This window comes from Manis javanica, chromosome 4 (genome assembly GCF_040802235.1).
Source record: "Manis javanica isolate MJ-LG chromosome 4, MJ_LKY, whole genome shotgun sequence".
In the NCBI taxonomy this organism is placed as follows: domain Eukaryota; kingdom Metazoa; phylum Chordata; class Mammalia; order Pholidota; family Manidae; genus Manis; species Manis javanica.
The window spans coordinates 389660-450602 of record NC_133159.1 but is presented as its reverse complement, the minus strand read 5'-3'; the positions used below and the strand labels follow the sequence as shown (position 1 = coordinate 450602).

Genomic DNA, 60943 nt, shown 5'->3' with positions numbered 1-60943 from the left:
CTGTGTCCCCAAAATTCAGACTGAAGCCCTAACCCAGGTGTGGTGACATTTGGAGTGGGGCCTTGGGAGGCTCCAGGTTTAATGAGGTGTGGGGGGGCCATGATGGCCTTAGTGTCCTTACAAGAAGAGACACCAGAGAGTGTGCTCTGGCTCTCCCGGCCGCAAGCATAGCGGACAGCAGCCGTCTGCACCCCGGGAGGAGGCCCTCTCTAGTATACAGCCCTGCCGGCGCCTTCCCCCAACCCTGTTCTCAGATGTCCAGCCTCGGGCCTGGAAACGCCACCTACAGCTTCAGCCCTTGGTCTGTGATGTTCCGTGGAGATCATCTGAGCTGCTCAGGCACCTACTCTTAAAATCCATGGTCTGACAAAAAATATGGCAGTGTGGTCATGTGAGACCCATACTCCCCACTCTGCCCCAGGCGGGCCGTGGACACGGGGCTGCACGGCCTGCTCAGGACCTGGCCAGAAACCCTGTCAGACCCCAGAATGAAAATACACAGCATCGCTCTCCACGGGACAAGAAAGGCTTGCGGGAGGCTGGGGACCACTTTATTCTACTTTTGCAATGAAAACGGTGTTCACTGCTCACATTTAATGGGGGAAAAGGAGACCCCCATCTTCTGAGGATGTTCAGGTACATGAGACGCAACTGGTCGGGGTGCATGGGAATCCTGTCTCCAAAAGGACCCCTGGCTGGCAAAGCCTGTTTTCTTGGGACAGACTTTGGGAAGTCTTATCAACATCTCTAAGGGTTCAGATTCCTGGAACTTGGGGCCAAAGTTAAAATAACAGACGTGGGTGTGAGACACACTTGCCCCAAAGAAGCCTTAAAAGGGAAGTTTTCTCAGAAATAGACAATGGCAATGACTTATATGTGTAAACTGAAAAGAGAAATGGACAGTTTTGAAATTCTTCCACGTTTAAACACACACAGTGCCAGGGATACAACTCAGGCTGTCAGAACAGATTAATCCACAAATTCCAGGTTCTGATAGGAAAATCTCGTCTTAAATATTAAACTACTGAAGCCCGCTTACTCCCCAATTTAAGCTCTTTCCTATACAAATTTACAATATTTATAAATAAATCACAGGCAAGCACTGAATTATGTTTACCAGGAGTCCGCTCCAGGGCAACACCGCTAAAGCTAATCAACATAAAATGAAGCTAAATCTTAGACTCACACATGACAAATGGCACTAGCATGGGACATAAAGGAAGGTAATCTAGCCCAATGAAGCAACAGTGTAGCTTTGATAAGAGCCACTGGATTGCAACACGCAGGTAAGTTGCAACATGCGAGGGCCCGGGGTCAGCTCACAGCAGTCTGAGCTATTGGTGCAGTGGTTTCCCAGGAGCAAGGTCAGTGGGGTGGCTGCAGGGTGTGAGGTGGTCCCCACTCCAGAACAAGTCGAAATTCCTTCTTCGGGGTCAGTCCCCCCCTCTGGCTCCTTGCCCCTGCCTTGGGAGAAGACACCCAGGGGACAGGCTAGGGGCGGAGCTGCAAGCCCCTGCCGACTGGGGAGGTTTGGCCTGCAGGCACACCCCAGGCTGGGCAGCTCCCCCATCCAGGCCAAGGCTGGCTGACATCCAGGGACAGGATACTGTTCCCCGGACATGATGCATCGCCTCGGCAGGCTCCAGGGCTTTCCCAGATCCTGCACAAAACGTCCTTGAGCTGAACCGCATGTGTGACGGGTGCATCCGGCCGAGGCCTAGGCGTTTCCCGCTGTGCCTGAGCGCCGCGGCGGCCAGGGGGTAAGCCAGGCCCCCCCGAGGGCCGTGCCCATCGCGCACAACCAGCCGGAGCCTGTCAGCTCCGCCTGCGTAGGGCCAGCGGGAGGCCCCAGGGCGCTCTGGCGGCGGCTGCGCCGAGGGCCCGCAGCCCGGTGCCACGCGCCCCTGCGCTCAGGGGATGCCCTCCCTCCGCTGGCAGCACTGCGAGGGCGGTGCGGACCAGTCGTACACGTAGGAGAGGCGCAGCTGCACCTCCTGTTCGCACAGGCGGCCCTCGCGTGTCAGCGTCCGGTGCTTCCGCAGCATGTCCTCCGGGCTCTGCTTGTGCGTCACCAGGTACTGGTCGCTGCATCCGCGAGACTTGTACTCGGTGTCGAAGCGCGGGTCGTGCTCGCGCTGCACGTCCACCGGCGCCAGCCAGGCGCCCAGCGACACGTCCTCGCTGTGCCAGGCGCGCAGGTACTCGCGGCTGAGGCGCAGGTAGCGCACCAGGTCGGCGGAGAGCACGTAGCCGCCGCCCAGCGCGTACGGCAGGTAGTAGTCGCAGAGCTGCCAGGCGGCCTCGCGCCAGCGGCCCCCGGGCTTGACGCGGCCGCGGCCTGAGAAGAAGCCCCAGTAGAGGCGGCGGCGGCGCGCGGGGCTGCGGGCGCGCAGCTCGGCCAGCAGCGCGTCCAGCCGTGCGAAGGAGTCGTCGTCCGCCTTGAGCACGAACTCGAAGGCCACGTGCTCGTCCAGCCAGGCCAGCATGGCCAGCACCTTGGCCGTGAGGTTCTCGTAGGCGTCGCGCAGCGCGGGCAGCAGCAGCAGGTCGCCGTGTTGCTCCTGCTCGCGCTCCAGCGCGCGCCGCTCGTCGGCGCTCAGGCCGCCTGTGCCCACGGCGAAGTGCGCCCACACGTCGTCCGGGCCGCCGCGCCGCGCCGCCAGCCACGTGCCGCGAACCACGCTGCGCCGCTCGGCCGCCCGCGGCGCGCTGACCACCAGCACGGCCAGAAAAGCGGCGGCGCGCGCGGGCGCGGCGGGCGCGGGGCCGCGGGAAGGCGGCGGTCCGGGGCCGCGGGCCGCGCAGCGCGCCAGGTAGAGCAGCGCGGCGCCGCAGGCCAGACCGCCCAGGCCCAGCGCCGCCCGGCGCCGCCACGCGCGCCGCAGCAGCTTCATGGCGCCGGGCGTCCGCCGGCTGGCGCGCGTCACGGGCCGCGCGCGCTACTTTCGGTGGTCCCACCTGGGCCGCGCGGCCGCTTCCGCCCGGAGCGAAGATGGCGGCGTCGGCGTCTGCTCCCGGGGTCGCGCCGGCGCGCGCCGCCCGAGCCCGCCTCTTCCCGGAAGAAACATGGCCGTGGCCTAGGCGGGTCCGGTTCGCGGCGTCACGGGCGCTCGGCCCCGGTGGAAGGATCTGCGAGGGAGGGAGACTGGTAAGTGAGGGCCTGGCGGCGCCGTCGGGAGACGGAGGCTAGGGAGGCCGGTCGGAGGGAGTCGGGGGACCGCTGAGCCGTGCGCGTGGCCCCCGACCAGAGGGCTCCGCGAAGCCCCAGAGTCCGGTGTTCACGCCGGGTCCCGCCTCAGCAGGTGGCGATGGCGACGTCTCGGCGCCCGAGCCCGGCTCGCCCCCCACCCTCGGGGGACCCCCGCGGGGCGGACAACGTCGGGCCCCTTCCCCGCGGGCGAGAGTCACCCGGTGCCGTTGCACGCGGGGCGGGCTGAGGGGTTAGCGCGGTGACGCCGCGCCCAGCTCGCCTTTTGTGCTGAGCTAAATAAATCCGGGACCTCCTGACAGCTACACCCCTACTTTTGGGTTACTTTTCGGGCAAAGATTCTGCGTGCTTCCGGACACGTAGATTCAGGAGCTGACTTTGTTCTCTCAAGGAGCAAAGTGCGGTCTGTTTGGACCCAGTGGTTTTATGGCCGCAGCTTGGGTGACGCGCACTCCCGGGGAAGTCTTGTTTGTTTGTACAGCACCCCAGTAGCGCCGGGCCTGCAGGAGAGGTCACTGCCGCAGGACAGCAGGGCCCTCCGCCCAGTGAGTGCCTGCATGCCAGGCTCCCTGCCTTGCCAGCTGCAGGCTGGCACAGCTGGTGGTGCATGGCTCGTGAGGGGGCTGCTTTTCCTCCTGGGTCCACCTCAGCGGCCACCCCAGTGTCCTCGCTTCGGCCTGCACGCAGCATCTCCGTCCACTGTACTACCTGCGGCGAGGCACTGCCTCCTGGTTTCCGCCTGCTCCGGTTTTAGGGTCACCTCCCCTTTATTGTTACCGCAGGCCCTGTATGGTTTTGTTAGTGTGAGCTTTTGCAGAACATTGATGTTTTCAGGGACACATATATTTTGGTATAGCAGAAATGCCTGTATTCACCCAGTTTTGTGGAGTGCCTGCTGTTGGCCGTGTGACAGCTGCTGGGAGAGGAAGCTAGGAGGGTGTGCCCTCGAAGGGTGACGGGAGTTCCAATAAAGTGCTCAGGGTCAGTCACAGCCCTCAGGGCACCAGGGGCAGCTGGCGGCTCTAGGGGATGTGGGGGGATGCAGGTCCCTGAAGACCTGGAAAGAGGGATGTGAGAGTTACTCCCTCGAAGGAATGAGACAGGAGTTCAGAGAGCAGATCTTGGTGAAGAGCCCAGATAGTTTGGGTCTGGGAGACTAATGTGCAGTTGTCACCTTTCCCTGGAATGATGTCGGAGGAGGCATCAAAGAAGCGGACGGTGGTGTCTGTGAGTCTGGGAGAGCCCTGGCCTGTTCTGCCTCATGTGCCCTCAGGCTGTGGCGTGGTGGCTGCTCTGCCCGGCAGATGCACCGTGGCCCCTGACCCCTCAGTGCCCAGCTTGGCTGCACAGGCGCCCTTTTGAGTGCGCCCAGGGCCACAACCATTGCTAGCCAGGGGGCTTCCCTCTGCTGCTCCTCCCTATAAAGGCTCAGAGGAGGTGGGGCCTAAGCTGCACCTGTACACCTGGAAGGGCCAGCAGGTGTTTGCCAGGTGGGCAGACTATGCTAGGTAAGAGGCAGGAAGGGGCTAGAGGTGCCTTTGAGATGTGTGAAGGCGCAAAGGCCTGTGAGTGGAGACCTGGAGGAAGCTGGAGGTGTGAGGGGAAGCAGGGGGCCCAGGTGGAAGGAGCCGAGCGGGGAGACTGGGGTGGCCCAGGGCTGGGCGTGAGTGCTGTTATGTGGACAGAAGGTTGGCTTTGTTCCTTTGCTGCCAGGCCCAGTCAGACATCCTTGCATTCCTGAGAGGCATGAACATGGACATATGTGCATGTGTATGGGCTACACGTGCGGGTGTGTGCATGCCTGTGTACATGTGTGCTTGCCGTGTTTACCTGTGTGTGTGTGAATGGGGGTCATCCAGATGGGCCAGTGGGAAAAGGTTGGAGGCCTGCTGGGTGATTTGGGTGTTTGCGGGCACCAGGCACAGTCCTCATAGAGCCCTGAGGGACAGGGGCCTCCCATTTCCTAGGCAGGGAAGGCCAGGCGACTTAGCCAAGGGCCCAGAGCTTACATACGTGCTAGGTGGGATCTGGAGAGCTAGTCACCGTGACGCTGGAGTCAGCCTCGATGCCGGGAGGGATGGAGACAGACCGTGCCAGGAGCCGTGCTGTGGGCGTGGAGGAGGGCACTTTAGTGGTGCTGGGCAGCCCTTGATATGGTGACTGGTAGCATGCCCAGCGTGGGCTCTGTGAGCCGAGGACTTCTGTTTCACATTATAAGGTGGACCCCTTAGGTGACGAGGCTGCACCGGCTCCCTCACACGTTGGCTCTGTGTCCTTTTTGCACGTCATTAACTGTCGGGGTTGGGCCCTATGGGCAGCTGGCCTGCATCTGTGCTGGGGACACAGCCTGGCAGTGCCCAGGGTAGCAGTGGGCAGGCTGTGATTGCTTTTCTGGTCTCACAGCCTCACTGGCCCCACCGTCTCTCTCCAGCTCCTCGCCACACTTGCAGGCTGTGCTACGCCTGGAACCAGGTGGCCATGGCGTCTGGGCAGGACCCCCTGGGTGGCCTGGCTCCCCGCTGCCTCTGGCTTCTGGGAGTCGTCCTTCTGATGGATGCATCCGCTCGGCCTGCCAACCACTCGTCTGCTCGGGAGAGAGTGGGCAACAGGGAGGAGCGTGAGATCCTGCCCCCAGACCATCTGAATGGGGTGAAGCTGGAGATGGATGGGCACCTCAACAGGGACTTCCACCAGGAGGTCTTCCTGGGAAAGGACACAGGCGGGTTCGAGGAGGACGCAGAGCCGCACAAGAGCCGGAGGAAGCTGATGGTCATCTTCTCCAAGTAGGTGCTGGGCCTGGGGATGCGGACGGTGGTGCTGGCTGCCCCCGTGGTCCTGTCCTGGCCTCGCGGTACGGGCCTGACAAGGGCCCCCCATGCGACAGGAGCTCAGGCGCACACTGGGGGAAGGAACCCTCTCTGGTGGACGATGCGTGGAGTTTGCAGCGTTGGAGCTGAGGAGTGTGCTGCCCTGAGCTAGGGCCCTGTGTTGGGAGGGGCTCAGAGGGCCAGCAAAGGGGCTGCCTGGCCATCGCAGGACTTCAGGCTGGGAGGGCTGCAGGATGGCCTAGAGGAGTGCCCATCTGCGCTACATGGTTCCGGCCAGTGTCTGTAGACATCTGGCAGGGAGGTGGTCCCAGCGGGTCGAAATACCATTTAGGTAAACCTTGCTTGGGCCAGGGACCCATAAGGCTTGGGGCGGGCCGCAGGTGACAGCATGCAGAGTGGGCATACAGAGCTGGCGATGGGCATGTGGTGGCTCGCCGCTCTTTGTAGCACAGCATCAAGCCTGTGTATGTGTAGGTGAGTGCCCATCTTGTTGTGCAGGCCTGGAGTCTACAACAGATCAGGGCGATGGGGGTGCAGGACCCATAGGGCGGGGTGCTCGGGGTGGGCTGCCCTGTGCACACTGGTGAGGAAGGCGTGAGGACCGCCCTGTGGGGGTGAGGCAGAGGGCAGGAGCTTGGGGGTTCTTGGGAGCCGTGCTCAGTGTGTCATAGCTTCAGCAGGGTGGGAGTGGCACCCGTGGTAGCTGCCAGACAGGCCACCTTGCTCACCAGCATGTGCCTGGTGGGTTTCAGGGTTCCAAGCTCTGAAGTACTGGCAGTCATGTGCTGGGACCCGGGGCTCGTGCCTCGGGGGTCCAGAAGGGAGCTGGGCTGCGGGGTCCTCAGTGAGCACACGCTGAGGTCACGTGGGCTGGCTTTCTAGCCACTGGAGGGAGGGGAGGGCCTTGTGGCCAGGGCATGAGCTCAGGACAGTGCCCCACCTGGGAGGCTGGCACCACAGCCCCGCTTCCCGGGTGATGTGGGAACGGAGGCCTGGCACTCATGTGGGTGTCTGCTCTTACGGGTGGACCCGGAGCAGGGGCAGGAACCCCGAGGGCTGGCGTATCTGGAGGGGCTGGCAGGGCTGAGCCGCTTTGGGGAGGCTGCATGTGACATGTCCACATGCTGAGCTAGACGTCGGGATGTCCAGTTGTGGAGGGGAGGTCAGGACCAGCACCAGCAGGCATCCTTGGCATAGCGGTCAAGTCTGGCACTGGGTGGCAAGTCCAGAGAGGGCCACCAGGACCTATGAGGGTCAGAGGTCAGGAGAAAGGGCCAGAAAAGGAGAGACTAGGAGGGGAGAGGGTGCAGCAGCCGTACTGCTGTGCGCTGCCCAGTGTGGCCTTCCTGGATGACTCCCAGCATTCGGGGAGATGATTTCTGTCATTTGACGTGGTTTCCTGTTTCAAGTGAGCAGAGAGAAGATGCTGTGGAGGGAGCCGCCAGGTGGCAGGTGGCTCCTTGGTGATCGGATGATGCAGGCCCACAGGGGGCCTCAGGCTGGCGCCTGTCCTCTTGTCTCTGTGGTGCCCCTATTGGGGCTTTCCCGGCTGGGTGTTGGCAGCACAGGTGGGGAGGTGTGCTGGGTCCCACGTGCCCTGGCCCTCGGGGGCCCCAGGGCCAGTGGAGGCATGGACAGGCCCCCAGTGGGGGCAGGGGCTGGGGTTCAGAACGCTGGGTGGAATCACCAACTTGCAGGAAGGCGGCTGCGCCAGCCACCATTGCAGCTTCCCCAGTCTCTTTCTGACCTTGGTGCATCTGCTCACGTTGCGTGTTTGTTATCCGTCCTACATATTTTGGGGTTCCAGTCATGGAGCATCTGACTTCATCTGTTTCCTCAGTGGTTGCATGTTGCCTGCGGCCACAGCATGTGCACATCAGAACCCAATTTTGAATAAGTGAAAGTAATGTTGCCATGGCATTTCTTAAATGACGTTTTCTAGAATGATATTAGATTTGCAGAAAGTCTTTCCCGTGTCAGCATCTCACACAACCACTGCACGCTTGTTGAAACTAAGCCAGCAGTGCCCTGTCACTGTTACACCCAGACATCAGATGTGTGTTTCCCCGGCATCCTCTTTCTACCCCGGCCCCCGCCCAGGGTCCCACAGGGCATTGAGGCTCACATGTCCTTTGTCCCCTCTGGGCCGTGACGGTGTCTCGCACTCTCCTATTTTCCATGCCCTTGGCAGTCTTGAGGCGGATGCTCACATGCTTTGTAGAGTGTCTCTGCTTTGGGGTTCGTCTGATGTATTTTCTCCTGGTTAGACTGGGGTCATGGGTTTTTGCAGACAACGCCCCAGAGGTGAGGTCTCAGCGGGGCAGGGCACCTGGGGTCGGCACAGTCACGGTGTGTCGACCTGCCACCTGGCGCAGCTCGTGGCTGTGGGCGTCTCCTGCGCCCTCCTTGTCCTGCACCCCGGGCCGCGGCCCCGCTCATCCAGGCAGCACCCTCCGGGCATGGACCTATGCTCCGTCTCCCGCTGTGTGGCTGGGGATCCCGAAGGGCTGTCTCCGACTGCCCAGTGTCGCTGGCCAGGCCCTCGCCTCTATGGCTGGGGCGCCTGGACACTGCCATAACTGCTGGTGATCTGGCACTGTGCTGTTTGTTTTGCTGCCCATGTCCCAGCCTTGGCCATGGGGAGTGCTTTCATTTGGCTGTGGTGTCCCTGTGAGGGGTCCCCACCCTGTTGTTTTGGGGCTCTTCCTTGCCTCCTGCACTACCAGGTGCTCCAGGCTCGTCCTCTGGTGCCCCTGCCTCAGCTCTGCACTCGACTGGAGCTTCTCCGCAGGCTCTGGCTTCTTCCATTGCAGGAGGTGTTTAGAAACCTGCGTCAGGGTGCTGGGTGTGCACTGCTGCTAGGGTGTCACTGCCCCTGGCCCCTGTGTGGACAGAGCTCTGTAACACGTGTGTATTAACCTTTGTGTGCTATGTGCATATGTGTATGTCAGCCTGTGTCCACATGCATGTGCACTAGCTGCTCACACGCAGGAGCACTGCCCCCCATGCATGCGCACATGGGCATTGCTGTTGTGTCTTCGTCCACACAGGCAGCACTTGCTGTGCATCAACTCTGACCCTGTTTCCAGGGGTTCAGTGGACTTGTGCCCCAGCGTCTGGGCTTGTGGATTTGGGTTGATACTTCTGTCCTCTGCACAGCAAAGGGGGTATATTAACCCTCCCAGTGGTCCCAAGATGGGTGGGACAGTGATGCCAAGCACAGTGCCCAGCCCAGCATTCCCCAGCTGCCCTGGTACCCTCCAGTTTCCCCTCTGGCCCTTGATATTCTCCCAAAGCTCTCCAGTCACCCTGGCATTTCTTGTGTCACCACTGGGTGGAGTGTCTGTTCACGGCAGTTTCAAAGCTGTCCTGTGGAGCATAAGTCCGTCCGTCCGTCTGTCAGAGCCCGGGGGCCCTGCCTCACAGGACTCATCTGCTCGCAGGGTGGATGTGAACACGGACGGGAGGGTCAGCGCCAAGGAGATGCAGCGCTGGATCATGGAGAAGACGGCCGAGCACTTCCAGGAGGCTGTTGCTGAGAGCAAGGTGCACTTCCGTGCCGTGGACCCTGACGGCGATGGTACGCCCACCTTGCCCCTGCCCTGCTGCCTGCCAGGAGAGGCCAGGGCATGGTGGGGGGGATCCGGGCCAGGAGGAAGTGAGCGCCATAGAGGCCCTCACAGATGCTCCCCCGCAGCTCGCCCTCCCGGGGGTTGGGGTGCTGGCCTCTCCCTGCTGCTGCCCCCCTGCCCCCAAGGCACAAGGGCCCCTCACGCGTGTCCTGCCAGCACACGTCTGTTGTTAAACACGTTTCTGACCTGTCAGTCTGCTCTTTCAGGCCATGTGTCCTGGGACGAATATAAGGTGAAGTTTTTGGTGAGCAAAGGCCACAATGAGAAGGAAGTTGCTAAGAAGATAAGGAATGAGGAGGAGCTGAGGCTGGATGAGGAGAGTGAGTGCTCAGGGCTTTGTGGCCCCGCCCTGGGGGCTGGGGGTGCGAACTAACAGGAGGAGGCTGGGGGGCAGGTGTGGGGGGAGGGGGAGGCAGGTGTTGGGGGAAGGGGAGGCAGGTGTGGGGGGAGGGGGAGGCAGGTGTGGGGGGAGGGGGAGGCAGGTGTGGGCCCTGGGGGGCAGGTATGGGCTGGGGGGTCAGGTGTGGGCCCTGGGGAGGCAGGTGTGGGCCCTGGGGTGACAGGTGTGGGCCCTGGGGAGGCAGGTATGGGGGGAGGGGGAGGCAGGTATGGGGGGAGGGGGAGGCATGTGTGGGGGTCCTGGGACCTTACCTCATGTCCTGCATGATGGCGGGGCAGGGCATGGGGAGGGCAGAGCTGCTTGGCAGAGTTGCCCCTTTAGGGCTGGCTCACTGACCAGAGCTGGATGCTGAGTGCTGGCCAAGCTGGCCAAGCCCTGGAGTGTCATGGGGAGTGCTTGTGGCCCGCTGGCAGCCCCTGTGCCCTGTCACATCCCCCAAGGGCTGCCTGCAGCGTGGACGGGTGGTTTTCAGGTTTTATGAAACCCTTGTGGCACCTGGGTCCTTTCTCCACTCAGTGGCTGTCGCCTGCCATCCATGGTGTCTAGGGCACCGCCCGCTGAGGGATTGTGTGGGCAGAGCTCCTCTGTAGTGCCCTGGTACCTGGAGGAAGCTGTGTGCCTGTCGTGGCACAGCCCTGGCCTCCCTTGGGCCCTCCTTCCCTGCCCTGCTGCATCAGGATTGCAGCCCTGGCTTCTCCCTTCGCGCTGACCCTGTTCCCCCTGGGCTTCCGGAACGTGACTGACCCCACGCTGACCCTGCCTGCAGCCTTGCTATAATGGCTTAGGGCTCCCAGGGGTCTTCCCTAACTCCTGTGTTTTCTACTCAGTGACCCTGGTGTCTGCGGACGAGGGGGTCGTCTCCCTGCCCCGCCTTGTGCTCCCCCTCCCATCCCATGGCGTCAGCATGGACCTCCGGTACCGTGAGGAGGCTGGGTGGGGGCACCCTTTCCCGCGGGCCCTCGGTGGGAAAGCTCCGGTCCCTCCCTGCAGGGCAGGGTGCTAGCGGCGGGCCTTTGTGGCTGCCCTTGGCCTGTGAGGGCCTCCTCTCCATCCCTAGTGTGCTGGCGTGTTGGTCACAAACAGCTGTTGGGTTTGTCAGATGCCTTTTTTGTGCCTGTTGGTAGGAGCGCGTGACTTTTCTTCAGCCTGTTGGTATTGTGGGTTGTATTAATTGATTTTGATGCCGAAGCAGCTTTGCACACCTAGCACGAATCCCCGTGGTTGTGGTGCGTGGATCTCTTCACGTGTTGCTGGATCCCTTTTGCCAGTATTCGGTCGAGCTTTTTTGCGCCAGAGTTCATAAGGGATTTTGGTCTGCAGTTCTCTTTCTTTCCAAGGCAGGGTGTCGGGGTCATGCCGGCCTCCGGGATGAGTCAGGAAGCTTCCCTCTGCTTCCGTCCCCTGAAGGAGATTGTGGGCAGTTGGTACAACCTTTTCTGTACATTTGGTGGAATTCACCAGTGAATTTCCCTTTTCTTCTTAGTATTTCTAAAGTGTTTTGTATTTTAATGGGCCATAGAGTGTAGTTTTATTTTGTGAGCTAGTTTGAATTTTTTGGTAATAGGTGGATTAAGCTCGTTTGTATTTATTATGTTTCTCCTGTTTTTAACTCTTTGCTGATGTGGGATTTCGAGCCTCGGCCTCCCTTCTCTCGGTGGCTGCTTTTCAGGGTGGCCCCACGTGGCGGCCTGACCCCCGTGTGCGGGGCTCCCCGTGGGGGCTGCCGTTCGACCTTTGTCTATTCCTGCTCCGTCGGTGGCGCACGTGCAACTCTAATTTAAGCAGCATCTCAGCCCTTTTCCTGAGCAGCATGAAGTCCCCTTTCCAGGTTCATGTGATTCAGCCAGGACTTTAGTTTTGTCTGTTTTTTAAACACTATGTATTGGACATTATAATTTTCTTCCTAAAATACTCATCACCCTTTTCGTCTTTGTTGTCCTGAGGTGTAGGTGTAGGTGTCTGGAGCGCCCTGAAGGTACTCTGCAGAGGCGCCTGGGGCCTTTGTCCTCCTCCTGCTGGCACTGGCCATTTCACACTGGCTGGGCAGCCAAGGGGAAGTGGGCGGCCGGCTGCCACCCCAGCCGTCACCTGCTGTCGGGAGCTGTCTGGTGCCCTTTCCCCTCTGGCATGCCCGGAGTACCCGGGAGCTCCCTGGCTCCTCGTCCTTCCTCTGGGGCCTGGACAGGGCGGATCTAGAATGTCGCACTCTGTACCCTGGGAGGCCCTCAGGAGGCCCCTGAGCTGTGGGGGCCTCTCCAGCCTGGCCGTCCAGTTCCATCCGCGCAGCACCCTACATGTTTACAAGGCTCCTATTTCCTTTTCCAGTCTGGGGCAAGCAGGTCTGGGGCCTTGGGTCCTGTGCCTTCTGGTGCTGCCAGCGTCCTGGCTTACGGCTGTGTCCCTCCCAGCACTGTGTCTGCCTGCATCTTATACAGAGACACCTCGAATCTGGGTGACCTCATCTCAAGATCCTTGGCTAACTGCAGCTGCAAAGACCCTTTCCTGGGTCAGGTGCCTTTTCAGGCTTCAGACAGCCCGTCTGTGCCACCCCGTCACCTTTGTCCATGTGCAGCAAGTGGGGACAACCAGCCACTCCCGTCTCTTAAGGGAGTTTGCCATTTGAAAGCAGGTCCCCATGGGATCTTCTGTTGGTCAGAAGGCACTAAGGTGCAAGGTGACACACATGGTGTGGGACACAGTTGTCCCCTGTTGTGACTGGGCTGAGGCTGTGTGTCCCTGTTCCCAGCCCAAAGCTGGAGTTGGCCTTGTCCTGCCAGGTCTGTTGCTCTGCCGACTGGAGTGACCACTGAGACCTGGACAGCCGCCAATCCCCAGAGGCCCCAGTGCTGGGCCTCCCCATAGAGGAGAGTGGGGGCTGTGGCAGGAGTCTGGGGGGCACCTTGTGGTCACATCTGGAGACTGGGTTCTCCTCCAAAGCCCGGCCCTCCACTCCAGGGAGGGACAGTTGGCCTCTGTCCTCCTAAACACCTCTCTGGTGGGCCTGCCTCCATCTCTGCCAAGCGGACAGCGGCAGCGAGCTGGGGGGCTGTACCTGCGGGGATCTGTGCCTGTCGGGGGTCTTCACCACTGCCTCCCTCGGGCCCGAGCGGTCTTGAGGGTCAGAGCCCTTGGCCTCGCCCACCGCCAGGTCTTTGCACTGGGCATCATGTCTCAGAACTTCTGATGTATGTGGGCACCCCAAGAGCCCAGACCCTCACGGACGTGCCTCCCTCAGCACAGGAAGTCCTGGAGAACCTGAGGGACCGCTGGTACCAGGCCGACAGCCCCCCGCCGGACCTGCTGCTGACTGAGGAGGAGTTCCTGTCCTTTCTCCACCCAGAGCACAGCCGTGGCATGCTCAAGTTCATGGTCAAGGAGATCGTGCGGGACCTGGGTGAGGCCCGGGCGGCGGGCTTGCTGGCCGCTTCCAGCCAGCCCTCTTGGGGAAGGGCAGCGTGGGCTGGCCCTGGGCTGGAGAGACCCCGGAGGCCGCACAGCTGCCCCAAGAGGGAAGGTGAGGCCTTGCCTGGTGCCAGCGGCCACAGCTGGGTTCCAGGCAGGTCCTGTGAGATGCACCCATTTTGGTTTGGCTAAAATCCAACAAACTGGAAATCTGGCCACAGATCCGGGTGGGTTGCCTTTCCCCCCAGGGGGCCTGAGTGCCTAACCCCCGTCCCACAGACCAGGACGGGGACAAGCAGCTCTCGCTGCCCGAGTTCATCTCCCTGCCCGTGGGCACCGTGGAGAATCAGCAGGGTCAGGACATGGACGATGGCTGGGTGAGGGACAGGAAGAAGGAGTTTGAGGAGCTGATCGATGCCAACCACGACGGGGTCGTGACCATGGATGAGCTGGAGGTGAGCGCCGGGCTGGGGCTGTGGGTCATCTCCGCCCAGAAGTGAGCCAGGGCCCTGAGGCCACCAGCTGTGCCCATGGGACGGGCCCACCGGGGCCAGAGAGCTGTCACCCAGACCCTTAGTCCTCGGGGCCTGGAGCCGCCTGAGCCCTGTGTGCGCTGTTGTCTGGCCGCCGTGCTCCTGGGCCCAGCCGCATCACCACTGCCTTGTGTGCTCAGATTCAGCGGGAAACAGGGAGCCTGGTGAGGCCTGCGCTGCCACGGTCGGTGCTGGGCGGGCACGGGCCTCCTGGCTCTGGGCAGCTGCTGCGCCGCGGCCATCAGGGCCGGGCACTCAGGAATCCACCACCTTCCTCAGAAGCGTTCATTCTCTGGTGGCATGTGTGGGTGCCGCGTTCCTTCCCGTTGCTGGATGAGTCATCTCACTGTACCCCAGAGTCCTCAGGTCCCTGCCGATAGCCCTGCCCCTGTCTTTTGGGTTGCTTCAGCGCCATGTTGCTGGAGGCTAGTTCCATCCCTGGCCGTGTCCCATGTGCTGTGTGCCCGCTGGCACCCACTCTTTGGGCTTTTCACATTTGGGCAGGGCCTCCTCTCCCACCACCTGGCCCTTCCCTTCAGTGGTGGAGCCTGCGAGGCAGCCTGGTCCCTGTGCCCACATGGACAAAGGCTGCCTGGCCCCGAGCCACTTCCAGTGTGGCATCTGCCTTCTAGAACATTCCAGAACACATCCCCACTCCTGTCCTGCAGCTGTTGGTCTGTCAGCTGGTGGGTGTTGGGGCACTTTCTGTAGCTGGCCTTAGTGTTAAAGCCTGCTGCTGCCTCCTGGCAGAAGTGCTGGCCTCTCTGACGGGGCATCTTCATGGCACCTGGCCCCCTCCAGGCCCTGCCGCTGCATGTGGGCTACACGTGAAGCAGTGAGGTTGGCACTTGCCGTGGGAGGCCCGGCGATGTCAGGGACATGTGGGCACGGAATGTCCCAGGCCCGGGTGGCGCGGGTGCAGGCACTGACGGCACGGTGCTGCAGGACTACATGGACCCCATGAACGAGTACAACGCTCTCAACGAGGCCAAGCAGATGATCGCCATCGCCGACGAGAACCAGAACCAGCACCTGGAGCCCGAGGAGGTCCTCAAGTACAGCGAGTTCTTCACGGGCAGCAAGCTGATGGACTACGCGCGCAGCGTGCACGAGGAGTTCTGAGCCCGCCCGGCCGGGCCCCCAGACGCCGCCCCCGGTCCCGCTGCCCCACCACTCGGGGCCCAGGCAGGCCGTGTGTCCCCCCGCAGCGCACGCCACAGGCCGGCTCGGGCCTGCATGCTGCCTGCCCACCCCAGGGTACGCGGGAGTCCCAGGGCGTCACAGCCTCTTCGCTTCTGAGAACCCCGAGCCGTTGGGCTGGCCACATCGGGGCCCCGCGGACTCGTCACACCCGTGGGAACAGGCCCCTGTTTCCTTGAAAACTGAAAGATGAAGACAGAACTAGAATGTGCTTTGCTGGAAACCAGTAGCTGGCCCCGGGGTGCCGGCCCCCCAGGTGTGGGGTGACGTCAGAACTGCTCGGCGAGTGTCTGTCCCCAAGGAAGTGCAGCTTTGTGACAAGATCTCTTTAAAATATAGCTGCCTTGTTATCCCACCTTTGTTTTTTTGTGCCCCAAATACCAAAGTGGCGATCTGGGACATGTGTGGCCAGGGCTCTTCCCTGGAAGCTCTTGAGGTGGGCGGGTCGGTCAGCACAGGGCTCATGGGGCTGCACCAAGGGGAGCGAGGTGAGGCAGGCCATGGGCCCCGTGGCCAGAGGGGTTGGAGGAGGGCTTCCAGGCAGGACCAGCGTCACTGGCAGGGCCTGTGCGGGTCCTGGGCACTGGGGGGCTTCTGCAGAGTGGAGCGGGAGGGGAGTCTGGAGACCCCAAGTCAGGTGCCTGGGGCCCTGGCCTGGGTGAGCCCGCCTGGAGGGAAGGGCCTTGGGAGCCTAGAGTAGAAAGGGGAGGTGCAGGGCGAGCCCCAGAGAGCGGCTCTCTGGGGACGGGCTGGGGTGGGTTGCCATCTGGCTAGACTGGCCCACCAGCCCACAGTGCCCATGCCACCCCAGGCCCTCACTGGGAAGTGAGCCGTGCTCAGAGCGAGGCTGGTGCTGGGCCGGGGAGGGTTTGAACGTCTGCAGGTCCCTGGGCCCACATGCCTGCCTAGCTGCCCGCCACAGCCCCCCTCCGCCGGTCAGCCCTGCAGAGCCCTGCCCTGTGGCCGTGGTGCCTCCGTAGACAGCTCTCAGCCTGTGGGTCCGCTCGGCCTCTGAAGGCCCCCCTGGGGAGGGGGCTCTGGCCAGGTGGGTCAGGGGCCACCCTGGGCTGCCCGTGTGACCTGCCCCAGCACTTCCGAGCAGTGTGGGGTGGAGCGCTGCTGAGGAACCGGGGTGCGGTGACACCTGGGCTGGTTTCCAGACAAACAAGAGGCAAGGCTGTTTTCAGAACAGATGGCGGCTGGCGGTGGGCGGGTCCCTGTCCCAGCCAGCCCTGTGCTGCTGAGATGGCTGCGAGCAGGTGTGAGGTGTGAACGGGCGCCACCGAGCCTGTGTCCGTGAGCATGTGGGGACCTGCAGGGTGTGCCCCGCGGGTCAGCCCTGAGTGGATGCTCCGTCAGGAGGCTCTGGAGGGACAGCAGAAGTGCTGCCAGAGGGCACCAGACCCATGCAGCCCCTGGGGAGGGAGAGGGGCACCCTGAGTGGAGCACACCTTCCCATGTCCGAGGTACCTCGACTCTGAGGTCCCCAATTTTTCCACCATCAGTGGATGTCAGGCACTCACACTCGCACCAGGCTGCAAGCACCACCCGCTCCACCGAGCGGATCCCCTCACTTTGGAGGCTTGTGGGGGGCTGGCCCTGCTGTGGCCCCTGCCCGTGGTGGGGCCTGCCTGTTCTTGGCCCAAGCCTGGGGCCTCTGCCAGGCAGAGCTGAGGTGGAATTTCCCAGGTGGGCTGGAGGAACTCAGCCTTTCACCTGGGTTCCTCTTCAGAGGGGAATTTCCAGCGCCTCCCACTCTTATCCCTGTGGGAGGTGCTCTGCCTGAAGCGCAAATGTTCACCTTCGACTAGATAATCCGAGCATATGGGGAAGATTGTAAAGGACAGATGAGGTGCAGCACTGCCTCCCCCGCCTCAGGGGCGCCCAGATAACAGAGCTTTATGTAAAAGAAACAGGTAACGTGCGCACGTGTGCGTGTGTGTGCACGTGTGTGGGTGCACGTGCTCTGTCCTTAGTGCACTCCAGTGCTCCAGTGGTCCAGCTCACAGACTGCTTGGGGCGCCTGGTCCTGTGCGAGGACGCCCAGTGCTCCCGGGAGTCCCAGGGGCTCACCAGTCTTTTCTGTCCCCGTGGTGCGGCAGGAACGCCTGAGCCCCAGGGGGTTTGGGGTGGGGCTGGGGCCGAGCAGGGACATCAGCACCTGACTGATGGTTTGTGTTTGTCCCCACAGACTTCTCCAAACACATGCCAGGTGCTCATGGGAGCAGGCACCTGGGGCCAGGGACACAGGTGACACACAGGCGCCTGCACAGCCGCATGTGTTGAGTGGCTTGGGCAGTGGCTGGATGACAGTCTGCCCTGTCCCAAGCTTGGGACAAAAGGAGGGCCGGCTTCCTGGCCCTGCGCGTCCGCCAGGGCCTTCCCTCTGCGTGCGCCTCGGGTCTCTACCACTTCTCATGAAGGGACAGAATCAGCTTCTCAAAGGCCCCGTCTCCCAAGCAGGGCCACGGCAGGGGTCAGGGCTTTGACATACGAATCTGGGGACCCAGTTCAGTCCCAAGCCCTGCCTTGCTCAGGCACACGCTCTGGTCCCTGCACGTGCACTCAGCACCCTCACTGTGGCCACTGGCCCTGGGGCATCTGGTCCATCACAGCCACTGGACACTGCACTGGACACTTGGACTGGTGACCACACACTGGAGCCTGGGCGCCACCATTCCTCTGCACCTGATGTCCACGAGAAGGTCCAGGCTGTGAGGGGGCCTGTCTTCTGAATCAATGTGTTACCTCAGTTCACCCACATGCTCTGGGCACCCTTTTGCTGAGGAGCTGAGGATTGGCATTAGTGGGGCCTGCAGGGGTAGCCATCCTCTCCTATTGGGCCTGTCCTGTGCGGGGAAGGTGGGTGCCTAGAGAGGGTGAGTCATGTGGAGGGGTCGTGAGACCACCCTGGTCCAGGTTGGGCAGGGCAGGGGGGCAACCAGGGTGCGTGGCCAGTGGGGCCCCACCTCCCCAGCTGATGGGGGTGGGAGGGTCCAGGGTGGGGGGCAGGGCAGACGCGCTGGAAGCCTGGCCCAGCTGTGGCAGGGCTGGGCACCACAGTCCTCCCTTACCCCAGGGTCTGCACACTGTGAGAGGGGTCTAGCTTGGTGCCTGGGAGCTGGCTGAGGTCAGTGGCATTGCTGAGAGGCTGGGGGCCCTGGGCAGAAGAAAAGCCCCCAGCCTGGAGGGGTCCTGCCCAGACAACCTGCCTTCCTGCCACCAGCCCAGGTCGGGGTCACCAGCCCTACCTGGGGCCTCTTTCCTCCTCCCACCTCCCCACCCCTCCCCCGCAGCCCTTATAGCCACATCCTGCAAGGAAAAACCCCAGACTCCTGCGCCGCCAGTGGAGACGAGGATGTGTGTGGGGGCTCAGTGGCCCAGGGCGCCCCATTCAGCCGTCCTGCTCCTGGGACTTGTGCTGGGCGCCGCGGCCCGGCTCAGCTGTGGTGGGAGCACCTACCCTGAAGGCAACAGGTGCTGTAACGAGTGCCTGGCAGGTGAGTGGCTGGGCCAGAGCTGGGGAGGAGTGGCTGCAGAGACATGGGGCTGGGGGCCGGGCACAGAGGGACGGGGCCATGTGGATGGACATGGGGGCACAGATGGGGTTTATAGGGCACAGGTGTTGAGGCAGTGGACTCAGGATAACAGGGTGGGTGGCCTGGAGCCAGCGGGCCAGCCCGAGGCCAGGTGTGGAGGGTGGTGGCCAGGCCATGCTGAGTCCCGCCTGCATCCTGCCACAGGCTATGGGATGGAGAGTCGCTGCAGTGGCCACAGCGACACAGTGTGCAGCCCTTGTGAGTCCGGCTTCTACAACGAGGCGCCCAACTACGAGGCCTGCAAGCCGTGCACGCAGTGCAACCAGAGTGAGCCCTCCTGCCTGGCACCCATGGGCATGGGAGGCCGCGGGCTCTCACCACAGAGCAAACCCCAAACCACAGAGGGGCCTGCTCCGCCCAGGGGTCCTGCGAGGAGCAGAGGCACCCCTGGAGCCGCCTCCTCCTCCCAGGGGTGCCGGGGCCACGTGGAGTCGGGTGGAGCATGTACAGGCCACGTGGCCGTGGGGGCAGACCAGGGAGCTGAAGGCCAGGAGGGTCTTGCTGCAGGTTGGCGGGGAGCCTCCCTGGGCCGTGTGGCCGGGAGAAACATGGGGTCCAGGGATCGGAGAGAACCAGGAGCCACTGGGCTGCAAGGCAGTGGCTGGCCTGTGGGAGGAAGCTTGGCCTGGGTCCTCCAGCATGCTCTGAAGCCCCCGCCTCCCAGCAAACTGTGCCCACCCTCCTGACCCCCAGAAAGTGGGAGCGAGCCCCAGCAGAGATGCACGGCCACACAGGACACCGTCTGCCGCTGCAGGCCGGGCACCCAGCCCCAGGATGGCTACAAGCGTGGAGTGGGTGAGTGCGCAGGGTGCAGGGCGGTGTGTGCACCAGGGGCCCGGGGCCTTGGGAACCAGGTGAAAGAAGCACCTTGCCCACATCACAAGTTGTCACCCCTCCCACCCCCCAGACTGGGCCAAGTGCCCCTCCCCCAAACAGGTGGTGCCATGATGGGGAGGAGGCTCTCAGGTCAGGGCGAGTGGGCGGGATGTGCAGGCGGGGCTTCGGGAGGCTGTGGGGGGTGCGCCTGGTCCCCCACAGCTGCAACCCTCAGGACCCGCGGCAGCAGCAAATGGGCTGAGCCTGCCCCACTACCTCTGTTACAGACTGTGCCCCGTGCCCCCCAGGACACTTCTCCCCAGGCAACAACCAGGCCTGCAGGCCCTGGACCAAGTGAGTCCCAGGCTAGTGGGGCTGGCACTGGGGTCCTGGGAGCAGCATGCTGGCCTCTGCCCCCCACAGTGGCCCCGACCTCCCCACTCAGCCTCCTCCCACTGGCCTTCCTGCTGGGCCAGAGTAGAGTCTGTGAGCCCCCAAGCCCGAAGGTGTGTGAGCCCCTCACTCATCCAGGCGGGAGGCCCTGTCCCTGGAGGGCTTACATGGTGAGGGTGCAGGTAGACCAGAAGGAGCCCATGTGGGGCGCAGCATGACCAGGGGAGTGGCATGAGGCCACAGGGGTCCTGCCTAGGCTGAGGTTCCTGGGTGGGCCTGAGCTGAATTCCCACGCATTGTCCACCGAGAGGGGAGGAGTGGGGGCTCCGGCCTGACCAGCACCCTGCCCGTCAGCTGCACCTTGGCAGGAAAGCGCACACTGAGGCCAGCCAACGGGAGTTCCGACACCATCTGTGAGGACAGGACCCCCCCAGACACACCGTCCCGGGAGACCCAGGGCCCCCCAGACTGGCACCCCACCACCCAGCCCACTGCTGCCTGGCCCAGGGCCTCCTGGGAGCCCTCCACACCCCCCACAGAACCCCCCAGGGGTAAGGGAACTTCGCCAACCTGGAATGGGGCTGGGTGTGGGAGGAAGGACCTGCCTTGCTTCGCTGGGGCCCTCCTGGGCGGACCCCCCCTCACAGGCCTGCCTCCCCACAGGTCCCCAGCTGGCCACCGTCCTGGGCCTGGGCCTGGGCCTGCTTGCTCCTGTGGCCACAGCTCTTGCTCTGCTCCTGCACCACAGGGCCTGGCGGCTGCCACTCAAAAGTGAGTGCCCATCTGAGCTCAGTTCAGGCCCCTCCCGGAGGGGTAAGACCCCTTCCTGCCTGCTATCCCTCACTTTTTTCTCTTTTCCAGGGGGAAACAGCTTCCGGACCCCCATCCAAGAGGAGCAGGCCGATGCCAACTCCACGCTGGCCAAGATCTGAGCAGCGACTGCTGGGGTGAGAGCTGGTACCAGGGGCCCAAACAGTCTGCCTGACCTCGAGGGGGCAGTGGCAGCATCCCCAGGCACAGACCACCAGATCCCGTTGCCACAGGGTCCCCCTGCCTGTCACCCATCACCCCATTACCCTGTGTCACATCACCCCATCACACCTCCACCCTCTCACCCTAGTCACCCCATCACCCGTCGCTCCCCATCCTGCTGCCCACTGCCCGCCCTGCACCGTTTTAGGTGCTCCTGGGCTGGCTCCTGGGCTCTGCTATGTATGCCATGCATACCCCTGCCCAGGGTGGCACCCCTCTTCCCAATAAACGATGTTGGCACACATGGGTCTCTGACTGGCACCAGTGGGCTGGGGGCTGTGCACATCTGACTAGGGCAGGCTGTGGGTTAGGGGCCTCAAGCAGACCATGCCAGACCCCCGGGCCACTGTCCTGCCCCAGTCTCTGGGCCCATCCCAGTACCTGCCAGTGGGTGGGGCCCAAATTACTATCCTGGGAGGTTCAGTGATGGGGGCCTGCTGGGCAAGTCCCGGAGCTGCTGCTGCGGTGAGACCCCAAACCCAGGTGGGAGGCCTGAGGGTGGGGCCGGGGCTCCTGGGCCAGGACACTCGAGGCGGGCTCTTGGGTCTTTGCCCTTCTTCCTTCTTCTGGCCCCTCAAGCGCCATGTCCTGTGAGAGCTACTGTGTGGTGAACCCCAGGAATGCCCACCGATGCCCGCAGGCCCCCCGAGGCACCCGAGGCCAGCTGGGTGCCTTCCAGTCTCCGAATGGGCAGACCTGGTGTCTCCAGGCGTGAATGAAAGCAGGCAGCTCCGAGCAAAAGGCCCCGAGACAGAAGGACCCGGCCGCTGTGGGCACTGGGCAAGTGCCTCCTGAGCCGGCCAAGCAGGGGCAGGTCTTCAGCTCCCAGGCTGATCCTGCTGGGCATCATGCCTGCTGGCAGGTGCCCAGCACCACTGCTGCGGCCCTGCAGGCCAGGCGCTCTGACCCTCTGTGCAGTGTGGAGGCTCCCGGTCTGTATGGCAGAGCCTCAGTGCCTCCCCACCCTGCCTTAGTCCTTGGGCAGCTTTGTCCCCAGAGTCACTCGGATGCCCGTCCGTCCCCCATGCAGACCCCAGTCCCAGTGCTGGCCCGTCTGGTGAGCGTGCGCTCCTGGGTCCCTGCGAGCTGCTGGCGTGGGCTCATCAGTGAGCACAACAGGGCAACCCTGCGCTTGGGTCGGGCAGCAAATCGGCACCCCGGGTCTGGGGCCGATGCTCCCCAGGACAGCCTGGAGAGGCCGTGGACCTGATAGAGGGGCTGTGAGGGTGGGCAGGGGAGGAGGGGCCAGTCCTTGGGGCCTGGAAAGTCGAAGGTCATGGGGAAGGGCTTCCTTCCCAAACCTCCAGCTGTTCCCCTGGCCAGGACACCCCCTGCCCCTGCCCGGCGGTCCATCTCTGCCATTGGATGGAGGAAATTGGTCACCTCTTTGCTTCCACACTGCCCCTTTAGCACACTCCCCATCCCTCTTGCCCCGTGTCCATCTCTGCTGAAAAATCCCAAACTTTCTCCACTCCAGGCCCTGCCTGAGCCCAGACCTGGGTGTTGAGCTGAACTGCCCCTGGGCCCATGGGTGCTTGATGGTGTGCCCACACCGGCCCCTCCAGGACCCTGTCAGACCCTCATCTCCATGGATCTCCCGCTGGTTACCACCTGGACCCCGGCCCCACCCCTGCCTGCACATGCGTTATTTGTGTGAGCTCAGATAAAGGATGCAAAGACAACTGCTCATAAAACCCTGGGAAATACTGACAAGCAGATAAAAATCACCCCTCGCGCTCTGCCTGGTACAGAAATTCTGCCCTTCTACACAGCCTGTGGCCTCCCCGGAAGGGGCCTTCCGGCACGGCGGGGCAGGAAGGCAGGCGTGGGCTCTGACGCTGCTGCCGTCACTCCTGCCTTTTGAGGGCTTTGCTCACAAGCCACCCTCCCCATGGCCCTGTGACTTGCGTGCCACCGTGGGTGGCAGGATGGAGGGGCCAGCTTCTTCCACCCCAGAATCCCTCCCGTGCACATCTTCCCGGAATTCTCCCAGCCAGCCCGGCTGCCTTCCCTGTCACCTTTGACCACACCCCTCCCCAAACCGATTCCAGAAGGTTCTGACTCTGTCCCTGCTTCCAGAAGGAGCAACTGACACGGGCCATGATCAGACAAACACCATTGTAGGGGGTTTATCGAATTTATTGGGCCCACAGTGTATGGGTGCTTCCCAGAATCAGGGTGACCCTGTGTGGGCACAGACCCGGCCTCTCAGGCCTGCAGTGACAGAAGGCCCAGAACTGCACAGCACCTTACCTGGCATCCAGGTACAGCCGGACGGGCGCCCCTTTCTGTCCCAGTGTCCAGACCCTTCCCCGTGGAGGAGCAGAACGGAGACCTCAGGTGCCTTCCCCAGACCCAAGAGCTTCACCTGACTCCCCAGGTCCCTGGTAGCTGGGAGTCCTAGCTGCCCTAGCACCCACTCCCTTTCCTACCGGCCTGTGTGCTTCTCAGACGAAGAGGACTTGAGAACAACAGTTGAGTCACAAGCTGCCAGTTCCTGCCTTTACCCTTCAGAATGAGCCCACCACCCAGTCAGTGAGGTGGTGGCCGCAGGTCTCCTGGGTCTGTCCACATCACAGCCATTGCAGCACCAGCTCAAGGACACTCACGGTCACATTCCTGAGATGCCACTGCCCACTCCCCGCCTCCCTGAATTCTCAGGAGTCTTCACCAGTTTCCCCTGCGCCAAACTCCAATTGCAGGGTTGGGAAATAAGGCCAAGCAATCTCGGGAGGCTTGGGGAGGCAGGGCCTCAGAGCCCCTTGGCGCCACCCGAGGAGATTGAGCCTTCGACAAGGGACCATCTCACAGTGAATCCAGGGCTGAGTTCTCTGCTCCGGAGCTCTGAGAGGGGCTGGCCCCCCCCGACCCTCTGGACAGCTGGGCTTGTCACGGGAGGTCGGAGGTGGAACTAGCTGGGCATTCAGGCCTGCCACCTGGCCAGCGCCCCCTCCCAAGTCCTGAGGAGCAATCGGCTGGGCGCAAGGGGGCTTCCCTGGGGCTCTGGACTGTGGGTAGGGCGTCTGCCCTGCTGCAACCTGCAAGTGTGTGTTTTGTGGGGGGCAGGAGCCCCACCAGGCCTGATTATCCAAGTGGAGGGGACTGACCCAGGAAGTGCGTGCTCCTCCCCATTCCCAGATGGGCTCCCAGGCTGCTCAGTGCCCGGATCCCTGAGGATCGGTGGGCAGGGCCACCTCATGGACAGGCGTGGGAGGAACGGGGTCTGGAGGCTTCAAAGAGCGCGACATCATCCCACCACCCCTGGTGGTGAGAGATTTTTTTTATTCAGGTATTATTGAAATACACTCTTATGTAGGTTTCACATGAAAAAACAGTGTGGTCACTACATTCACCCAGCTCAGTCTGTTTTTGTTTTCATGAGTCTAAAATTCTTCAAGATCATTAGTCAGACATCACATAGACTCTGAGATGAAAGAAATTCGAAATGTAAAGAATTCACACAAATCATGAATGAAAAGAGGTAAACATTTTGCTATATACAAAATTAAAAGGTAAATGACAAATAGGTTTTTTCCTGATGTTTTTCTCATGAATAGATTGAGTTATGGAGATCTGGAAAGAATACCACAGAGGTGGGGTGCCTCCTCATATCATACGTGTGGGTGCACGGCAGCGACAGCGGCCCTCAGCACTCACCTCGGTGGCAGCCGGGCTTCTCCACCGTGAAGAGGATTTTTCACTGCCCTTACTCTATTCTTTGGAAGCCAGCTACTAAATCCAGCTCATCTTCCAAGTGATGAGGCAGGATTAAGCTTCACCGGTCAGAGAAGATCTTTAAGAGACCATGGAGCTCTCCATCCCACCAGGAAGCTGCAGGTGGTATGGGGTGCAGCGAAGGGGCAGTCCCAGGCCAGCTCCATCCTTGGGGGGGGGGCCCTGCACCAGACCCTGTGGACACTGCCAACTTGTGATGACTCAGGGTGCCGCCTGCCACCCCTGCAAACCCGGGACTGGAAATGAGGGCTGTGCCTGGCGTCCCCCCACAACACGCTCTGTGAGGGTGTATCTAGCTCCGGAAGGAGTTTCTGGGCCAAAGGGGCCCCCATACGTGGCCTCCTTGACTTCCGCGGTGCGGCCCCGCCAGCTTCAGCCTGCGCTTTGGAACTCTGTCCCCTTGAGGTCCTGCAGGGCTCCACCGACTTTTTAAAAGTTATAGGCTTTATTTAGAGCAGTTTTAGGTTCACAGCAAAATGGAGAGGAACGTACAGGGATACCCCACGGCTCCCTCCCCCGCGGGCCCGCTCCCCCGCGCCCACCCTCTCGCCTGCGCCCCCTGCGCCCCCTTCCTCCCCCACAGCGCGTCCCCTCCCCGCAGAGCGGTGCGTTTGGTACAGCGGGCAGCCATCACCACCCTGACCGTCACCCGAGCTGTGTGTTCTGCCGTTCGGAAAGAGTGTAAAGACAGTGCCCGCCACTGCCACCCAGAGCGGCTCCGCCCGCGGACCCTCTGCCCGCCGCCTGTACCCGATTCGGTTGCTGGGCTGGCTTCTCCCGCTCACCGAGGCGCGGCGGGGGCGCGGCGGGGTCTGGGCGTGGCCGGCTGGGGGCGTGGCCGAGGCCCCCTAAAATCCCCGCGCGCCCTCCGGCGCTGGGGGCCATGCGGACGAGGGGCGCGCAGCTGACTCTGTGTGGCGTCGCTCTGCTGTGCGCCCTCGGCCTGGGCCAGAGCTCCTCGGGGGCCCCGCTCTGCGGCCCCGGCCTCCTCCTGCTCGGGACGGGCACGGATGCGCGCTGCTGCCGCTCGTGCGCCTCGGGTAAGGCGCGGCGCACAAAGTGGGGCGGCGGGCAAACTTTCTGGCTCCAGAGCTCTGGATCCCGGGGCGATCCCGGAGAGGCAGAGGCGGGCCCAGCCCAGGCCAGTGGCCCAGAGAGGGGCAGGGGTGACGGGCGCAGAGCCTTCCTGAGACGGTCTGGGGTCCGGAGGCGGTGGAGGGCGGCCCCGGTTCCCCTGAGTGGGTAGTGAGCCCCTGGCCATCAAGCAGGCCACCCCAGCTAGTGTTCGCAGCCCCCCACCCCTGACTCCAAGCAGATGGAATGTGCCAGTCTGGGGACAAACACTGCAGGGATCCTCCCCCAGCATCACCCTGCTGGGATCTGGGGGACGGTAAGGGGGGCTCTGAGGGTCCTGAGCCTCAGTGTGGTAGATGCGGTGCCCAGGCTGCCTTGAGGGTGCTGGCAGCTGTAGGCAGTGTGGGATGGAAAGGGGAGGGGCGTGGGTCCCCCGGCGACTGCCTTGTCCAGCAGACACAGCTTCTGGCAGCGTGCCAGAGTCCAGCCACTGTGGTTGGGAGCAGCCTCAGGGCAGTAAGGGGAACGAACACAGCCAGGCCATGTGGGCAGAAGAGCTGGGCACTCATGGAGGAGAGACACCACTGGGTGCAGCCAGGGCCCCAGCTCCCAGACAGGCTCTCTCTGGCTCCTGGAGCAGCCTGAGGGTGGGGGCCAGGGGCTGCCCTGCCCTGACAGACCTGCTCCCTTGGACGGCTGTGGGGAGCCTGGGGAGGCAGGGGCTCCCACCAGCTGCTGAGAAGGCTGGCTTGTCTCCTGTCCAGCCGAAGTCTGTCCTGAGCAGAGCTGCGTGTGTGTGCGACCCGAGTACCACTGTGGAGACCCACAGTGCCAGGTCTGCAAACACCACCCATGCCCACCTGGCCAGGGGGTTCGGCCTCAAGGTAAATCGCTGGTGCCTGTGCAGGAGCTGGCCAGGGTATTTGGGGACCCAGTGAGAGCTCACAGGAGCAGGTGTCCAGCAAGGGGCAGGAGGGTGTGGAGGGAAGCGCAGGGCGGGGGCATGCAGACATGTCCTCTGGGCGGACAGTCCCCAGTGTCCCGGGCCAACCCCTTTTCTGGACAGAGCCTCTCAGCCTCCTTTGCTTGTTTCCCGGTGGGAGTAGCCTGGCTGAGTACCGGGGGGCTGGGAGGAGTGCTGACTGGGGGCATGTGTGAGGTTGGCCCTGGGGGGAGTCTAGTGTCCACAGGGGTGCCAGCCTCACTCCCTCTTCCCAGGACCCTCACTGGCCTCCTGCCCTCAGTCCAGTGGACCAAGTGTAAGGCCCGACCTGGTCTTGCCCCACTGCCACCTGCTCCCGGCGCCCCTAGAACCTCCAGCCTGCAGCAGGCGGCCCCTCCGCTCCCCTTCCCTCCCCTCTGTGGCACTCCTACTCTCCCGCCCCCACCCTCCACCCCCCGTCTGTCCACGGAGCCTCCGCTCAACCCAGGCGCCCACAGACGCCTGCCCTAGGCGGGGCCCACAGGGCGCTGGTGAACCTCAGGTCCAGGTCCTGGGGCATCAGAGACCTCTGTTGAGCGGATGAGGTGTGTGTGGTCATTCTATGGCTGGCCTGAGCCCCAGATGGCCTCCACTGCACCCCCAGCCACCCCGCAGCCTGTCTGCCTGTCTGTCTCCAGGGAAGTTCAGTTTCGGCTTCGAGTGTGTGGACTGTGCCACAGGGACCTTCTCTGAGGGCCGCGAAGGCCGCTGCAAACCTTGGGCAGAGTGAGTCCTGGGCCCTCCAGGGGGCTGGGCTGTTCAGGGCAGGGCCTCTCCTGACCCTTCTGGTATGGCACCCCCAGACAGCGGGGGCAGAGCAGCTGTGTGCAGGGCCCGCTTGGAGGGTGGGGCTGACCTGGCTCCGTGTCTTGTGTCCCAGCTGCTCCCGCTTTGGGTTCCCCACCATGTTCCCTGGGAACAGGACGCACAATGCCGTGTGCAGCCCGGGGCTGACGCCCGCCGAGCCTCGCGGCCTGCTGGCCGTCGTGCTGCTCACCTTGGTGGCCTGCGTCCTGGTTCTGACCGCCACCCAGCTTGGCCTGCACATCTGGCAGCTGAAGAGGCTGCAAGCATGGCCTCCAGGTCAGTTGAGCCCTGGGGTGGGGGCGCCGGCCCCCAGCCTGCCTGCTTACTGCAGCCCTTCCGCAGAGGTCCAGCTGCTCCCGGAGGCACCGCCAGCGGCCGAGGACGCCTGCAGCTGCCAGTTCCCTGAGGAAGAGCATGGGGAGCGGCTGTCAGAGGACAAGGGCCGGCGGGGGCACCTGTGGGCGTGAGGCCTGGCGGTCCCCTGCCAGACGGCCGAGGCAGACCCTCCTGGGAGCTCCTGCAGCGCCTACCTTTGGGAGCAAGGGCTCAGCGCCCTGCTGTGGGGCCCCACCTCTGGGCCCGGCCCTGCTTCCCTCAATGGTGGAAGTGGGTGGGGGGCGGTGACAGTGATGGGCCCCCCAGAAAAGAAGGAGAGGCGGCAGCTGTGGCCGCACCCAGTGGGAGGCAGACACGACTGCGGCCGCCTCCCTCCCTCGCGGGCCTGTGGGGTGAGGTCTGTGGGCCCTGGACCCCAGAGCAGGAGCCGCGCCCGGGGTGCGCTGAGTCTAGCACAGGACTGGCTGCGGGCGGCACTCAATAAACACTTGTCTCTGAGCCGAGTAGATGCGTGCTGGGGGACAGGGAGGTGAGACGCGGACTCCGGGGCCTCCCCCTCTCCAGGGCCCACAGCCTGTCCTGCCCTGGGTGGGAGTGGGCAGCACAGAAATCAGGGCCAGTCCAGCCCAGTCCTGAACAAGTGCTCAGCAGACACCACAGGGCTTGGAAGGTGTCCTGGACGAGGGGCACCGTGCTGGACCCCTGCCCCCTGTGCCCCTGTGCTGCCCTACGCAGCCCCCTGCCCCTGGAAGTCTGCGGGGCACACACTGGGACAGCTGGGTCCAGGGCCTGTGTCTGGCCTCTGGGTCACTGCTGCTCTGGACTCTGGGTTCTGGGCCGGCTGCAGAGCCTGCTGGCCCCTGCGGGGCACCCACCCTAGTGTCACTCAGGCTGCAGTCCCGGGAGAGGCCAGTCTCTATACCCAGCACTTCCTGGTGGTGGGAGACAGCCTCCGAGTGGTCCGCTCTCAGCCCCCACCTCTCTCCAAGCTCGCCACCCCACCTCAGGGCGTGGTTCTTGGGTCCTGCCCAGTGGAGGTGAGCAGCGGGCTCCCAGCCTCCTGGCAGGGCTGGCACCCAGGGCTATGCAGGGCAGGCAGGTGGGCCTGTGGAGACAGGTCTCAGCAGCAGTGGCCTCCAGGTGCCAGCATACCTCGCCTCCCTCCTGCAGCCCCAGTGCTGGAGTGCCCATGCACCCTCCCACCTGCATGCGGCCCTGGAGAGCCCCCGAGTTGACTCATTGGTCTTCACTGCCACCTAGTCCTGATGGGCAGTCTGGCCAACCCCCTACCCGGCCCCACTTGGGAAGGCCGGCTCTCCTTGGGACTTGTTCTCATCTGGGTCATCTGACTGCCCCACCCCCACAGGCTGGGCACATGGGGTGCTCACGGCTGCCTTGGTGGGAATGGGAATCAGGTCTGTGGGCCTTCGCCGCCCACGCTCAGGTCCCAAGGGGCCTTGTGACTCAGTGTTGATTCAGCGTGGAAACTCCTCGTGGGTGGACCGTCGGGTGACAGCACTGGGAAAGTCAGCGTGGGGGTGGGGGATTCCAAGGCCGGGCAGGCAGGACAGGGACAGTGCCCAGCTCTGCCTGCTCCTGTGCTCCCCCCTCCTTCCCAGGCAGCCTCTGTGGTGCCTCCAGAACCCCAGGATTTGCAAGCTTGGCCCAGCCCTGGTGTCCCAGCTCAGAGGGCACAGAGTAGGGAAGGGGGTACACAGGGGCTCACCTTTGGGATTCCTGAGAGCTCAGGTGCACAGGGCGGGTGTGGGGCTGCGGGCACAAGACCTGCGGCCGGAGGTCTAGGTGGAGACCCCAGGGCGCAGGAGTGCAGAGGCTGCCACCACAGGTTTTAGAGGGGAGGCCTGAGCAAGCCCAGCTGGGAGGAGAGAGACGGGCGGGCATGGGAAGGGGCAGAGGCTGGCACTGCTGGGAGGACCCAGCCCCCACCCTCAGCCCAGCTTCCTGGGCCCACCTGCAGAGCCCGGCGGCCAGGCCTGACCTCCGGGCCACCAAGCCCTGAGGGGGACCCCAAGGTGAGACTCTGCCCAGGCCAGCTCAGGACCCTTGCTGCGCCCTTTGGAGACCCCACCCCAGAGAGGCGCTCCATCTGTTCCGGAAAACCACAGTGCCGCCCCCTGGGGTTGGAGTCCACCACATCGTGCAGCCTCAGATAAGGGCCCACAGGCCGCCCTGTTCCCAGAAGGGCTTCCGGCCACAGCAGCTCCCCACCCAGCCCCCACCCCCTCACCTTGCTCGAGGGGGCCCCTGCCCCTCCCTGTACTGAGATCTGGACTCAGCCAGTGTGGACCCCCCAGCTGGACAGAGACACTGTGGTGGGGCAGGGCAGGGGCTCATCCTAGACAGAACTGGCCACCAGCCCTTCCATGCCCGCCCCGAGGCAGCTGCAGGGGACTGTCCAGGGCAGGCACACCTGCTGAGTAGATAGGTCCATGATGCCAGGCCACCAGGGGCTTGACCAGGGCCTGGGGCCATCACTCCTGCCCCCAGTCCCCAGCCAGGAAAACCCGGTTTCCTGGACATTCAGGACACAGACGCGCCTCTCCATTCTGAGCTGAGCTCCGAGGTCAGGAAGGGGCTTTCCTTTTGGCTGGCCCCTGAGGTGTCTGTCAGGGCCCTGGACCCCAAGAAGTGGCTGTGCCCAGGCTGGTCATTTCCAGGAAGTTTCAGGAATCGAGGTGCTTTCCTGAGAAGGTGATTCAGCTTGGGGTTACCCCAGACCCTTTCTCAGATACGTCCTTGGGGAGGGGCTGACAGGGATGTCCTCAAGCCCTGGGCTCTTCGACTGGCTGCTCAGACCCAGCGGGTGCCAGGGGAGGGTCTGTGCTGGGCAGCTCTCAGGACGGAGGCTGCAGGGATGCTGGGGGTCCATGGGTGGGGCTGGGTTGGAGCCAAGGGCAGCTTGAACCCAAAACTTCTGCAGGTAGGAGGACGTGCTTGAGTTCCCGCCCGCCAGCAGGACCAGCCAGCACGCCCCCGGAGGAGGGTGTGCTGGGGGGACGCTCAGCCTCTGGAACCTAAGTTCACTGAGGACCAGAAACTGCACTGCAGTGCTGGGCCCCAGGGAAGCCACCCCAGCCCCTGATGAGGCTGCCTCCTCCAGCCTCTGGGGTCCTGACCTCTGCGGTGCCTGCTGCCCAGAATATCATTTGCATATTGTGGCACTCCTTGCACTTCCAGATACCCAGGTGCTCTAGGGGCCCAGGTACGCCAGGTGCCCCAGGTGTCCAGGGTCTTTCAGATGCTCAGGTTCCCTGTTGCCTACAGCACCCCTGGCTCTGCCTTCTGCATGTCTGTTCCTGGTGATCCTTACAGTTCTGGTGAGTTCAGAGCCCCATGAGAGCTGGGTGGGGCCCGGAGAGAATCCAGATAGGTGCAGGGGTGTGGGAAGAACAGCAGTGGGTCTCAGGAAACCTCATTCACTGATATTCAGGCTCTCAGAGGGCACCAGGGACCCAAGAGCAACAGATAGGGCCCACAGGCCGCCCTGTTCCCAGAAGGGCTTCTGGCCACAGCAGCTCCCCACCCAGCAACTGGGGGTCCAGTCAAGATAGGGCAGGCCAGGTCAGTGTCACTTCTCATCACATCACAGGTCCGCATGGTTCACTGCACCCACTCAGGGCCCAGGGAAGTGGGGAAGGCATCTTCCTTAGGCCTCAGGTCACCCGCAAATGCCACACTGACAGGCTGGCTGAGCTTGGGGTACATCAGGAACCAGGAGACAGTATGTGGGGCAAACCTGTGGCAGGGTAGGTGGGTGGGACGTGAGGAGATGCCTGTGAGCTGTGGCCCCCCCGCTGGGGTATCAGGAGGTGACCCTGAGGGGGTGTGGTCGTGTAGTGGCCTGGGAGCCAGCAGGAACGTGGCCCTGCCCCTGAAGGTGCAGTTGTGTGTTTTACAAGACCTGGTGCATTCAGCCCATGCAGGGGGCCGCCTCTCCCGGATGGAGGCTGGTCTTCACTCCCTCAGCCCCCGGATACAGGCAGTGGCCGAGCTTGTCTCCTCATGGAGAGACCACCCGACGCGCTGGGAGGGGACCCCAATCACACAGCGACAAGTGTGTTCTTCTTGCCTCTTGCCAGGGACCCCGCACTCCAGGCCATGGCAGCAGGACGATGAGGGATGCAGTGGGGTGGGAGCGTGTTAGGGGTGGGTGGGCAGGATGGGAATGGCTGGACAGGTGGGTCCCTGGCCCTGGACGTGGGCCCCAGTAACTCTGACCTTGGGGACGACTCTGAGCCCCAGCCCCTCCCTGCTCCTGGCTCCCCGGCTGCGCCCCTCCTGTGGGCTGGCTGGGATCCAGTGGTGTACCGCGCCCTCTAGGGGTGCTGCGGTCCTTGCCTCCGGGGAATGGAGACAACCGCCCCTGTGGAGCAGCCTGATCGCGGGGAGATAGGTCCCGCCAGTGGTGGACCCACTGACGTGTGGGGTGGACTTGAGTGTGGGCATGTCAGGAGGAGGGTGTTTGTGACAGTGGTGACCGTTGGAGAGGTTAGGGCAGGACTCGTGGCGGGGTGTAGGAGGTGTGCACCCTGGGGATCCCGACCAGGGTGTGTGCTGGCTTGGGGGCAGTGTGGCGAGGGGGTTACGGCTGGCCGGGGCACTGGGTGGTGGTAGAGAGCTTGGACACGTCCGAGGCCCTGAGCCTCCTGAAACCTTGAGGATGGGCTCACGCACAACACAGTGACTAGGATACGTGGGGACAGTCGTGGGGCGCAGCCTTCAGGGTGGTTCTGCTGCCACCATGAGCCCCTCACCAATAGCCCAGGGTCTCCTGGCCTCTGCAGGCTGCTGCCTGCGGGAAAGTTCGGGGCCCCGGGAGCGCGCGTGGGGAAGCCTGGGGCATCCGCGCCGCGGAGGCGGTGTTTGTAACAAGTGGTCTTTATAGGTCCCCGAGGGGGCGCCGGTGGCCCGCGTCCTTGCGCGAGGGCCCCCGCGTAGGGTCCCCACCTCCCGCTCTCGGTGGCTCGCTGCCCGGGGCGCCACCGGGGCGGCAGGCGGGAGGCCTGGCGGCGGCGCGGAGCGGAGGCGAGCTGCGGAAGCCCCCGGGGCGCGGCCGTAGGTCTGCGTCGCCGTTGTGCAGGAGCGCGAAGCGGCGCTGCGACCGCAGAGGCAGCATCTTCTGGCTTCCGGAGCTCTTCCCGAAGGTCTCGAGAGCCAGGTCTGGGGGGGACCGGGAGGGTGATGGGACATGGGCCCGGATGCGAGGGGCCGCGACACAGCCTCCGGCGGCCGTCTGCCCCGCTGGCGGGGAGGTTCTGGGGCCGGAGGAGGTGGGGGAGACGGGGCCTGAGTGAGGGTGTGGCTGCCACGCACGCCCTTGGACGTTGGAGAGCTGGGCTTGTGGGCGTCTGCCCTTGGGGAGATGTGGGATGGTGCACCCAAGACCTGGCAGGTAGTGGGGGCTGCACAAGAGCCTCACCCAGGGTCTCCGTGACCACGCCAGGAATCACCTCCTTCAGGACTTCACAGTTGGTGTGCAGAGCCGGGTTGGAGTTCATCTCCAGCAGCCACACCTGGGCCCAACACCGGTCAGCACCCCTCCCCCAACCACTTGGCTAGCAGGAGGCTGAGGCCCTGGTCCCCGTCAGACCAGGGACTCGGGACCGTTGCTTCTTTTCTGCGGTCTCACTCCCCCTGCTTGCCCGAGGGGCTCAGACTGGGGGTCTGAGAGTCTGGCCTTGGGGGGCTGCTCCAGCTGCAGGGTGAGCGGAGCTCTCCTTGTGGACACGCCACCCCCAGGGCTTTGGGGGTTCTGACTGCAGAGTCCACCAAGGGGATTGCCTCTCTGCACCTGCCTACCAGCCACCCCTCCTGCCCCCCACCTGGGGGTGCCTCAACGACACCTTGAAGTTCTCGTCGATCAAGAAGTCACAGCCGATGAGGTCAAAGTAACCCAGCTTGCACTGGAGCTTGGATTTGACTGCCTGGAAACAGTGGGCCATGATCTGCTGCATCCGTTTCTGTGGGTGGGGCCAAGAGAGGGTGACTGTATGAAACCTGTGGGCCCCAATTACACCTCCTAGGCCTGAACAGCCACAGCCACACTGCCCACCCATGTCCCCACGTGTGCCCGCACCTACATCACCTGGGTACCCACCTGTGTCCTCACCTGCACCCCCCAGCTATGCTCCCACCTGTACCATCATCTGCACCCCCACCTGTTCCCTCACCCAAAGCCCCACCCATGCTCTCACTTGAGTTTCCACTGGTGCTCTCACATAGGCATCCACCTGCACCCCACCTGGGTTCCCACCTGCACAGCCACACCTGCCCCATTTTCACACCCTCAGCGGCACAGGCTCACAGACAGAAACTCATTCACTGTTATTTTATTCCTTCAACAAACACGTGGAACTCCTACGGCAGGTACTGAGGTACAAGAGTGAGGGGAACATGTGAGGAATGTCTGCCCCTGAGCAGGGCACTTGAGGCAGGAGAGACAGACAACAAATGTGACATGTAAGTCATCACACGCCTCGCAGAGCATATTAAATGCTGATGGAGAAAACAGAGGGCAAGAGGTTGGGGAGTTCTGGGATGGCTGTTGTAATGTAGAAAGGGACACGGCCTGGGTGGGCCTCATCAAGGAGGAAGTGAACAAAGACTGAAGATGGAGAGAAGGGGCTGAGGGTGGGAGGTGGGACGTCAGGGAGAGCAGGGGCTGCAGGAGGGGGCGTGCTGAGGCTGCGGGAAGAGTGAGTCTGCATGGATGGAGGGGGTGGCGGGGACGTGGGGAAGCCCTGCCTTTGACCGTGAGGTCCGAGCTGCTGGTGGAGGACAGGAGGGGCACGTTTGTCCCTTCCCTAGTAGGGTCTTCTGGCTGCTGTGCTGAGAGAGGGTGAGGGGTCGAGAGGAAGATGTTGCAATGATCCAAGCAAGGCATGGCAGGGACTGGGCAGGCAGACAGGATGGCATGGATTCTGGATATGTGTTGTGGTAGAGCCCTGCCGATTGATGGATGAATGGATTATGAGCTGTGGAAAGAGGAATGAAGAGTCATCTCAAGGTGTTCAGCCTCTGAGATTCTGGAAGGATGGGGCCTTTACCAACCGAGGGAAGGAAGGGGACTGTGGAGTCTGAGACGACTATGAGCTTGCAGATGTGGCGCTGATGGGCCATGGGGGTGGAAGGCCCAAGCCCAGGAGAGGTGTCAGGGCCTGACGTTTACGTGTGGTGCCAGGAGACCTTCATCACCAATGGATGCAAAGGGCGGCGCACTGGGCTGAGCCCTGGGCTTCCAGGGAGCAGGGGTCGGGAGACAAGGTGCCAGCACAGGGGGCAGAGAGTGAGTGGCCAAAGGCCTGGGCTCCAAGACAAGGAGTGCCAGGGGGAGAGCAGCTGGTTCCAAAGTGGCTGTCCGGTCAGGGGACAAAAGCACTGGAAACTGAGGTCTTAGCAGCACGGAGGTCCCTGGTGACCTTGACGAGCATTTCAGTGACACAACAGGAAGAAAGAGGCCGCACTGGCACGGGCTCGAGAGGCAAAGGGGAACATCGGTGAAAAAGGCAGAAGAAGGACATGCAAAAGTGAGCCATTTCATAAAAACAACCAAAAACTGGCAAATATTGTCAGACTTGATCTTTTTCAGAACTCTGGAAACTAACCAAAGCCTTGCAGCAACCTGAGAAGTGCCCATTCAGGAAGATTCTTGACTTTTGGTAAAAACGGTGAGCTTTGTAGCACTTTTCCTCGACCTAGTTGGTTTTGTCTCCCACTCCCCAGCTGGGTGATAGTCCTGAACAAAGCCTGCATCTCAGTATTGGAGGTAGTAGAATGGACCCGACTTGCAAAGAATTTTAGCTATTTACAGTGATCTGTCTGGTGGCTCCTGGGGAGACCTTACTTGAAAAGACCTAAAGAAAATATGGGAATGAGGTCTTACCAAATAGAGAATGTCAGTGAAGAGATAGGAATTATAAAAGGGAACCAAATAGGAATTCTGGAATTGAGAAGTATAATAACTGGTATTAAAAAAAAAATTCACCGGAGGGGCTCCATAGTAGATTTGGGCTGTTTGAAGACAGGTCAGTTGAGATTATCCATTCTGAGGAATCGGAAGAAAAAGGAATGAAGAAAAATAAGCAAAGCTACAGACACCTGTGGGACATCATGAAGCAGACACATGCGTCATGGGAGTCCCAGAAGGAGAGGAGAGAAAGAGGCCGGAAGAATACTCGGACAATAATGGTAGAAAGCTTCCTGAATTGGATGGAAAGCGATGCACACATCCAAGGAGCCAGTGAGCTCCAAGCAGGATAAAGTCAGAAGAGATCCCCGCGCGGTGAGCGAACTTCCCAAAGGTAAAGACAAGGAACGCCAAAATCAGCAAGAGAGAAGCACTCATTATAAAGGAGTCTCAGTAGGACTAGCAGCCAATCTCTCCTCAGAAACAATGGGGTCCAGAGTCAATAGGGTGACATAGTCAAATGCTGAAAGAAAAAAAGATCTGTCAACCAAGAAGTCAATATCCAGTAAAATCATTCCTCAAGAATAAAGGAAAAATTAAGACATTCTCAGATTCAAAAACTACAGATTTTCAGTTGTAGGACTGTGCTGAAAGGCTACTAGACAATAAGTTGAATTCACATGAAGAAATAAAGAGCACCCATAAATGCAACTACATAGTTAAATAGAAAAGACAGTATAAATGTATTTTTTGGTGATCACTTTTTTATTTTATCTGATGTAAAAGACAACTGCATGAAGCAATAATTATAAATCTATGTTGATGGGCACACAATGTATAGAGCTATAATTTGGAGCAATTACAGCATAAAGGGAAGGACAGAACTATATAGAAAAAAATTTTATATTGAAATTAACTTGCTATTAATCCAAACTAAATTGTTATAAATTAAGGTGTTAACGGTAATCCTCAGGGCAACAACTAAGAAAATAACTGAAAAATATATGGAAAAACAAATGACGCTAGACATGATACACTAGGAAACATCTAAAAGGAGGCAATAATGAAGGAATTGAGAAACAAAAAGATATAAGACATAGGAAAATACCCAAAGAGCAGAGGTATGTCCTACCTTATGAGTAATATATTAAATGTAAGTGGATTAAGCTTTCCAATTAAAAGACAGAAATGGGCAGAATGCATTAAAAAATCCTTTATAAGCTATATATAAGACACTTTAGATTCAAAGACACAGATGGGTTGAAAGTAATAACAGGATGGAAAAAAATTTATCATGCAAACAGTAACCAAAAGAGAGCAGGAGTGGCTATAGTAATATCAGAGAAAATAGAATTTAAGACAAAAATTGTCACTGGAAAAAAGGAGAGGACATTTTATAATCATAAATCAAAAAGATGTAGTAATTATAAACAAGGACCAACAGCAGAACCTCAAGCTACATGAAGCAAAAACTAACAGAACTGAAGGGAGAAATAGTCAGTTCAATAATAACAGCTGGAGACTTCAATACCCCTCTTTCAATGATTGGTAGAACACCTAGGTAGACCGACAAGTAAATAGAAGATTTGGCACTGTTAACCAACACCACTTCACAGACATTGACAGAACAGTGCACCCAACAGAGGAAAACATTCTCCTCAAGTGCACATGGAATGCGCTCTCATCCACTGCTGATGAAAGTCTCTGGCTTCTCATTTTAATGCCTGGCCCTGACCTCTCTCCTGAACTTGAGCCTTATACACGTGGCCCCTCAGTACCACATCTGCAAGCTCATAGGTGTTCCAGACAATGTGTTAAGACATAAAACGAGTTTCAATAATTTTTAAAGGGCTTTGTATATCAACTACTTCAGTTAAAAGAATAAATTTTAAAGGGCTAAAATCATACAAAATATGTTCTTTGCCCACAATGGAATGAATTAAAAAATAAAAAGAGGAAAATTGGATAGGTCACAAGTATGTGGAAATTGAGCAATATACTCTTAGGCAACAAGTGAAAATGAAAATAGAACACACAAAATCATACGGATGCAATAAAATCAGTGTTCAGAGGGAACTTTATGGCTATAAACACCTATTTAACCAGAAGAGAGATCTCAGACCAAGTCTATAAACTTCAGCCTTAAGAAACTATAAAAAGAAGAGAAAACTAAATGCAAAGCAAACAGAAGGAAATAATACAGATTAGAGTGAATATAAATGGAATAGAAAACAACAGAGAAAATAAATGAAACCAAAAGCTGGTTTATTGAAAAGATCAACAAAACTGACAAACCCTTAGCTATTTGACCACAAAAAAAGAAGACTCAAATTACTGAAGTCAAGAAAGAAAAACCTTACATAGAAGTGCAAATGATTATAGAAAGGATTGTAGTTGTTTATAGAATACTATGAATGGTTATATTGCAAACAAATAAGATGACAAAAGAAATGAACAAATTCTTAGACAAATGAATAAGCCTGATCCATGAAGAAATTGAAAATCTGAGTAACCTGAACAAGGTAAGTTAGTAATGAAAAAAGAAAAAAAGAAAGTCACAAAAGTACTCAATGGAGTAGAGCAAACCACATCTAGCAGCATACTTAAAGGATAATATATCATGTCTGAGTGGGATTTAGCCCAGAAATATGAGTGATTCAACACAAGGAAATCAATCTTTAACACCACACATCAATAGAATGAATGAAGCTACAGCAGTCAGAACAGTGTGGACCTTGAATCAGGATAGATTGACATACTTATGGAATAGAATTGACAGAAGTAAACTTATACGTATCTGGTCAATCGATTTTCAACTATGTGCCAAGAACAGTCTCTAAAACAAATGGGTAGCCATCTGAAAAAGGATGGACCCTTACTTCACACCATATATAAAAAGTAACTCAATGATTTAATGACCTAACTGAAAGCTAATACTACAAAACTTACAGAAGAAAATATAGGCACAAATCTTTATGACCCTAGATTTGGCAATGGATTCTTAGATATGACATCAGAAGCATGGATAAGCAAAGAAAAAATAGATAAATTGGACTTAATCAAAATCTAAAACTTCCGTGCAAAAAGGGACATTATTAAGAAAGTGAAAAATAATTCACAGAACAGGAGAAAATATATGCAAATCACTTATCTGAGAAGGGTCTAGTATTCAGAATATATAAAGAGCTCTCACACCCTAACAAGAAAGAATAGATTAAGGATCTGAATAGATATACAAATAGTCAATAAACACATGAAAAGATGCTCAATACTGTTAGTAATTGGGGAAATGAAAATCAAAACCACAACAAGATACCATTTCACACCCACTGGATGGCTGTGTTAAAAAAAGAAAAATAACAGGCTGGCAAGGATATGGAGAAATTGGAACCTTCATACATTGCTGGCAGGAATGTGTAATACAGCAGCAACTATGGAAAAGAATGGAAGTTCTCAAAAAGTTGAATATAAGAGTTACCATATGACCTGAAAATTCCATTCCTAAGTATATACCCAAGAGAACTGTATTCATGCAAAATTTTGTACATGAATATTCATAGCAACATTATTCAAAAACAGAAGGTGGAAACAACCCAAATGTCCATCAACTGACGAATGTTCATCAAGACAAGTTATACATCCCTACAATGAAATATTGTTCAGGCATAAAAAGGAATGAAGACTGACATGTGCTACAGCATAGATGAATCTTGAAAGCGCTATGCTCAGGGGAAAGAAGCCAGGAAAGGCCACATATTATGTAGGAAATACCCAGAATTGGGAGACCCACCAGGCTAGAAGGTAGATGAGTGGTTGCCGGCAGCCAGGCGGAGGGAAATGGGGACAGGGTTTCTTTCTGGGGAGATTTCACACACCTCTGAATAGACTAAAAAGCACTGAACCTACTTTAAATAGTGAATTTTAGGTTGTGTGAATTATCCCGGGAGTAATAAGTAAGGAGACACCCACGCAGCTGGCTTCCACCAACAGGAAAACAGGCAGACGAGCTCTAGTTCAGACGCTCGTTGGCCTGGCCCCCACCCCCAGGTTGAGTGGGGGAGCACACGGACCGTGAAGGTGGTGAAGACCCAGTCTCTGGGGAGCCCCTTGGTCTTCCTGAACTTGTCATTGATGTAGCGGTTGAGATGATCCATGCTCCACACCGTGTCGTCCTTGAGCAGCACGTAGAGGGGGCTCTTCTTCTGCATGAACTGGGTGGGGGCAGTGCAGTGCCCGGAGACCATCGCCCTGAGCACTCAGAGGCCCTGCCTCCCAGGACTCTGTGCAGGGACAGTGTCTGCCGCAGGCCCCCACAAGGCCTTCCACCCAGACCCTCTGGCCATGGAGTCCCTCATGGATGTTCACAGAGGGCCCCCTGGGAAGAACCTTCCACTGAGAACTTCTGCCCACGGGATCTCTCGCTGAGCTTGTCACAGAGACCCCTGCCCTGGGCCCCTCCGCCTACATGTGCCTCATCCCCACCCACAGGGGGTAAGCCTGGGGCTGGGGTGCAGGGAGATCATTCCCCAGGGTGTCCTGCCACAGTGCTGACTTAGGCAGGGCAGCCCTGGCCGCCTTTGGACCTGGGCCATATCTACAGTGGAACTCTGCATTCACGAGCAGTGGTCTTGTCCTGAGGCTGCAGGGAGGGCCCTCAATTGTGGGGTCCTTACCTGGTTGGTCAGGTGGCCACTGAGGTCACTAGAATGGGGGTTGTAAAGGCTGAGGGTAAGGCGGGCATAGCCATGGCCAAAGAAGACCATGTATGGGGTGGCGCAGGCGATGAGTAGGTAGGAGCGCACGTCGAACTTCTTCCCATCCAGCAGCAGTGGGTTCTGGATGTACCTGGGGGGCACACAGGGATTGGCACAGGGCTTCCTGAATTTGATGGATGTGGACCTGGGTGTGGGCCAGTTGCTCAGCACCCCCGCCTGGCTGAGTACAGTATCCACTGGTAAGGGGACACTTCTGAGCCTGAACAGCTCAGGAATCAGGAAGGAGTCCCTGCCTTCTGCTGGTGTCAGGGGTGCCCCAGAGTGCAGCTCTTACTGGGAACCTGGAGGGCAGAAGCAGATTGGCCCCTGTGAGCAGGGAGGGCTGCCTGGAGGAGGCTGACATTGGACCTTAAGGGCAGGTGGCTTTGGAGAGATGCAGGGAAGGGACATCCCAGGTGGGGGGAGCTGTACGTTAAAGACCCAGAAGCTGGGAGTGGCAGCTTGGGACTGCTGACTGGGGGGGAAGAGCAGTAGACCGCAGCTGTGGCAGGAGCGTGGGCCACACGGCAGATGGGGAGGTCCAAAGGGAACTTTCGGAGCCGAGACTGCATCCCCTGGCCCAAGGCCCTGTCTACAGCTCGCCCAGCGGCGGAAGGATCAAGGGAGGGGCGGTCGGCCTGGTCGCAGGCCTGAAGGCTGTAGCCGGCTGGGCAGGGGATGGGGCAAAGCCTGGCTGTAAGGGTTCCTGCCCTGGCTGGCTCTCCTGCAGGACAGAGGGCAGGGCCCAGGCTGCGCGACAAATGGGCCAAGCCCTCCCTGCCCCGCCCCGACGTCCATGAACCTCTGTCCGTGTGGCTGTCTCCTCTGGGACCCTAATCGGCGGTGAGACCCCCATCTCTGCGGGCTCCTCAGGGGTCCAGCGGCGGGCACTACAGCCTTCCTTGGCCAAGGACTCTGTGGGCCCTGCGACCCCCGTGAGCCCCCACAGGCACCAGCGGGCCCAGTGCCAGCCCCTCCTTGACCAACCCCACGTGGGGCCCACGCCCCGCACCTTTGCACCACGCGCGGCTGCGGCGCCCGTAATGGCATCTTGCGGTAGATGGGGTCGTGGTCGATGCTCTGGATCTTGGCCTGGAGGGCGGCGACTTCCTCTTGGTTCCTGAGCAGAAAGATGCCTTTGCCCTGGTTAGAGGCAGTGGGCTTGCAGATCCATATCTGGGTTTCTAAAGAAAAACCTCCTGAGCCACTGGCGGCCCGCGCGGTCCCTTCCCGCCCCGCCCCCGGGTTTGGCCCCGCCCCGCCCCGCCCCGCCCCGCAGCCAAGCCCCGCCCCCACGCATGGCCACGCCCAGGCAGGCCGCGATCACGCCCATCTCAGCCCTTCCCTCGCATAGACACGGCCTCATCGCCCTCCCAGCTTTGACCCGCGGTTCTGCCAGGCTCCAGCCTCCACTGTCTGTAGCCAAGACCCTCCGTCCGCAGCCTCAGCCCCAGCCCGGACCTCGTCACCCCGGCTCCACCCTCCTTCCCTGGCCACGCCCCCGCTCGGTCCCGCCCCGAACCTGTCTCCCCGTAGCGGGCCTAGAGTCTAGGGTCCTCTCACCGTCGAAGAGGGCGAAGAAAGCCTCTCTCTCGTCCCTGATGTCCAGACGGTAGGTCTCCGGGAAAAATTCTTCCATTTTTAGGACCCTGGGGAAGCAGGTTGGTGGGGAGGACACGGGGCGGGCTGCAGGGCGTGTCCCGGGCTGGGCTGGGAGGCCACTCTCTGCTGTCCCTGCAGAGCCCTTGACCCTCCCCTTCCCTTGAGGGGGCCGTCCTTTGTGGGTCCCCACCTAGCTTCTCTGCAGGCTCAGGCTGCTCCCCCGCCTCTTGGCCTCTCCCCCTGCCCTGTCTTGGCGTTTGTGAGGGGTCATTGCAGAGCTGCTTCCCCAGGCGGGACAGGGCTCAGCAGGCAGCGAATGGTCAGCGTGCATCCCTGAGCGCCTCCAGTTTGGGATGCCCTTTGGTTTAGGGCAGAAGGGCACCTCCCAGCTGGGCTGAGTGCACCTACCCCTGCTGCCCAAGGCACCCCGGGATGGCCCACGTGAGTTCCTCGAGGGCAGGCGCTGCATCCTTTCTAGATCTGTACCCCAGGGGACACAGGGTCTGGCCCGAGTGGCCACTCATCTGTGTGTGGAGAGTGGATGGGAGCATCTGGAGAGGTGGGAGGTGGGTGGGGTCTTTGAGGTAGATGGGCAGGTGTGGGGTGGGTGACTTTGGGTGGAAGTGGTGACTGAGATCCTGCATGGCTCAGGATGGTCTGTGGAAACAGGTGCGGGTGGCTGGATGGTGTGGGCATGGTGACCAGTGGATGGCCAAACGGAGACACCAGTGGGTGGCCCATGGGGTGAGTGAACAGTGTGGTGGCAGGTGTTTAGGAGGGTTTGTGGAAGGTCAGTGGGAAGACGGGTGGGGGTGGATGTGGTGAGTGGACGGATCCCAGGGAGGGAGGTCAGGAATAGAGTCGCCACATCAGATGGGTGGTGTGCTGCTGAGTGGAGGGCATGGGCGGGGTTTGCGGGCTGGGTGGGCTGGTGGTGGGTGCCCAGGGGGCCAGGGTGGCGTACCTGGCCTGGGCACACAGAGCTGTCTTGTTGGTCTTGTTCATGATCCTCGAGTATTCCCGCAGGGCGCTGAGCAGCCCAATCTTGGTGGTGAGGACTTTGTTGTTGGGGAGCTGGTACAGCAGCTGTTCACCTGGTGTGACAAATTCCTGGACATGCGGGTGGCCACCAGGGTCACGGCAACCAGGGCCACGATTTCCTAGGGCCGTGGCCGCCCAGGCCAGCACCGCTGCCCGCGTGGCCTGCAGTTCCAGCAGGAGGGCCGTGGGCTCTGCTCTGCCTGGATGCCCACCTTCCCGGAAGCTGTGGTAGCTGTCGCGGCACTTGACCTCGCACCACTTGAGCATGTAATCCTCCCGCCGGCTGTCCTGGAGGCGCTGCCAGCCCTTGCTCTTGCAGTAGGAGCTGATTCTGCAGGGGGCAGGCAGCAGTGGCCCTGGCGCCTGGGGCCCTGCGGGGGAGGGGAGCTCACTAGGGGAGGAGCCGAGGCCCCACCACTCACATGGAGGCCCCGTTGGTGCCTCCGATGTAGAAGAAGGGGCCCTGCCCAGTGCTGCATGGCGGCTTCTCCCCCTCCAGCAGCCGGCTCTCCGGGAGGACGGCCTGGGGCCTGGCTGTGGCAGCATCATCCAGGAGGTCTATGGGCATGTGGGTGGTAAGAGGCTGTGGTCCGGCCAGGGGCTTTCCCCCACTCCTGGCCCCTGCCCAGAGCCCACCTGCATCTTGGTCCAGCTGGCTTAGCCGATGCAGGTGCCCCTCCTCTGGGCTGCTCCCCATTGATCTCTCACGGGCCCAGCCTGTGAATGGGGTGGGACCAAAGAGGATGGCGGGCACAGCCAGCATCATCCCACCCATTTACAGCAGTCCCTGGGCAGCGCTGCCAGCCTGTCTCGGCCCATCTCAGCCTGGGCTCAGGCCTATCACCCCTCCTAGAGGGGACGGTCACCACCATCCAGGGCCAGCCTTGGAGTGCACAAGGTCCCTCCTTACCAACAGTACAGGGGCTCCATGCACGTAAGAGCCTGGGTGTGAGGCTGGAGCTGGGGGCAGACAGGGTGCAGGGATGCGCCCAGGGGGACAGAGGTCACAATGTCCATCATGACATCATGGGTGACCCATGTCAGGCAGGGGGGTGAGACTGGGCCCGCGTTCCAGGGTTGGCAGGGGCTTGCCCACTGGGCTGCCCATGAGGGTAGCACCCTCAGACTGTCCCCTCTCTGTGCCCTTTAGACCCTGGCTCTGCTGTCCTCTGCCCTAAGTGGCCCCAGACCCCACTCCCAGTGCATGGCCTCCTGCTCGCTCCTCCTCCCAGGGCGTGGCTGTGTGTGGTCCCCCCAGGAGAACATTTTCCCTGGGGATGGTGCCCCTATCCCTGGGGAGGCCCTGGCACTCGGGGGCGGCCCCACCAAACACCCGCAGTCCTTGGCCCCTTGCCTCTCTTTGTGCCGACATGGGTCTGGGTGGGTGGTCCCCAGCAGCAGTGGGTGAAGCCGGTGTGGCTGCGGGCCACAGGTGTGGGGGCACCAGGGCAGGGGCATCTCTGAGCAGACACAGCCCCCACCCCTCTTCGGGACCTTGGGGAGGCCCGTGGTCCTAGCCCTTGGACTGGCACGGGGGCAGGCCGGCCCTGCCTGGGGAGGGGCCCTGGACTTGGGCTTCTGCTTGTGGCTGGCTCCTGTCTCTGTGGTGACTGTGGGGCCTGGTGGCCTGCAGGGGCAGGGCCATCTCGGCATCTTGTCTGGCCCACACGAGGTGTCCGCTGCAGAGACCGTCTGTCTGGCGTCGCCATGCTTGGCCTGGGTGCCAGCTGTAAGAAGGGTGGACGTCAGGCCTGAGGAGCTGGGAGGGGTACCCTGGCCGCCAGCAGGAGCCCCCCCAGCGTGGAGAGCAGCCCTGTGTCTGAGGTGGGGTTGGGCAGTGAGGTGGCCAGCCGCCTCCTCAGAGCTGCCCTGGGCCTGGCCCCAAGGGCTGTGCCTCCTTGTGAGCACCTTTACCCATGTGGCCAATTTGGGAACGTTTCAGGGAAGTTCAGCTCTTCCTCAATGGGTCCTTCCCAGTTTTTGGGCTGGGAGGCGAGAACTCTCTGGAGGATTGAAGATCACCAGCAGCGGAAAGGCCGCCACGTTGTGGGGTGGGACAGAGGGAAGGCTCCCCCACCTGCAGCCAGCTGCCAGCCCGTCGCTCTGCCACGTCTGCCGCGGGTTGGCTGAGCAAACATGGGCGGCCCAGAGCCTGGGCCCATCTAGAGCAGGAGGGCTTCCTGGAGGGGGCTGAGTGTGGGGCTGAGCCAGCCTGGCACAGCTTGGGGGTGTGAGCCTGCCGAGAACAAGCAAGGTGTGTGTGTGTGCGCGCGACCCTCCGCAGCGCCTGGGAGAACCCAGCCCCTTCCCACTGGGTCCCTAGCGCCCGGCCGCAGGCCCTCCCCCAGCTCTGCAGGGCACTATCGCCCCGCCCCTCAGTGTCTGAGGGAGGCCCCCCTGCACGGGTGGGGCTTGACACGTGCACACACGCACACACACAGGAAGAGGAGAGGGCAGAGGCGGGGCTGGCACAGAGCTGGAGGAAACCCATGCCTCAAACACTCAGGGCGGGGGAACAGGAGATGCCTCGCCCCTCAAAGTGGGCTAGATGCTGTTACCCTTCAGGAGCAGATACAAAGGGCCATGGAGATCAGACATGCAATCCAGGAGGTTAAGGCAAGGAGGTCAGTGGGAAGGGAGAGGGGTCGACTAATGTTCAGGGGACCCAGTGCTGAAGTGCGGGATCGCTGAGGTGGGGCTGTGAGACCCTTTCTCAGAGCTGGCAGTTCCCCGAACCTTGGCCACTCAGCAAGGTGACAGGTCTGGAGACATCCCCTCAAAGGCTCTTCTCAGTGCAGGGCTGGCCCAGAGGGTCACTGTGACCCTCGGCAGCTTGCCTGATCCCTCTTGCATCTGTTTCTTTGTCTGTAAAGTGGGCTGGGACTGGTGGGTCTATACATGGGGCACGTGCTGAGGCCTGCCTTGTCCCCCATGTTCAGCGGGGCTGGTGGGGACGATGGTGAGGAGGATGTGGTGGCCCCTGGGCCCAGCTCGGTGCTCAGCAGAACGAGCCAGTATAGAGCAGGGTGGCACGTGCCCAAGGGTGGCTGGATGGCAAGTTGCTGGTGAGGGTGTGCCCCACCCTCCAGGGTGAAGTGGGCCCATAGACACTGCCATGGAGAAGGGGTCTCTGATGACAGACAAAGGCAAGTGGCAGGAGCAGCAGCTGGGAGAGCTTGGCTGAGGGGCCCTCGAGTGGGTGTGTGGGGGTGGCAGGTGGGTTCATGGTGAGCTTCTGTTTGGATTTTCTAACTCTGCACACAGGCACCCCCACTTTCTGGAAGTTCGCATCACGCCACCTCACTTTTCCCAGAGACGGCCCTAGAACCTGATTGTGCTAACCAGCAGAAACCCAAAGAGGATTTTTGCTTTTATGAAAAAAGGCAGAATGTGAAAATAGTGCTCAGCATGTTTTGGAGTGAGCTGGTTAGAGGCAGCACGCACCGCAAGCAGCGAGGGCACCCCACCCAGTGCCCTCCCCAGAGCCGCACAGCATCACGCTGCCAGAGCTCCGGACTGTGAGAGCATCTGGGCTTTATCTCGATTTGCTTTGTGCATCCACTAGATATGTCTTCAGGTATCAGAAAAGCCTGAGAGAGGTTGTTTTTTGGACTTGGGAATGCTTGGCATTTTTTCTGAATGAATTAATGATAATTGCTTCTTCAGAAAGCTGTTTTGGCTTATGAAAGTTTTCATAGGAGCAATCTACCTTTGGTATGTGGGAACCTGTATTTGTTACTTTCATGAGGAACTAAAGAAGCCGTGAATTATCATTCCTTGTCATTCAAATTAACAGAGATTTAAAAAGAGAGAGACCTGGGGAGTGCATGCATGCGGAGACAGGCGTGCCTGCAGGTGGCTGGCAGGAGCTCCGTGGAAGTCGGGGTGCCTGGCAGCGGACCTCCCTGCTCCCGTGGGCCTTCCCTCTGCTCAGACATTCTGAGCTTTATTTACTGATGATAATGAGATGCAGGACGTGCACCCCTCCCTCTGGTGGAAGACGACCAGCATGGTTCACCTAAGGACTGCCGAAGAGCTGGGACTTGGCTGGGAGCGGGGAGTGCCAACTCAACCTCATAGTAAATTTAGAAATAAACTTTTAACCTGGTCAGACAAAAAGACCAGCAGAAAACGGCACCCCAGTGTGATGAACCCAAGACCCTGGGGAACCTGAAGAAAAGTGTCCAGGGAAATGAGAACATGTCATGTGCTGCCCCACTTCTCCCCTGAAAAAAGCGTTTGGCAACACGAGCTCTACGGTGGTGCTAACAGTGCCCAGTGCAGGTGCCTCCTGGTGAGGAGCGGGCTGTCTGGGGAACATGGGTCCTGAGGTTTTCAGGAGGCTGCCCCCTGGGGACCATCCTGGGAGACAGATGCGGTCCTACACAGAGGAGCTGCCACCACCCTTTCCACCTGGCTATGGCCTTGGGGGGTGGGCCCTCTCCTAGGGGCTTGGCCGGCCAGGCTGGCCCTCCCCTCCCTCGTTTCCCTGCGGCTCCTAGACAGAGTCCTGAGAGGACCACAGCATCCTTGGTAGCCAGATGGGGACACAGGACAGCAGACCCTAGCCCTCACGCCCAGCCAGGACCCCCACTGGTGGCCCACCTGTCCCTCCTACCTGCCCAACAAAGTGGTGTGAGCCCTCTGCCGGGGAAACAGCAGTGGTGACCTGGCAACTGTCTCTGGGCACCCGCGACGCAGTGGCCCAGAGGTGAGCAGGTGGACGGGCAGGGGTGGGACGCCAGGTGCCATGGGAGCAGGGCGGAGGTGACTGAGGCTGGAGAAAGGACACTGCACAGCCCTCACCCGGACCCTCTGTACCCTGCAGGACCAGTCCTGAGCCTTTGAAGACCCCCAAATCCACACCTGGAAACAGGGCCCGTCCCCGTGTTGCGTTCACCACGCTTCATCGCCACTCGCCACCAAGCATGTGGTGCCCCACTGCACAGGACAGGAGTGGGGGCTCACTCCTGGGTCTGGGATACCAGGAGGGCTCTGGGTGGTGCCCCAGGCTGCCTTCTGGCCCCGGGCCTCATCACCTCCGGAGTCCTGTATGGGGTACAGGATGCTTCTCCTCAGGGTGCTCCTGGTAGGGCCGGGTGTGGCCCCCAGAGACATGTCCCGGTACTGATCCCTGGGACCTGAGGCTGTGCCCTTAGGAAAAGTATCTTTGTAGACATGGTAAGCCAGGAGGGAAGAGGGGGCCTGGGAGGAGAGGCCACTTGGGGGTGGGGGGCCGAGGCACAAGCCCAGGCATGTCCCCGGGGAGCACCCTCCCGAACCTCGATTCTGGTCTCTGGCCTCCAGAACCGAGACACACTTCTGGGAGTTGAAGCCCCATCTGTGATATTCGATGCAGCCGCCCTGGGAGACTGATTTCCTCCATAAACCGTAAACCCCCTCACTTCTGAGGGTCCCATGAGAGTGGCACCCCTCCACGGGGAGGCCTTCCTGACCCCGCACAGATGTGGATGCCCCCTGGCCCCACGCCTGCCCCACGCCAGAGCTGGGCCTTCAGGTGCCAGCCGTGCTGGGTCTGAAGCCCTCTGCCCTGTGGGCCAGCAGATTGGGAAACCATGATGTTGGGAGTGCTGGGGGCAGACGCAGGGGGTGCTGGCCCTTGTCCCCCAGTCATCTGCATGTGGGTCCCCTTCCCCTCAGCCTGAGCACAGACCCTCGGAGCCTCACGGCTATCCTCCACTAGGGTCCTCCTGTCACTGCTAGGTCCCCAGAACCCTTGGGGGCTCCTGGGCCAGCCCAGGATGCAGGCTCCCCATGGGTTCTGGAGAGGTGGCCCTTTGCCCTTGCTGTGATGCCAAGCTCAAACTTGAAAACTGCCTCCTAACCTGAAAAACTGGATGGTGTGGGGGTCGCCCTGGGTCTGGGCTTATCTCTGCACCTGCAGCCTGCAGTAAGGTGGCAGAATCCTTAACTCGCCATCTCTGCGGGCGGTTGTGGGGGCCTCTGGGCCACAGGCTCACAGTCCCGTCCCACCTTCTGGGCCAGGGGGATGGCGGAAAGGCCCAGCACCCCTCCTGCGGCAGTACTGGGGGTCTGGCCTCAGGGCAGGTCAGGCTGTGGCCCCCTTGGGGAATTGGTGCCTTGGCTGAGCTGGGCCTGGCCTCGGGTGCCTCTGCTTGGTTCCTGCAGGTGTCTGCACAGTTCCCGCTCGGTCCCCTGCTTGGAGAAGCCTCCCTGGCTGCCCCCCACAACCTCATCTCCTCATCTTCCCGACCGGTCTGGCCTCTTCAGTACAGGCAGCCCAGGCTGACATGTCCTGCTCCCAAGCCTTGTCCCCACCTGGCACCGCCTCTCAGGGACCATCCTCCTGCCCCGCTCCTAGAGCTGCACAGGCTGGCACGGGGGTGATGGAAGCAGGGAGGGGACCTTCTGTCCCCATGGAAGCCGCAGGACCTGGGGCTCTGTCTTCAGTGGGTCCTTTGCAGAAGCATGGGTCAGGACCCCAGGACCTCCTCGGAATTCTCAAGGGAAGGAAGGGGCTTTGGGGGGCAGCCCCGGGGCTGGCGGTGGGAACAGCCTCCAGAAGTTTGGTTTTGGGGATAGCTTTAGGTGGAGGACATGTTGGTGACCCTCAGTGCTGAGCAGGGGCAACCAGGGGCTGCAGGGCTGGAAGGCATGTCGGTGCTGAGGGCTTTGCGCCTCCACCCTGGCATTGTGGGGTCATTTGGCCCCGCACCTGGAGAGCCACCGACCTCCCAAGTCCCAGAATGGGCCTTAGGGAATGGATGGCGGCTCTGAGCGGACACCCCTGTCCATTTGACCCCCTCCCTTGAGTTCATGCTTAGGCTGAGGGTGGGTCCCATCTGCGGGGTCTCCACTCCCAGCGCCTTGCAGGGTGCCAGTGCTGCCTGAGGTGGGGGCCCTGCCGGCCGTGGGTGTCCTTCCGCCTCTGGGCTGGGGATTTGAAGGCTTGGAGGGGCCGAGGCTGCTTCTGTCTTGTCCTGCTTAGGCCCCCGGCCTGGTACTCATCAGGGACTGAGGGGTGAGGTCACCTCCCTGGAGAGGGGTCCAGAGGCCCCCCCCGGGCCTCACCTGGCCTGCTGGCTCACAGACCCTCAGCGGGGGGCCTTGGCAGCTCTGTCCACTCGTGCTCCTGGTGAACAGAAGCTGCTCGGGCCTCACCTCTTTATTATGCCAGCATCCATTATGGCTGTGGCAGAAAGCTTACTGCGGGGTCAAAGGGCTCCCCTGGCAAGGCCCTGGGGGCTGGGGAGGTCCGCGTGCAAGCAAGGCCTTGGGGCCATGAGGGTCCCAGGCCTGGGCAGGTGTGCGCCACCTGGCGCAGGGCCACTGCTGGGCCCACAGCACCTGCTGGACCTCGGGCCTCACCTTCCACCCTGTGTCCGGTGAAAGGACCCTCCTCTGGCGGTGATCGGGCCGTGGATGGACGGCATTACCAGACAGTATTAGACAGAAGAACCCAGATCTAACCATGTCTGGTAAGACGCCCATCGGCAGGCTGCCTTCCGGGAGGGCCTGGGGTGGCTTTTCCCTCTGCCCACCCTGTGGCACGCCGAGGAAGCAGGGAGGTTTGGTTGGACGGTGGCCCCCCGGCCCCCTGAGTCTTCACCCCAGACCGAACCTTGGCACACAGTCCCCCAGGTGATGTGTTTGTGGGTAGAAGTATGGTTACCCTGCATTCGGTCTAGAATGTGCCTGCTGTGGCCCCCTCGCCGGTTTCCTGAGTGGTTCTCTGCCGGTTAATGAGTAACAGCAAGGCCTGGAGAGGCCAGCTGGGGCCAGTGCAGGGTGGGGTTCCCAGGCCCGGAAGTCTGGCCAGGTTTGGGGGCTGGTGTCTTGGCTTCAGATTAAAAAACCAAACAAAGGTCCATCCTGGCCTCTCAGATCTAGGACAATGTCCCCATTCTCGCCTGCAACACTGTGGGGGCCGATGACGGGAGAAGTGGACTGTCCTCATCAGCAAACAGCTCGGAGCGCCTCCTGCCTTCGGCCTGTGGGTTGGGCTCAGAGCACCCGTCCTTCTTGCGTCCCTGGAGGACTGCAGACAGAGAGCCCTGAAGTGGGAGGGGCCACCTGACTGGGGCCCCTAAGGGCAGGGCCGCTCCCAGTGGCAAGGGTGGCTGGGTGCCCAGGGCAGCCACAGTGGATATCTGGCCCTGTGTGGTGGACAAGCAGGGTCTGGGAAGAGAAGGCAGGGACTGCCGGTACCAGCCTGGACCAGACAGAAAGGGCATTTCCTGTGTGGCCGCCGACCTGTGTGCTGAAAGCCCTCAGCCTTCCCTCGGTGAATACATCCGAGCCCAGTGGCTGGGCTGGGAGGTGCTGGGGTCCGTGTTTAGGACAGAGGTAGCAGCCCTTCTCCAGGCCTGGTGTCCTGGCCCTGATGGTCTTTCCTAGGTGTCAGATCGCCCTGAGGATCCAGCCAGGAGAGGCCAGACGGCCCTGGTGTGGCCTGGCTTGGCAGGGCTGCAGGGAGAGCCCACCCTCAGGCAGAGGCCCCCCTGGGTGGGCCGGGCTGTGGAGCTGAGTCAGGCTGTCTTCCCGTCCCTGACCGGCCCTGTGCTTTGGCCCGTCTCTGGAGTCCAGGAGCTGGGATGGCACGTCCTTGGGCCACTTCCTGGCGAGTGGGTGGTGGGTCACCTTTGAACATCGTTACCAGACAGTGTTAGAGTTAAGTGGAGAAATCCAGCACTGTCCGGTAAGATGCCCACAGAGGCCCAGGTGCACCTCGGCCTGAGGATGTGGGCTGGAGTCGCGGTGCCCGCCCCTGGGCAGGCAGAGCCAGGGTGGGAGCTGGTGAGGACCCTGAAGGGGGCCTCGCTGCCCCCCCGCCCAGGGTGAGCAGACCTCTGCCCAGGCTGGAGGTGAGCCGGTCAGTTCTGCAAGGTGGCCCCTCACCCCCCACTCCAGGCCCGTTGATGTGGCCCTGCTCAGCCTGTGCCTGCCAGGTGTGTGCAGCCCGTTGGGCGGGGAAGGCAGGGCCTGGGTACCTGAGCCTCCTGATGTGGAGGGGGTGCTCGGTGCAGCCGCAGGAAGCCTTTCACCCTTGGGGACTGAGAAGGGGCTTCAGACAGTAGGGGCCTGCCCCACCTACTGAGAAGCCGCTGGGGCCGAGCAAGGTGGGGCTGCAGGTGGGTAGGCCGCTCCAGGGGTCTGTGGCCGCGGGGGGCCTCCATGGGGAAGGGAGGGCGGCCCCGTTGCTGCAAGCAGGGCCCCACTGTCATCATTACCAGGCAGTATTAGAGACTGGACACCATCCAATGCTGCCCAGTAAGATGGCGATGGCCACCCCGAATTGGGTGTGGGGGCCGCCCGCTGAGGTCAAGAGGGGCTTGATGGGTGTTTGGCAGCCTGAGGTAGAGCCACATCCTCTTAGAGTGCTGAGGTGGGAGGCGCAGGGGTTCAAGAGAGGACCCCAAGGCTATGGGGCCACGCAGGCCCCATCTGGAGGCCTGAATCATAGGGTGACTCCTGCCCTGTCTGCCCACCCGGCCCAGTTTGGCCACCAGCTCTGGCCATGGGGTAGGTACCCGAGAGGGGCCAGGGTGTCCTGCCCACAGGAGGCTGGTGGCCTCATGGGGCAGGAACAGTGGGATCCTCCCTCTCGGCTGTCCCAGGGAAAGCCTGGACCTCAGGACGGTGTCCTTAGGGTCCCCGATGAGCGTGCCTGAGGCTGGCAGGGGTGCTGTGGTGGGACGTGGCCCCAACAGCTGTTTCCAGCCCGGCTCCCTTTTGCCCTTGCCAAGGGCATGGAAGGGCGTTGGGACCAGGAGGGAGTGGGGTCCTCCTCAGCTCCCCACCAGCTTCCACTGTGCTCACTGCCCACCAGCTGGCTCACAGATGAGGCTGTCCCCCACCCCACTGCTACTTGGCCCTGGATTATGGCCTCCGCTGGCCCCGCAGCAGGGGTGCGAGCAGGGGGCCCTGACCAGTCTGTGCTGGCAGTCACTGTGGCCTGTGTGCCCCCTGGACTGGGGACCAGGCCCCAAACACAAAATGCAGGGTGAGCACCTCCTATAGGTGCCTGTGGGGACAGGCTGCAAGCTGGCCCTCATAGGCATGCCCGGGACAGGTGTTCAGAGCTGCGGGTCAAGGAAGACGGGCCACTCTGTGACCTCCACCCTGCTTGGGGCCCACATCTGGGACCCTGACTGGAGCTGAGAGACCTGGCACCCTGCCTGGGCGGGCCTCCCATCCCTCTCCTGTCCCCCATCTGCTCCCCTAGTGGCACCTGGGACGGAGAGCCTGCAGGAGCTGCCTCACAGGTTCTGCGGCTGCAGGTAGGGTATGGGTCCTTGCCAATGCACCTGGCTTCCCAGCTGACCACACAGACTGCATCCACCCGTCCTCAGCAACAGCCTGCATGCACGTCTCAGAGAGCTTGACCCTAACCCTGGCCAGTGTTGGGGGACAGTGCAATGCCCAGCCTCAGGGGTCTTTGCAGGTGTCTGAACCCTCCGGGTGACCATGTACACGCTCAGGGCCCTGGGCCCCTCCCTTCCTGGCTCAACACCTCACCTTCCGAGCTCTATTCCAGGGACCCGGTGAAGTCACTGTGCTTCAGGAGGGCGATTTCACATTTTCTGACCTAAGAGGAACCATTCCAACTTTGCTCTCGGAGCCGAGCCAGGTTCAGCTCTAGTCCCTGCTGCCGGGCCCCTGTGGGAGGACAGCGGGGGACTGGCTGAGGGGACTGGCCGAGGGGACAGCCTCTGTGCATAGCTTCTGGAGCTGCAGCCTCGTGTCCCCAGTGCCCTTGGGGAGCGCAGGGGGCCTGGAGTCTCCTGGGCCTGGAGCCAGCCTGGCTGCCAGCCAGATGGACAGGCCACCCCCACTGTCTGCCCACCCGCTCATGGCTACTACGTTCTCATCCAGGAGGCAGAGAGGAGTTTGACAAACAGATACACAGACTGACCCGGGGTGGGCAGGCACAGAATGCTCCATCCTAAGTTCCTGGGCAGAATCCACTCTCTTCCTGAACTCAGAACCTGTAAATCCACAAGGAAAAACCAAGGGCTTGGGCTTCTGAGCACAGCTCAGTGTCGGGGTCGGGGACCCGGACTAACTGCTTGTGGCGCAGTGCGAGGAGCGGCCAGCCTTGCTGGTGGGTATGAACAGGGGAAACAGTTTCCCTGTTTCTGGGTGTCCCAGCTGGCACTTCCTTGGCCAGTAGCTGCTGCTCTAGCCCCCAGAGGCCGGGTCTGAGTCATTTCCATCATGACCAGGCTCACTTGGGAAAACTGAATCGAGAGGCCCAGAGCAGCTCCTCCTGGCTCTTCTGTGCAGAGAAAACACCCCACCTGCTGGCCCTAGGCAGGTCCCACCTGCACAGGCCCCGGGTGGGGAGGGCAACGTGATCCCAGCGTGGAAAATCAGCTTGCCGTTAACCTGCCTGACAGCCTTAATCAATGGTGAGGGCTGCACAGAGAACAAAGCGCTGAAACCCTATCCCAGCCAACCCCGTGCAGGGCTGGATCAGCCAGCTGGGCCCAGAGGCTGTGGGGGAAAAGGGGGGGAGTGCAGGGGAGCCAAGGGCCAGTCTGTCTACGCACGGGGCATTTCTTCAGCGTTTGTTGGAGCTGTGCGGCCGTGAGGCAAAGCCGCCATTTCCCCCACCTGGCGGGCATCGTTTCTGAGCCCCTCTTCTGCGGGCACCACACTCACGCCCACACTTGCCTGCTTCAGAGAGCAAGCCAGATTCCTCAGGGGGCGGGTGACATCTGTAGGCCATTCACCTTCTCTTAAATTCACTAAAAACATTTTTACAAACTGATTTTGCAAATGAGGTATTTGCAAAGTACCAAGATGTTTGAAAACTATCAGCAGACCGTGTCCATTTTTTATGGTTGTTTTGCATTTTGCCTAATTCAGCGTGCTGCCAGTCGCTCTGAACTGTAAGCATTTCATCTAGGTTACTAGAAAAAAGCCAAACAGAACAAAACAAAACCGACTTTCCCGATGCTCAGTCTCAAAGGCCTGAAATGCTTCTGCGGGATTAAAACATTATTATGCTCTTAAAGCATGTTCATCAAGAACATGAACTCTGCATCCTGCCCCCCAGCCTCTTCTGTCAGAGTTATCATCTCCTAAACTTTACAGCCGCCTAAAAGCCAGCGATTTGGCTGAGCGGGCAGCTCGGGGCCACGCCGCACAGTCAAAGCTGGCTGTGCCTGGCCACGGCAGCATGGTGTCTGTGTGGCTGCAGGGTTGCCTTGCATTTAAGAATCTGCAGGACAGACTTTGGACCTGCCTCCCATCCTGGCCTGGCGGGGGCCTGCCTACACCTTCTCCAAGGCGGGTCCAGCTTTGTTATGCCTCAGACATGAGCGAGTGAGAAGGAGCCCGAATCCAGGCCTGACTGGCCACTGCCCTATGCTCCGGCTGTCACCCATCACCAGCATGGCTGCTGGCAACACCGAGCCCAACTTTCCACAAGCAAGCTCCAGAATTGCACCCCCAGAGCTATGGGCACCCCAAGGCCTCCCCGACCCTGCGCTCGGGGACAGGGAACCTCAGCAACCACTACTTTCAGTGTCCGATCCGGGAGAGAGCTTTCCAGGGGGTCCCTTAGCCAGGTGGAAGGCAGGAACCCTTGCAGTTGGCTACCCGAGCTGCCTTCTGGGTGGGCAGGAAGACACACACTTCCCTGGTGCCCATGCCTTCCCAGAACCACCCTTCCCCCAGCCCTGACGCTGGGCTGGACTCTGCCACCATGCAGGCCCCCCCGCCGCAGCCACGGCCCCAGGCCAGCCTCCTTGGGCTCCTGGCCTCCACCTCCTCTGCTTACCTGCCCTGACAGGTTCCGAGCCTGGAGGAGGGTGGGAGGCCACTCCCCACCCGCAGCCCAGCAGCCTGGCCGGCACGTCCAGTGCTCTCCCTGTGCCCAGGACCCACTAGGCCTCAGAATGGGTACCAGAGAGACTCTGCTCCGGTTACCCCAAATACCTGCCAGCCCGAGGCCAACAGCCCGGGTGCCCGGTTTTGGCCTTGGCCCAACCTGCCCGCAGTTAAGATCCGGCCTCTGGGCAGCTCAGGAGACCAGCCTCTCACCTCCTGCAGCTGAGGCTCCACACAAGGAAAAACCAAGCTTACATGTGTGCAGGTGGACAGCTCTCAGGTCTGTGGGGAGAGTTTTGGGAGCGGCTGGGAACAATGGAGTCGGCTGCTGGCCCTCCTACAGCTGCCAGGGGCAGGCAGGGAAGAGGCGGCGTGGCCCCGGGCTCCCCTTACATGTAGGGCCTCACCCCGCCCCGTGCAGGTGCCTGCTCAGCCGACCAATCTCCGCTCCTGGCCGCCAACAGGTGTGTCCCCTGGGCTCCCATAGGCCAGGAGGGAGAGGCGGCGTGACGCGGCAGGGCGGGCAGCAGGCCCCACACACATTCCTGCCCCTGCCTGGCCTGCTGGCTGGGCTGAACAACACCCGGGGCAGAGAGCTTCTGCAGGAGCCCAGTGGAGCGTGCGAGCCGGTGGTCAGGAGGGCCAGGCAGCAGCTCCCAGACCACTGGGCACCGCCTCACTGGCAAGGGCGGGGCCACCCTGCCCCCTCCGCTTCCCCCGGGGAGGGGCCCCCACCCCTGGGAGCTACAGCTCCCGCTGACAGAGGGTGGAGCCCGGGCCTCTGGGAACCCCTCTCCTGCGGCCCAGCTCAGTCCTGCAGGCAGGTGGCTACAGAGCCAGGTGTGTGTCACACAGACCCACACACTGGGGGCAAGGCTGCTGAGAAGTGGGGGCCCTCCAGGAGGGTAGGGGGTAGCCCCAGCCCCACAACCTCCCGTTCTAGGAGGCCTGGGCTAGGGGTGCAAGCGTTCATGTTGGAGTTCGGAAGGGCCTGGGAGCCCAAGGTGGGGAGGGACAGGGCCCTAGTCAAGTTTGGGGGTGATCCTTCTGGCACTCTGAAGACTCCACACTCACCCCCACATTCTGAGCGGAAGGAACCGGAACGAAACGACAACATCCCAGTAATTAGCCCAACCAGCAGAGATCCCAAAGGGCCCAACGATTTTCCATAACGAACTCCTGCAGCCCCACTGAGAACTCCTAATGACAAAGGGCCTGTCCCCCGGGCTGCTGGCTCCTGGGCTCGCTGCACCCTAGGAGGGGGTCTTCGTGGGGCCTCACCTTTCCTTCCAGGGACAGACATGGCCAAGGGGCAAGTCGCCTCCACGGAAGGCTCCCTCAACTGCTGCCCGGTGGGTGCCTCTGTGCCCACCACACAGGAACACTCAGAGGACACTGCCCTCCAGCAGCGGCCACAGGCCTGGATCACTGGGGTCCTGGCGGGGAGCCTAGAACTCCCCCACTGACCCCTCGGAGCTGCTCTGCTCCCCGGCCTTGTGCCCCAAAGGGCTGTGCTGGGCTCTCCCTGCCTCCTGCCGGGCAGCCAGGGGCCTGTCTCCTGGCCCAGGGCAGGGCAGCTGGAGGCCAGTCCCAGGAGCCTCAGTGACCTGAGCCTAGAGCCTAGGGTGTGGAGGGCACGCCCCTCCTCAGGTTGCTGACACCTGCCCACCCCATGCCCACTCGGCTGTCCATGTTTGTGTGGAGGTGGGGTCAAGGCCGCGGGCACCCATGTTTTGGGGAGAGTGAAGCAGTAATCTCTAACCCAGTGCTGTTCATGGACGGGAGCATAGGCCGGCTGCCGCCACTGACCCCCTTTCCCAGGCTCTCCCCCCACCCTCTGCTCACGGCCTCAGCTACATCCACAGAGCACCTGGTTCTGCGTCCGGAGCCTCCGGGCTCAGCCCGGAGATGTCAGCTTAGGGCTGATGGGTACGGCAAGACTCCAGAAGCTCCCAGGAGGCTGAGGGGGGCCAGGGGAGCCCTGGCCAGGGTCCGCCGAGTTCCCCCATGCCGGGACGTGGTGGGGACCAGGCCCGCCCCTCTCGCTGCCATGTCTGATGCCAGCAGGGAAGGAGCAGGAGCTGAAGTGGGAGGGGGCCCCCTCGTGAGACGAGCATGTGGTTCTCAGTGTCGCCAGCCACATCAGACCCAGTGTGGGAGGTGCGGGAAGTTCACCTCCGCGGGTTCTGGGAGCGCCCAGACAGTGGCTTGCTTTCTCCTGCTGCAGCCCTCTGAGCCCGCTGCCAGCCAGCTCAGGATGCCCCCTCAGTTCAGAAGATCTGAGCACACACATGCCATGGGTCTTGCTCTGTGCCTGGCTCAGAACTGAAACCCGCACAACTGTCTGCAGGAGCTTATTAAGGGGGCTCCACCAGACAGCTCTGAATCAGCAGGACGCGGCTGTGCCCAGCCCTGGGGCGTGCAGGCCCTTCACCATCTGCTCCTCTCCCACTCGGGGAACTATCTCAGCAAACTCACTCTCCTGGTAGGAAGCAGCCCAGCCATGTGGCTGAAGCATCTCATCCAGGAGCGGAAAGGCCAATGCGCAGCCAGCTTTGCCTGCAGTGAGGCCAGCTCTTGCCCTGTGTGGCAGGCAGGTGTGGGCACTGTGTGGCATGGCCAGTGGCTCAGCATGAGTGCCCCTGGATAGTAAAACCCATGGTGACTGTCTCCCTGGTCTCCACTTTGAAGAGAAGATTCTGGTCTGGCTGACCACCTGCTGTCTGATCTCGCAGCGACCACTCGCCGCTCCCTGCACTGCTCTGCCTGCGTCCATGTACAGGAACAAGGACCTGAGGTCAGACTACGGAGCCACCTGCACGGATGGCCACAGAAGGGGCTTGACAGCAGGGATAGGATTCACATGCATCCCACTGCTGTTTCAAACAGTCAGCTGAGATATTCCCTCTGCCCTTAGGGTCATCACAGGCTGTGTCCCAACCCCACCAGCTTGGGCCCTGGAGACGTCTCCTCAGGTGCCTCTGAGCTCTGCTAATGGCTGGCCAGCCTCGAGGCCCTGAGCTGGCTGCCCCCAGTCCTTGGCTGCAGCAGATCCCAGCTCGTGTCCTGGGCACAGGCCCCTTGGGGCTGTCCCCTGTCCCCTAGGCCTCAAGGATGTGTGGACGGGGCAGTGCTGGGGCCTGCAGTTCTGGTCACCGAGGGAAGAGCCACAGGACCCTGCCAGCCGAAGCCCTGGAAGGCTGTGAGCTGCGGCTCCACGTGGCTCACCAGGCCCACGTCATCTGGCCCAGTGGGCAGCAGTGTGCTGGGCGCCAGGGTCGCTGGAGAATCCTGTGGCTGCCAGACAAAGGTTCTGGCCCGGCCCACCTGCTGGTGTAGCTGTTGCCAAGGCAATGGTGGGGGTGGATAGGCTCTCCAGGGACAGAGAGGCCTAACCTGGGAGGGGTGACAAAGGCCACCACCACACTCGGAGACACAGTCAGGCTGGTGGCAGAGCTGGCCTGGGGGGCCCAGTCCCCAACCCCCCAGCCCTGGCTGGGGCCAAGCCCTCCCTGGGTGGGGCAGGCAGGACAAAGGGCCGTTGTGCTGTGGCTCGGTTACTTCCTGCACTGCGGCCTCCACAGACAGCCTCATGGTGTCTGTACACCCCCACCCGTGGCCCAGCCTCTGACTGGGGGCCAGGCTGAGAGGGGTCCCATCTGTGTGGAGAGGGGGCAAGTGTCACTTTCCCCTTCCTGGCCCTTTGCCAGGTCAGGGGTGTTGATCTGGGTGGGGAAGGACCTGTGACTCCCCCCACCTGCTGATTTTTGCCTTTGGCTACCTGAGCCGGCCCTGCCCTACCACACAGACATGCTGTATGTCAGGAGACTGGGAGGAGGGTCCGGTTCCGGGCCCAGCAGAGCAGACACTAGTGTTTGGGGGTTCTGCCCAGGACAAGCACTCCCCACACAGGCACCAGCTCTGCCTCCTGGTGGGGTCTTTGCTGAACCCCCTCGCCACCTCCTTCCCACTCAGAGCTGACTGATGCAGCAGAGACCCCTTCCCACTCCTGGACAGGCCTCCAGCCTTGCATCCTGCTGTTAATCCACACGCTCTGCTGGCCAGGCACCGCCACCCCTCCTCCCCGCCCCAGCCCCCGCTGTGCCGACAGTGAGCTTGGCCTGGTGCAGGAGGGTGGTCCTGCCGCCATGGAGAGCAGCCCAGAGAGGGGGCTCTCCTGCTCCTACCTTTCGCTTTGTCTTGCCACCTCTTCAGGCCCTGGCCCCTCCCATCGGACACCATGGCCAGGGACCTGTTGGAGGCCCCGAGCTCAGGGCACGAGAGTTCAAGCCAGAAAGCTCAGGCTGTTCGCACCCTGAGGCCCCTCTCAGATGTGCCCCAGATTGGGTGAGGGTTAGCCCAGCCCTGGGGACCCCTCTGCAGATCTCCCGGACCAGTCCTACCACCCCTTCCCTGCCTTCCTGCCCTGGGCTGTGCTCTTGGGCCCCAGTGGCCGGGCAGGGATGGCAGCGACACCCGCAGGCGCCCCCAATGCCATGGCATGCTTTTGCAGACATACTCAGCCTTGACCTTGACCCCTTCCACTTGAGACCGTGTCATCCCCAGGCCTGTCTCCCTGAGGGCTACACCTGGTCACGGCATCCAGAAAACACTGGGCCAGGAACCCTGTGTCCAATGTTCTTGTACATGGCCTTCTGCTGAGCAGCCCTTTTCCTGGTCCTCAGACTATCCATTTATTCCTGAGTGTTCGAGACCCCCCAACCCCCCACAGGCCCCCAGTGGCCTCCAGGTGCAGAGGAGGCGGTCAGCCCTGAGGCCTCCTTGGCCACCATGTGCCCTCACGGCCTCTGCTCTGCGTGGCC

At 61.1% G+C, this 60943-nt stretch overlaps 5 protein-coding genes and 2 long non-coding RNA genes across 18 annotated transcripts; 4 read left to right on the top strand and 3 right to left on the bottom strand.

Moving 5' to 3' along the window:
- Positions 1–514: 514 nt before the first annotated feature.
- B3GALT6 (beta-1,3-galactosyltransferase 6) lies at positions 515–3022 on the bottom strand. The gene has a single exon (XM_037000039.2). The coding sequence runs from the start codon at positions 2892–2894 to the stop codon at positions 1911–1913; it is 984 nt and encodes a 327-aa protein (XP_036855934.2). The 5' UTR covers positions 2895–3022; the 3' UTR covers positions 515–1910.
- On the top strand, positions 1739–15558 carry SDF4 (stromal cell derived factor 4). 5 transcript variants are annotated; one of them, XM_073232989.1, is made up of 7 exons: positions 1739–1760; positions 5640–5991; positions 9480–9616; positions 9875–9988; positions 13304–13462; positions 13750–13925; positions 14949–15558. In XM_073232989.1, exons 2-7 carry the CDS (start codon positions 5687–5689, stop codon positions 15123–15125), a joined length of 1068 nt encoding a protein of 355 aa, XP_073089090.1. In that variant the 5' UTR covers positions 1739–1760; positions 5640–5686; the 3' UTR covers positions 15126–15558. The 5 variants fall into 5 exon arrangements, with proteins under 5 accessions (XP_073089090.1, XP_036855933.2, XP_036855931.2 ...); XM_037000038.2 differs by lacking the exon at positions 1739–1760 and adding an exon at positions 2051–2075; XM_037000036.2 differs by lacking the exon at positions 1739–1760 and adding an exon at positions 3015–3148.
- A 2642-nt stretch (positions 15559–18200) lies between these two features.
- TNFRSF4 (TNF receptor superfamily member 4) lies at positions 18201–22831 on the top strand. Of its 5 annotated transcripts, XM_017645970.3 has the most exons (8): positions 18204–18703; positions 18947–19069; positions 19496–19597; positions 19906–19972; positions 20366–20562; positions 20675–20782; positions 20873–20958; positions 22521–22758. In XM_017645970.3, the coding sequence occupies exons 1-7, from the start codon at positions 18562–18564 to the stop codon at positions 20941–20943; spliced, it is 810 nt and encodes a 269-aa protein (XP_017501459.1). In that variant the 5' UTR covers positions 18204–18561; the 3' UTR covers positions 20944–20958; positions 22521–22758. The 5 variants fall into 5 exon arrangements, with proteins under 5 accessions (XP_073089092.1, XP_073089091.1, XP_017501460.1 ...); XM_073232991.1 differs by having other exon boundaries at positions 18201–18703; positions 20675–20958; positions 22521–22831; XM_017645969.3 differs by lacking the exon at positions 22521–22758 and having other exon boundaries at positions 18205–18703; positions 20873–22505.
- Positions 22832–25385: 2554 nt separating this feature from the next.
- On the top strand, positions 25386–28475 carry TNFRSF18 (TNF receptor superfamily member 18). 3 transcript variants are annotated; one of them, XM_017645967.3, is made up of 5 exons: positions 25445–25818; positions 26617–26736; positions 27473–27560; positions 27715–27917; positions 27984–28475. In XM_017645967.3, the coding sequence occupies exons 1-5, from the start codon at positions 25662–25664 to the stop codon at positions 28106–28108; spliced, it is 693 nt and encodes a 230-aa protein (XP_017501456.1). In that variant the 5' UTR covers positions 25445–25661; the 3' UTR covers positions 28109–28475. The 3 variants fall into 3 exon arrangements, with proteins under 3 accessions (XP_017501455.1, XP_017501454.1, XP_017501456.1); XM_017645966.3 differs by having other exon boundaries at positions 25386–25818; positions 27757–28475; XM_017645965.3 differs by having other exon boundaries at positions 25425–25818; positions 27715–28475.
- LOC118968648 (uncharacterized) lies at positions 27367–30189 on the bottom strand. Its single transcript, XR_005056417.2, has 4 exons — positions 29704–30189; positions 28853–29495; positions 27832–28043; positions 27367–27746 (listed from the first exon to the last, which is right to left on the bottom strand). It is a non-coding gene; the product is annotated as an uncharacterized lncRNA (long non-coding RNA).
- A 2664-nt stretch (positions 30190–32853) lies between these two features.
- TTLL10 (tubulin tyrosine ligase like 10) lies at positions 32854–44579 on the bottom strand. 2 transcript variants are annotated; one of them, XM_073232987.1, is made up of 12 exons: positions 44212–44579; positions 43938–44018; positions 43724–43859; positions 43514–43632; positions 43225–43354; positions 42222–42307; positions 41671–41842; positions 40578–40749; positions 39975–40115; positions 33842–33958; positions 33418–33511; positions 32854–33158 (listed from the first exon to the last, which is right to left on the bottom strand). In XM_073232987.1, exons 2-12 carry the CDS (start codon positions 43996–43998, stop codon positions 32878–32880), a joined length of 1509 nt encoding a protein of 502 aa, XP_073089088.1. In that variant the 5' UTR covers positions 43999–44018; positions 44212–44579; the 3' UTR covers positions 32854–32877. The 2 variants fall into 2 exon arrangements, with proteins under 2 accessions (XP_073089088.1, XP_073089087.1); XM_073232986.1 differs by having other exon boundaries at positions 43514–43859.
- A 1073-nt stretch (positions 44580–45652) lies between these two features.
- Positions 45653–48289, top strand: LOC118968647 (uncharacterized). Its single transcript, XR_005056416.2, has 3 exons — positions 45653–45925; positions 46566–48012; positions 48130–48289. It is a non-coding gene; the product is annotated as an uncharacterized lncRNA (long non-coding RNA).
- Positions 48290–60943: the final 12654 nt, after the last annotated feature.

Coding starts and splice junctions, on each gene's coding strand:
- B3GALT6 (XM_037000039.2), bottom strand. CDS start 2,894: ATGAAGCTGCTGCGGCGCGCGTGGCGGCGCCGGGCGGCGCTGGGCCTG.
- SDF4 (XM_073232989.1), top strand. CDS start 5,687: ATGGCGTCTGGGCAGGACCCCCTGGGTGGCCTGGCTCCCCGCTGCCTC. Junction 5,992..9,479: donor CTGATGGTCATCTTCTCCAA/GTAGGTGCTGGG, acceptor ATCTGCTCGCAG/GGTGGATGTGAACACGGACG. Junction 13,926..14,948: donor TGACCATGGATGAGCTGGAG/GTGAGCGCCGGG, acceptor ACGGTGCTGCAG/GACTACATGGACCCCATGAA.
- TNFRSF4 (XM_073232991.1), top strand. CDS start 18,562: ATGTGTGTGGGGGCTCAGTGGCCCAGGGCGCCCCATTCAGCCGTCCTG. Junction 19,973..20,365: donor GCCTGCAGGCCCTGGACCAA/GTGAGTCCCAGG, acceptor CCTGCCCGTCAG/CTGCACCTTGGCAGGAAAGC. Junction 20,563..20,674: donor CCCCACAGAACCCCCCAGGG/GTAAGGGAACTT, acceptor GCCTCCCCACAG/GTCCCCAGCTGGCCACCGTC.
- TNFRSF18 (XM_017645965.3), top strand. CDS start 25,662: ATGCGGACGAGGGGCGCGCAGCTGACTCTGTGTGGCGTCGCTCTGCTG. Junction 25,819..26,616: donor CTGCCGCTCGTGCGCCTCGG/GTAAGGCGCGGC, acceptor TCTCCTGTCCAG/CCGAAGTCTGTCCTGAGCAG. Junction 26,737..27,472: donor CCAGGGGGTTCGGCCTCAAG/GTAAATCGCTGG, acceptor GTCTGTCTCCAG/GGAAGTTCAGTTTCGGCTTC.
- TTLL10 (XM_073232986.1), bottom strand. Junction 33,959..39,974: donor GGGTCTTCACCACCTTCACG/GTCCGTGTGCTC, acceptor CCCCACCCACAG/AAACGGATGCAGCAGATCAT. Junction 33,159..33,417: donor CGTGGTCACGGAGACCCTGG/GTGAGGCTCTTG, acceptor GGTCCCCCCCAG/ACCTGGCTCTCGAGACCTTC.